We start from the raw sequence: 71,011 nt of genomic DNA, 5'->3' as shown, positions 1-71,011 counted from the left end.
TTTCGGTTCTAATGTATGTCAAGTAAATAAAATCGAAAAGAAACCGAAATTGTCCCACAACTTATTTCCATAGACATTTTTTACACCGGTGCCATGACCAAACAGAACTCACCAGTACAAAACATAACATATCAGTACAGATTAAAACAGATCGTCATATAAGACAAAACAAAATAGCGATAAAATAGAATAGTACTAAAGCATTATAGCTAAAAAAAAACAAAAAATGATAAAATATAATAGTACTAAAAGAGAACAGCATAAAAACAAGACATCGGAATATATAATTAATTATAAATTTATTTTATAATACAGTGGAACCTCGCTTAACGAGCATAATCCGTTCCAAAAATTTTGGATTTTTACTCGTATAGTGAAACAATTTTCCGCATTTAAATTAATATAAAATACGATAATACGTTCCATGCCGGAAAAAAAAGTATAACTTTGTCTCGCTTTTTAATGATTGGTAAGCATAAATTAAGTAAAATTAACATATTCAACGAAAAACAACAGATAATCCACAAGATAAAAAGCTATATACATGTTTATATTACATTCTCAATTGAAATTAGATTGTATACAAATTACAGATTGGCTTAAAATTTAATTATAATCAACAATATCCATACATTTTCGATATTTTTGAACACATAAGGTATTATATGACTCTTGCAAGAAAGTGGTCTATATACAGCGAAGAGTTAAGAAATGCCCGGTGTCCTTGTAGAAAAGGTTCATTTCACTCTAAGAGAGCCGAGATATTTCACTCTCGTAAAAGGCAACGAACTTTATATATTCGATCTCATTTACTCTGAAAGCCGGTTTAAAACTTACAAAAAAAAATGTGCATTATCGATGTGCACTGATGTAGCCTACAGCTATTTGATATGTAGAAAAGTTAACTGGAAAAAAACACAAAAAAACAATGGTTGAACACAATTTCAACGCATATAAATATACTCTATATGTATATATGTCCTCGGTAATAAAAGAACTAATGCCAATGTCAAGTAAGTTGTTATACTAAGAGAATAACATTTTACTTCAGTTTATTACCTCGTGAATAAACTATTGCAGTGAATATATACAAACAGGCGCAATCAAGAAACAAGAAACATCTTGTCCTGAATGCGAGAAAAAAGGTAAAGAATAACAACAAGAAAATGTTCTTTCTCCTCCACTTTGACACTTTCACCTGTTTTAATTCCATATTTTAGGTCAAATTCACTACATAAATTTCTCTTGCATTTGACAGCAGAACGTATATATGCAAATACATTCATTAATCATTTATTAAGCAATCGGGAAGAATCAATATTCTCGAAAAAAAAACACGGATTCACTTATTAATATTTATCGAATGTCTTTAATTTCAACAGTTTGTTTATTGTAAATAATAAACATTAATGTATGAATGATTTATTAATTTAATTACTTTTGGAAAAATATCGTATAATGAAACTAAAACTAATAAAAGGAGAAACATTTATTTTTAATGCAAAAATAGTTGTTAATCTATTATAAAAACTTTAATGAGCATATTTTTTTGAAATTTTATATATATAATAGTAAGCGTGACCCTGACTAACTGAAATGACAAAACTATCGAACTAGGTTTCGTAACAGACCAAGAAATTGTAAAGCATGTAAATCTAAACACATTTCGTGTATTTAGTTTCACATTGAAATGCCAGATCTACGCCGCTCTAATATCGTGAGTAAAATTAAAACTTGGGAACTCATTTATACGACTGCGTTTCCGCCAGGAGTTTCAATGTGCAAGGTTACGACAAACAATTACAAAAAACGAGATATTTTTGCATGTTCTTATTACGATAATAGTTCATCATCATCTTTTCGGGACGTAGATTTGAAATGAGTGTAATTAATTTGATTCTTGCGACACACGGATAAGAAATCAATTTCCATAAAATGTTTGGAACCGTAATGTTGTTTGCGCACTTTGAAACAGTAAATATCAATTTTCTGTCAAACATTTTAAATTAGAAAATCATTATATACAACCTATTTAATGAAGACAATTTCGAAAATATTTATTAAGTACATCGAAGTTTTTTTTTAAACGCTCAAAAACATTTATCCATTAGTAAGATTTAAATAATATGGGCAGTACAGTAGATTGTATCAAGATCTGTTTCACATATTAAAAATCATATAGTTCATTTTCTGCTTTAATATGTTCTTAAAAGTTTTATGAATGAAGACTTACCACTGTGATTGGATACATTGGGTTGATAATGGTGAATAGTAGAACGTGATTTGGTTTACTGTCGTCCTGCCTCTTCCGCCGAGGCTCCTCACTTACACCGTAACTGCCCGTATGGCTCTGCAACAAAAAATCAATATTAAAGGAAGCCGTGGAAAGCACTCGCCTGAAAACCTCTCGTCAGCGAGGATAAATATTCTCTTCTCCTTTGTTTACGCTCGTTGAAGGAGGCTCATTATCAAACAAGAAGAAACAGAATAAGGAAAAAAGGCTAAACGACAAAAGAATGTTCCATCACCTAAGATGAACATTAATCTCCTAATTCATTTGCACGCTCATGACGAAGGAACGACTGGAGTAGAATATTTGGAAAAGGGGAAAGTTATATTGGGATGATCACCTGAGGAATTTCAACCGTTTTCCCCTTTATATCCAGTCGCAACAAAAGGACAATATATAATAAACAATACCGGCGCCAGGAATGCCACAAAGAATGCGGTACGACATAAATTTTTCGTGTTATTTAATTAACGCGGCCACTGCAAGCGACGCTCACTGAGTCACTCTTTGTTACAAAATTTGGCCCCTTTCCAGGCCGATGTCAAATTTAAAATAAACAATATATTTTAGCATCTTCAAGCCATTTCCTCTAGCTGCATTGTCCCGATATGAGCGTTTAATTTTTATATATACACATTGTCTATGAAAGAATAAAAAAAATATTGCGTCTACACATATTTATTATTTACAATGGAACCTCGATAGTTACCCGACGGCTTCGGAACTCGTAAAATTCGCATTTTGAATTAGAATCTATTGCTAGAACTTATTTTTTTATCACAAAAAACGTATTAGTATACATTTCCAAGTAAAATGCAATAAATTATATTACATTATTTGTATATTAAATTATGGTTTAGGAACTGAAGACAGAAAAATATAGTAACATACAGCTTGTAAAAGAATCATTATTTTCCTGCTGTTATTCGGAAAATACGAAACAAAATTGATACGTAAAATAATGCGCGCGTTTATTATTATTTTATTGTCTGACAAACATGGATTTTCCCAATAACATATTATTTGCACAAATGCCAAATTAGCTGCACTTGATTCGTATGTAACAGCAAAAATATCGTTAAATTGCACAATTAAAAGTCTGACTTGGTTCTGAGTCCGTTAGATTTGTTATAATTAAATGCGACCTAGAAATAACGAATAGGATGGAATGCAGTTCTGAAGATGGTATTACGTCAATCAAGGAATGCGAAGTTACATTTAAAAATAGTATGTACAACATTAAGAAAGAAACGAGTGCTTTTTGAGGTGGTGTTAAGGGATTTATGATAGCATCGCAATTGCTGAAAAGCTCACCATTCCGGAATACAACTTTATATATGCGTTTCGGTTGAAATAAAAAGCATAAATTAACACGTTTGAAGATTATAATTTTAAGCTTTGTAGGAATACCAACAAGCGAAACAAAAACTCAATTAGTACAACAAAACGTGAGATGCTTTAAATAGATTGGGTAAACGCGACTATACGTTCAAATAAATCCACTTCTTATCACTAGAATATATTAATAACAGAAAACAACTGCATAATGCATCGAAAAAATAGTTACGTGAAGTACTTTTCTTCTTTTTTAGGGAGAATTCGGACAATGAAATATGGAAGATACAGGCAAAAGAAGGAATAGGAGCGACAATTAAAAACTTAATCAAGTTTTGAAAATGAAAATACGTCAAAGAACCGCAAAAAGTGTATTATTGCTGAAAGTAATTACGACCAAAGTTATTTAAGATGGGGGAGCCCCAACCAATTAGCACATCCCTCAGCAAGGTGAATGAAATAAAAAGCGACCACCACCCAGAGCGAGAATTTTCTAACAGGCGTACTGCAAAGCAGAAAGGTTCGAAGAAAAAGAAGACATGCATTTTTTTATTCGCTATGAAGAAATACATGCGAGTCGTTGGGACCAGAAAGAAACAAGAATCGCAATTGACCCAGAAACCGTTTTTTATGCAAGACGCTCTTTCACGCAGCGTTTAACAACAAAGTCGATCGTCGAGATTGGATTTTGGAGCACGATCAAGAAACAGACAACGAAAGAGAGAAATAAAGACATCAACAGGTACAGAGATGAACTGATGTAGCATCTATAACAATAACACGTTGCAGATTAAGTAACTTGATTGAATCCTATCGCCCGAACTGCCCGAAGACATAGAAAAATGACATTATTAAAACAATATCAATATGACAAACCAAAACATGCAAACCATATGATAAGACTTTGTGATTACTATAAATTTTCATTGTTTATTTTAAATTTATTATACTTATTAAAAATAGATTTTGCAGATATATACTCAAGCATCATCAACCTTCTTCAGTTCCTTTCTATGGAGATATTCATTCCGCAATTACGTTTACACACATGCAATTTGAAGATTATATTTTGAGTTTAATATTCTATTTCAATAATATTTTATTGCAGTATGGAAATTAATTAAATAACAGAACTAGTAAAAACTATATAATGTGAATTTTTGTATATTTAATATAAATTAATATATTGATAACACAATATTTCTAAAACAAGTTTACATTACATTACTTAATATCTATGTATTAATATACAAAAACACATTTTTAATCATTTTAAAAGGAAAAACAATTGTATTGTATGATAATTGGCGTTTTACTGTAAAAATCTCACGGACCAAAAAACTCAAAATGTCGGACTACTACCATGATTTTTCCCCCTAAAAATTAGATTCTAAATATGAAATGATACAATTCACTGATTTTAAACATGCTACCTAATAATGCAAAAAAAAATGAATCAGAATACAATAAAAACTAAAATTAACTAAAGTTGGCGACCGCTGCCTTAGACAATACTGGTAAATGAATGATAAAAATGCATACAATATCGTTTAATTATTTGTGCTAAGCAACTTTCAATAATTATTTTAAATTATGAGTGGACATCTGTGTCGATAAATACTTTGAGAGAAACTTCCTAACAAAAGTTACGTTATATCCACATAATTTTCCATTTTCCAAAATAGTTATCGAACACTGTACCTTGTTTGATATTTGGTAATGTTTCAGACTTGTTACTAAATCATGTTATTGAAATAATATCCGCAAAACTCGTTGCAAAACTTTCGCATAAGAAGTAAAAAATGCTATTTAAAAATCCATATCAATAATATATTTTTGTAGCTGATCAACTTTAAATACCACTTGCAAATATAAATTATTTAAAAAAAAAATATAATTTGAATTGAGCAAAGTAAAATATATTTATTAAACTTTTGCAAACTAGTGAATAAAACGCGCTATCACTTATTGAAAAAATCGTCCATAAGTACGAAATCCAATTATACTGCACTTCGACAATAATTTCATGACAACATAAATAATAATATTAAATCGTATATCTTCATGATGATGATCCAATTCGGTTACGTGAGTTTGCAATAACGAGTGCAAGAAACCTAAAGTAAGGCTCTACAATTATAAAACCGGTTGGGATTTTGTTGCGTGATCTCGATAAGTTATAGGTGTAAATAAAGCAAGAAGAGAAGATAAAAAGAAAAAACGGTGGCGGAGAGGAGAAATTCTCAAACTTGATCTGAAGAAGTAGCCATGCACACAATCTTGTTAGGTGCATTCGCGTCCTTGGTAGGTCATCGTATAGAAAGAAGCCTGTGCCACCTCCAAATGGAATTTGTCAACAAGAAAAACGCATTATGGTTAGCTTGCATGTGACAATGCAATTAGACTTTTCGCTCTCGCACGAAGGAAAATAGGAAAAAGAAAGAATGAACAACAACAAAAAACAAACAGTGGTATTCAAGTAGACATGCAGATATAGAAAAGCAAATAGCAATTACTGTAGGAGTAAATACTTTATTTTTTTTCTTTTCTCGTTAATTAGTTATACCGATCGGTTTGTGTTTTTCATTTGCGTGGAGCAACAACGAATTGAGGCGGAGAACCCAAACAAAACAAGTGTGCCGAGACAGCGACGAAAACAATGATCAACTATTTGACAACAAGCGGAGGATAATTATTAAGAGGATAATGTCGCGGCATGTTTGTATACTTTCGGAATTGGCGTCCGTTTGTTTTGAATGCACTCGTGATTGGAATTAATAATTGTTTACGGCGTTAAAAGGGGGATCACCGTACCGCGCTGGGAGATGGTTGTGCGCCCCCCCCCTGAAACACCGTGTGGACCCAAATCCTGACTGAAAGTGGGCCCCGGCATCGGCCGGAAACGACTCGCTACGCCCTGTGACCCTCCCGGAAATGCTCACCCTGTTGTTAACAGCGTCCACTTCAGTCCTCTGCCTTTTGTTATGGGGCCCATCTCCATTGAACGCCATTTTGAAACAAACAAGCAACACAAATTCGACCTGCCGCTACGACGGCACGCGCAGAACTGTCAATTTTTTCAATAACACATCCCGGTTAGATATCTGAGCATCGCCGGCGGCGCGCCCTCTGCCGGCGCCTGCGCGCACCGATTCGGACTCCAATTAGAACTGCTCTTATCTAAATCAGGTGGAATCAATTATGCGCACACTCATTACAATTTCATTCAAAAGATTCGGATGCAATCAAAGTGATAAAGCATATGTGGCTGGTGATAAATTCATTCCATTTGTAAAATTACAAAGAACGGCATATAGGTTTGTTTTGTAAGGCAATTGTGTAGTTGGTTGCATATAGCTTTTTTTTAGAGAAATTTTATGTGATAAGTAAATGATTATCCAATAGGAAAAAATTGGTTCGATCCTCAAAAACTAACAAAAAATTGTGGGTGCCGATAAACCCCAATGGGGTAGAATTGATATAAATATCTTAATAAAAAAAATACATGATTCAATTCTGACACCAGAATGAAAATAGAAGTATATCTAAGACATTTCCAAAAATATAAGAAAGAAAACATGACAAGATTAAGCATGTATTACAAAAATCTATTATATATTAAAATCAAGTATATGACCCAATAATGTTCCTAATAATTATATTTAAATAAAATCACCATTTATGTACACAAAATGACTATGAAATATGTGAATATTGTTGAATATTTTTATTTTGCTGTAAAATTGATTTGCAATCTACATTAAATCGAAATGATTTTCAATATTTAAAACGTTAGCACAAAAAAAAATAATGTAGCTGTCTATTCTACTAATTGAAAAAATAAAGATATATATGATTTAGAAAATTGAATTTTAAAATCATTTGAATGAGACTCAGTCGATATTGATTAATTCTTGTAAGAATAACTGATTGAAATATATTAAAGATGATTATTATTTCTGATTAATATGTATGTTACTTTAAAATGATTTTTTATAATTATAATATATAAGTCAAGGGAAGCTCTAAAATTGTTTAAAAAAAAATGTTATGTTGCTTTGTGCATTAAAATTTACAAAATTTAGAAAAAAGGTTGGGAACCCCAGAATGTAAATAAACCGTACTGCTAAATATTTTTAAAATAATAGTAATAGACAGAATTACGTAAAAAATAATATAACTTAATTAAAAATATTTAATATATTATAACTAAATAAAGTTTTTGTAACCAAAGGGCTATCGACCTAAGTCTTTCCGCCAAAATAAAGTTAAATTTCTATAATTAAATAAAACTTTCCAAAGTACTATCGACCAAGGTCTTTCCGCCCGAAAATATTAATTAGGAATTCGAATAGGTTATACGTGAGATACTTGATTTTGAGAAAGATATTTGGATTCCGAGTGATACGGAATTTGGAAAGATGTAATTCTCTCTTTGGAAAAACATTTTAGGACCTAATATAAAGGAGGTCATTAGGTTTTTTAATACTGAAAATAATAGGAGTACATTTTAACTTATATTTTATGTAATTTTATGAAAAAAACATTAGAAGAAAATAAATTGTCAGTTCCAAAAATTGCATTAATTTCTAAAATAATAACAATATTTATTGAAACAGAAAATTACAAAAAAAGCTCTATACAAGAATATAAATTTCATAAATCAAAAAGAAGTCAACTGCTTCAAAGGGCTATTGAATGATTTCTATGTATTTCTGTTTTTAATTCTATAAATATCTATTTTATAAACAAAGACATTACAATTATTGTTTAAGATTTTGCGTTTTGCGATTTTTGCTAAAGTGGATGGTTGGCAAAATCAAGCGGCATACGTTTTAGCGCCAGTCTTGGAAATTGTACAAAAATATAAAATTGTTTATCGAGATGCAGTGGGTTACAATAGACAGGGGCGCACAAGATTAAGTGTGCAAAAAAAAAATGCGCTATCGTACCTCTTTGGCATTAACCAAATATTATTTTAAAGTTTGACAGACACTGCAATAGAGGTCTGTCAAACGTTTTTAACTCACGGCCTACTAGGCAAAGAGAATTTATTTCGCGGCACACCAAATAAAAATTTCAAGAAAATGTTATATATAGTTATCAATAAAAATATATAAATTCTTCAAGAACATTATTTTACAAAACATTCAATATAGATAATAATTTGATTAGTTAGAAGGATGCAATTCATTTTGAGAAATGCATTTGATAATCAAGTGATTTAAAATAGAAAATGATATAGAGAAGTATTCTACTGTCTTCCGCTCTTCTGACAAAATTTTAAATTTGTTGGGAAAACCGTCTACGCCTGGGAAGCAATCAAATTGTGAGTTTTTAACATTCCTGGTGCACAGTTCTAACTCGTCTGTGAAAGCCTTTAATTTTCATGTAATTGTAATAATATTTTGGTTTGCACCTGTATGTTCAAATTTAAAATGTTCAAATTGAGAAATGTTACTTTCAGCCATCAATTATCTGTTTTTAGAAATTCAAATTCAGAAGTTTCTGTATGAAGCATTAAACACTTAAAATTTAGAATTTATGAAATGCCCACCAGGTAAAGTTTTTGACATCAATGCTATGCGGTCATGCAATTTTCACAAAGCCTTTTGTCGACATTGCACATTCATTTAAAAGATTAAAAAGAATAAAGTGAACTAGATTTAACACTAATTTAAATTAACATAAAAGAGAATCTTTAAAAATACTATATTTATGGAAACAGTTATACATAAATAATTAAAAAAAAAACGTATTTATGTAATCTTAATAAAAAAAAATGTTACAAAGGGGCTATGGACAGAGGACCGGCGCGAAGCAATTTTTAGTCGGTCGGAACAATCACTTCAATAAATCTTGTATATCACGATCATTTAGTTTTTAAAATCTAATATTCTATTATAAAATGGTTAATGAACTACTGATCTGCTGTCGATGCCACTATAAAAATAAAATATATTTATCTAAATAAATGTTTATTTTTATTTTTATAAAAATATATAAATGAGAATTGGACATTGACAATTTCTTCCTCCTCTGTATGTATGTAGCTATTTCAATAGACACTTTCTTTTTTTTAATATAACTGGGGATCGACGAAATAATTTTCCACTTGTCGGATTTTACTTATAAATCATCTTTATGTGCAACATCACTTTTACTTTCCGATCAATAAAAAATTACCGACATTATCAGTGGCGGAACTGTAATACCGCCAAACTCCGGGGTTGGAGTTTCTACGGTAAAACTACTTTCTTAATGTGGTCCTCCGATACAGAACACTCCAATCCCCCCGTTATCAACTTTTATAACTGTTGTTTAGGGCTCTATGATTTTCTATTCAAGGGGGACTTCAAATAAAAATTTGCTTGTTACCATCAAATTTGGCTGAATACCTTTACTTAAAAAAATCCTCAGAAATATTATGCAGAATATGCACACTGTTGGGGGCCCAAACAGCGTTAGTCCAGGACCCCAAAGATTAAAAAAATGACCAAGTCTCCGAACTTCTTAAAGTAATTACCGTAAACAACTTAACCAAAATAGATTGCGCTTCACATTTTTGGAGCATAAGTAATTCATGGTAAAGGATTTTACCAAATACATCATTTGTCACTTAAAAAATCACTAAAAGAATGGAATAGTTGCTAAGTTTTCCCTATGAATAACTCAATGCACAAGCATTTTATTTAAAATTTAAGCGGCCATAATAAAATAAGACCCAACTGTTGTCGGGATTTCGATATAGACCCATATAGATTCTGGAAAAATATTGCGGCAAAATATGCAACTTAGCTCACGCCTCATAATGAATAAAACGGGTGAGCTAAGTTGCATATTTTGCCGAAATATTTTTCCAGAATCTATATAATAATACATGTATGTTATGTTGCATATATGTTTGCTGTCATTGTCATTAAATAGCATATGTATATTGTAGTTTATCACTTGCAAAATTATATGACTACACTTTAGTTGCACTAATTATATTGTTACAAAGTATATGTAATGACAATACTGGAAGGTGCTTCGAACGATGTGGAAGTTGTTAACAATGAAGATGAAGAGAAAAAAGTGCTTGAGACTTTTATCTTAGAAGCGACCGAGCGCATAACCTCCAAAGCAGAGTTGAGAAACGTAAACCAAAATGCAGGAAATAATAGACCGAGCGATAACCACTTCACGAAGCTGGATTCCAGCCTTAAGAAAAATACAGCTTTTGTTAAGAAGATCAGGAACTTTAGTTCAACTCAAATTGATGTATACCTTAAAGATATGTCTGGTTTGAATTTAACAAAGTACATCTCAGAGATAGCGGCTGCCATTGTGGATAGCAAACTAAAGATGACTGATGTTGCAGCTGCTGTTAAGATGTGCTGCATATTGCACCAAACTTATTCAGATTTCTCTCAGCACTTATTTGAGAATTGGCAGAAGATTCTTAATATCAAAACAAGTGATAAAATTAACAATCCAAGCAAACTCCGTGTTGATCTAAGATTCTATGCAGAGCTTGTTAATGTGAACATATTTAATAATAAAACAGCATTCTCCTTGCTGGGCAATGTCCTTTTGACTTTGATCAATATGGATAAGGAGGAGCATTTAAATATTTCTATTGTTTTAAGCTTCTGTAGACATTGTGGAGATGAGTATGCAGGATTGGTTCCAAGGAAAATACATGAGTTGGCTAATAAATACAAATCTACAATTCCAAAGAGTGATTTTCTGCCACCTGAGAAGCAGCAAAATGTAAAATCACTTCTTAAAGATTACTTCACTTCATTAAGCAAACACCTTGTGAAGGACCATATTGAGATGCAGGATTTCGAGAAACAGAACTATAGAATTTTACAAACCAAAGGAGAGCTCAGTCAGGAAAGAAAAGATAAACTTGAATCTCTTCAAATTTCTTATGATAAATTAATAACAGCTGCACAGAACTTTTCTGAAATTCTGGATGAGAATATGCCTGAACTTAGGGCTAACATTATTACAAAAGATGAAGAGGTAAATTATTTATATCATTAAAGATTAATAATTAATTTCTTTTCTTTAGAATATGGTTGTGACTGGTGCAGGAGTTGACTTTGATGGAGATGGTTCAAATGTAGCCAATGGTGAAAATATTTGGTGTGACAGTGAGACTCAGAGATTTTACTGTGAGTTACCTGAACTGCAAGCGTTTCTACCAACATCCATGATCAATAAATCGGCTCCAAAACCAGAAGCTGAATCTGAAGTGACTGAGGAAGTTTTAGATTCAGAGCTACCGGCAGAAGAGCTAGAGGAAGAGGACACTAAAGTTGAAGATCCACCAGTGGAAGATGAAGTTGAAGATACATCTTCAATCACCGTTAGCAACAAGATTGTGCTCGAAGCTTTCTTGAACAATCTGCCGAACTGCGTCAACCGCGAGATGATTGACAACGCGGCTATAGACTTTTTGGTCACATTAAATACAAAACATAACCGTCGGAAATTGGTTAGAAGTCTTTTTAGTGTTAATAGAACCCGTTTGGATCTATTGCCATTTTATGCCAGATTCGTGGCCATACTTTATCCAGCGCTACCTGAAATTGCGAATGACTTATGCCAGATGCTGCGACAGGATTTCAAGTATCACGTCCGTAAAAAGGATCAGATTAACATCGAGTCAAAGATCAAAGTGGTGCGATACATTGGAGAACTCGTCAAATTCAATTTATATTCGAAGATCGAGGCACTATATTGCTTGAAAGTATTGCTGCACGATTTCTCACATCACCACATTGAAATGGCGTGTAATTTGCTTGAAGTTTGTGGGCATTTTCTTTTCTGCTTACCGGAATCACACCAAAGGACCAAGGTTTATTTGGAGCAGATGATGAGGAAAAAAGCAGTTATGGCTTTGGATTCGCGCTACGTTACGCAAATCGAGAATGCCTATTATTATGTTAATCCACCAGATCTCGTTGCCGTGGCCAAGAAGGAAAGACCGCCGATGCATCAGTTCCTGAGAAAACTGCTTTACCAAGATTTGCAGAAAACTAATACTGATAAGATTTTACGTTTGATCCGAAAATTGAATTGGAGTGACGACGATACTGCTGCCTACGCTATTAAATGTTTAACTGGTGCTCATAATATGAAATATTTTAATATTAGGTAAGTTATTCATTAATTAACTCACATATATTTTTATTTTCAAGAAACACTGTATGACCAATAATTAATATTACAACCTATATATCAAACAAGAAGTTTGGTTTAATTCTTAAAGTTGAACAAATATAATATGTTTAACAAACTTTATAAACACCTAAAATTATACTTTCAATTTAGTTATATAAATTTCAAATTGCCATAGTTTGAAGAACCATGGTCTGTTGGGATATCATAGGTTCGCCAGCACTGGTCTAAAGCAGTGTTTCTCGAACTTTCTGGTCCGCACTCAATATAGAAAATTTACTGTCTTGTCTGTTATCAATTTTTCTGCGACGCCCCATATATTTTTGGCGACCTCCACTTTGAGAATCACTTTTAGACCAGCATTGAATTTCAAATGATGTGTCATGAGAGAAATTTCTAAAAATATTATTAAATAAATTATTTATTAAAGAAGTCTAAAGCACAATAATTGTAATTATTAAAAGAAAAAACATAAGCATAATTTAGCTATAGGTTCAAAAATATTTTTGCTAAACCTTAACAAAATTATTTTTGTTTATTATAAATTGAAATCAGAGTCGAACCGAAATTAATTTCGTAACGGTTTACGGTTACGTTCCAGATTCGGTTTGTCTAAAAATTTCGGTTCAGTTTCAAATTAAAATTTAAAATCGAAAAAGAAATTAATTGCTTTCGTTAAAGTTAAAATTTAAAATCGAGTCAAATATCAAATTTTGGTTTAATATTATTTACCAATTTCCCTTTGTACTGCTGTTTATAATTATAATATTGAAAATACAAAAGTGACTAGTTCAACTCATGCACTTTGTAATGTTTCTTCGGTCATATTTGTAGTAATATTATTTTAATCACTTTTATTTGAATTTGCTCTAATGATAGTTGCGCAAGACTTGTTCTTGTACAATTTATCTTTTTTAAGTCGGTGGTTGTTTTTGAAGTTCTTCATATTCGGCGTGACATATTGATCGTTCGATGTTTGCGGCGTGGTTTAAGTATATTATTAAATAAATTCTTATTATTATGGGCTGTGAGTTGTGATTGGGAGCAGGTTTTTTTTTTATATTGATGATTAAGCGTTCTCATATAATTAGGTCTGGATGGTTTTATTATGTATTTGTTTATTTGAAGAAAAAATTCGGAGTATTCAAAGACACTTCGTGGATGTCTCTTAAACATTGTTTGTTTATATACTGTATTAAACACAATTTCGAAAAAAAATTTTTTCGAATGTTTATATAATTATATCAAAAGACTCGCACCGGCACACTACTTTTGATGATACATGATAATACAAAGAGATTATGAATTAATTTAATAAAAAGAAAAGAACCGAAATTAAAATTTCGTTGCAGTTTCGGTTTTTATGTTCCGGTTACAGTTCCGGTTCTGTTAAAAATTCAGGTTAACTTCGGATTACGGTTCTGGGTCGACTCTCTGATTGAAATTGTATATGTTATTAATTTTCAGATGTTTAGCCAATCTACTAGCCGGTCTTGTCGCATATCAAGATGAGGTAGGCACAAAAGTTGTTGACGGAGTCTTAGAAGATATCCGTTTAGGAATGGAAGTTAACTCACCAAAATTTAACCAACGGCGAGTAGCTCAAGTAAAGTATCTGGGAGAACTTTATAATTATCGAATTGTAGAAAGTACCGATATTTTCAAGGTAATTACAAATCCTATATGATAAATAAAAAATAAACTAAGTAATTAACTTAATTTACAAGATTATGTATATTTACTTAAAATATTCATATAAATCACAAATATATCTATTTCTTTGTGATAATTATATTTTGTAAGTTATGATATAAAATTATTGAATACTAATACTATTTTTGTTGTATACATATTTAGGTTCTCTATTCGTTGATAAGTTTCGGAGTGAGCATGGATTCGGAGAGCCCATCGATTTTGGATCCTCCGAATCACTTGTTTCGCATACGGTTAGCTTGTGTCTTATTAGAAACGTGCGGTAAATAATTTAAATATTTCTTGCGCTATAGTAATACATAAACGATTTGATTTAAGGTATGTACTTCAGCAGTGGATCCAGTAAACGCAAATTAGATTACTTCTTGACGTTCTTCCAAGCGTACTATTGGTTCAAGCACAGCTTATGGGGCGAGGCGTTCCCGCCTCCATTGGAACACTTGTTCAAGGACACATTGAATCAACTTAGGCCGAAGTTGAAACTGTGTACATCTTATGAAGATTCGCAAAAAGAAATCATGCATATTAAAAGAAACTTGGGCATCTGTAATATTTCCGCAATACTTGTAGCCAAAATCATATTTAAATATGTTTGTTCATTTAGCTGATCACATGCAAGACGATGAAACGAAAGGGGATGGATTAGAAATAATTACCGAGACTGATAACGAAGAGCAAGGAGAAGATGAAGTATCCGATTGTGTCACAGCTCCAATTACGACTGACGACACAGCCACCGAAGACGAGACTGTTGATAATACTCAAGGCTCTGATGAAGAAGGTAATTTAATCTTATATATTACTTAGGATTTTCAATCTGAAATTAAACACACTTTCATAAATTGGTAATACAAAAAAAAACTATTGATTACATTCTTGAGATATTAATATTATCCTTTTGGTTGTGGTTAATAAGATCATGTGTCTGATTTTATTATTTCAAACATTTTTAATTTTATGTATTAATGAAAATTTATTCTAGTCGACAGGGATAATAGTGATATGGACCAGCAAGATCAACAAGGCGTTGCGTCCGAAATTGAAGCAATCCCGAGTGGTCCAAGGAAGGTGGAGTGTAAAGAAGATGACGAGTTCTTGAATGCGTTGGATAAAATGGTATCGGAGAATATCCAGGAAAGAATGCGTGAGACTGTCAAGGCATCGCACATCGACATTTCGGTACCGGTGCTGAAGTCGAACAAGAAAAATTACGACCAACTCCAAGAGACCGGTGATAAGGACCAGAACACTATGGGATTTGTCCTGATGGTACGCAAAGGAAACAAGCAGCAGTACAAGCCGTTCGAAGCAGATATAAACTCGGAGCTGGCACAGAATCTGAGAGATCAGGAGTTGGCACAACGTGAAGAGAAAATGAAAGTGAAACGATTGACGTTGAATATATCTGAGAGGTTCGAGGAGGAAGACTTTCAAGAGATGATGCAACAACAGAGTAGACCAGTTACGCAAAACCTGAACAGAGAAAGGAAAAAGTACCAACACCCGAAAGGTGCACCCGATGCAGATTTGATCTTCGGAAAACGTGTTCGATAATTATTCGTTTGCCCCTTTTTTAATTGTTGGAATTATTAACTTCTATTTCGTTTTTATATTGATTCCTCGCTTTACAGGAATTATGTATATCTATTTTGATATTTTAAAAGAATATATAGCTTTGTTTCTAAATCTAGCCTGCGTTACTTTTATTTAAAAAAACAAAATACAAAGAATGGTTTGGTATCAAAAAAAGTTAATAATAAATACTTTAGCATCAACAAGCAGATTAGTCAGCATCTTCAAAAATATCTTCACTAATATGATCTCCATTACTATAATCATAATTAATATCCATTGTGTTGCTTCTGATTTGGTTAACTATATTTTCCATATCTATAAAACAAAGAATGTAGGTATTTTAACTACATAGCTATAGATGTATTACCGTTATCTCCACCTCCCCCAAATGCATCTTCATTTGAATCCATGTTCTCATCTGCATCTTCATAAATGTCATCGTCATCATCATCAACATCTTCTGGATCAGGGTTCAATTCCTTAAAATCAATACATACATATCATACTAGCATATAAAAAATAATAATTACTCACTTGGCACTGCTTTAATGCCTCATATATATTATGTACTGTAGCAGGATCATGTGGGATTAGCAATAGCTCTGAAATATCAGCATCAGATTCATCATCACTCTCAGAATTTATTTCAGGAACATCCTCATAATTGATACCTATAAAAAAATAGAATAATGAGACAAAATTAAAAATCAATGAATTTTCTCAAACATGTTACCTGGTATTTTGACATGTGCATCAATCATAACATAAATGCATTGACTTTGATGAACTGCAGGGTCATTTGAGATGGCATGTAAAGAGATGTGTGGATATGTTAGACAAAAACCAATATCATCATCTTTCCAACATAGAGTCCTACAAGAAATCAGTTTAAATGTTAATTTAAAAACGACTTTTGTTGATTTCTAACCTCTCTGATATAAACAATGTTCCTTCACCAATATTTTTCTTATCAAGTACAGCTCTGATGTTTCTTTGCTCTAAGTGCACTGGCGAGTCTGGGTGGATGAACGAACTTAGTACAACCATCTCGAACAATAACTATTAAATGTTAAGTGGAAATCGAATAAAAAATGAATTTTATGTTCGGTAAATAATGTGTATTATGTTGCCTATACCAGCTTATACCAATATGGGTGTTATTCAGTGTTATTGCTTTAGTAACACAAATGCCAATATAAAAAATAAGTACAATTAAAAATCCCTAAAAATATAAATATACACATGTGAGTACCAGTGAGTACGGTCACATAATATTTTATTTATTAAATTATTTGTCTATTCATATTTTTACATTATTTATTACGTTCATAATTTTGTTAGACGTAAACTATATGCTTTCGTCATTGTTGAAAGGTAGAAATAAAAAAAGCTAGATTTTAAAATGTTTAATAATTATTTTCAAATTAATATAAAATATTAATTTTGAAGTGCATTGACATTGGTTTAAACATATTAAAATAAACTATCCAAGCATACTAATGGAACGATGATCCGGTCTACTATCTATACTTTAATGTTGTTCATCTGCAACTGATTCAAGTAAATGAAAGTTGCATACCTTTGCACTGCTTGGGCACATGTTGAATTTGGATGAATTGGTGAATAAATGTGAAGTGTGATGGAGTGAGAGGATTATATATTTTGACATTTATTAAAAAAAATCATTAACTTGAATATACTTTTAATTATCATAATACTATTAATTTACTTCTATATGAATATAATCCAATGACATTACTCCAATGCCTATACAAATCTAAAGATGGTAAGTACAAATTGAGCCCAAAAATTATAATATAATTTATAGGTTATGTAACATTTTGAAACCATAATATCAATGGATTTCCCATTTATAATATGTATTATATTGTTGTAGTGTGATGAACCAGATGCTGAAACTTTGCAAGAATTGGAATCAAGACTCTATAGCCAAATTTATCATTCAACTGCTAAGGAGGAGCCATTATGTCCTGTACCAATAACAGGTTTGAGCAAACCAGCAAGCAGGCCAAGATATTATGATCCAAATAAGAAATCAGTTTATAGCCCTTACTCATTTACAAGAAATGATAATAATGAAGGTGAACAAGCTATATTTGAAGGAGAAACACCATTAAACAATATCATGCCATGTAATGCTTATCCTATAATGTTGCCACCAAGCATTCAAAAAAATGCTGTCAACAAGAAAAATGCAGCAAAAAAGGTGCGACAGGCAGAGAAGGCTTTTATTAGGGCAGCTTCAAAAAATGCAGAAATATTTCGCACAATGACCCAAGAGCAACGAAAGAAAGTTCTCAAGTATCAAAAGAAGCAAAAATACCTTCAAAAACGCAAGCAGAAAAAGAAGCAGCTTGCACAACAAAAATTGATTGATAAATACAATGGTAGTATTTCAAAGGAATCTGTTATTTGCATATTTACATCATCAGATGAAGGAGGTTGTGAAATTGTTGAACAGAAGATTGATACAATTGATTTAGTTTCAGACAATAAAAATATAGTGAAAATCGAAAAAGATGTGGATCTCAAGAGTAATTTGCAAGTTGCTTTGCAGAATGAACACATTGAAGGTGACTCTGATGATGATGATGTGATTTTTGTAGAAGACAAAAAGCCTGAGACTGTTGTAATTGATTTGGAGCCTTCTGATACAGATATGATGAAGCCCCCACAGCCAAATTTGTCTCTTATTGGAACACCTGAATCGACTATGGACTTCTTAGATAATCTAAGTGAGACAAACCAGGGCAAGTTTAACCAGTCAATTGTAGATGGTATTGATTTAAACACACCTACTAAAGGACCAATTGGTACAGTTTCTTCTGTTGTGGATAATTGCGGAAGCGAGAGCAGTTGCAGCGCAATTGACATTACAGCATCGTTGCAGAAGAATAGCTTCAAAGATATTACTATGGAGAGCAACCTGTTCTCTGAACACAATCTGGAATCGTTTGCGAATTTTATTACCCCCAAAAGGAATTCCACTGTTAAAGCCAAGAAATCCTCGGTGACTAAACTAGATTTCAACGAGACATTATCTCAATCGCCCTGCAAAACTGCATCAGACACGAGTTCCGAAAGTGAATACAATGATAGCAAGGTGGCTATTCTGGAAAGCAACAAACGGAAATTACCAGATTTATCTTATTTCGAGGATAGTAATGACGACGTAGTTCTAGTTAATTCAAAAGACGGCAAAGAAGAACCAAGTACCGTAAATAGTAATAATAACAATAATGTTCGAGAGTCACCTGGCAGGATCAAAAAGAGGAAGAAATCTGAGAGCAGTGATATTATTTTGAATGCATTCACTGTTGAAGATCTAGGATTGAATAAAAACAATAGTGTCAAAGAAAGAAAATCATGTGAATTACATGCAAGGCACAAAGGGAATATTTTGGAAAATTTAAATAACGTTTGGACAAATAATTTCAATATGGATCACGAACTTAATGTTATGTCTGGTATGTTTGTACTATTTTATGTTTTATATGCAATATAATATTTTATTAAAATTATTTAAAATTAGACAACTCGACCAACTGGAGAATAATTCATGCGGACCGTCTACGGATTAAAAGAAAGAGATCATTTGGACCAAGGTGTGATAGATGTGGTGATAATGGACATGATAAGTTTAGATGTCCCAATAGATTGGGTAAAGCCCGTTGTTCTTTGTGCGCCAGCTGTAACCACTTTGAGCCAAGATGTCCATACAAGTTATGTTCAGGGGTAAGTTGCATTTCATAATACATTATATCTAATATCAAATGAACTGATAACATTGTTACATTCTCATTATTTTTTTTAAAACTATTATCATTTTATGTTTATATGATAAGTTAACAAACTAATTTATGAGAAAATAATTGAATTACCATTAATGTGTCAACATCAGTATTTTAGAATCTATTAAATTTACTCTAGAATTAATTGGAATAACGCTTAGGCTTGGAATTAAACATGAGTTCCAAATCTGTGAAATGTTACAAAAACTGTTATGCATAAACTATAAATGAAGATTGTATTTCTTCTTTCTATATTTTGTGTATAAATGAGTTCTTTAAATTTTATGCAAATCTAGAAAAATGTACAAATTATAACTTTTGTTATAATTTTTAGTTTTATAAATAATGTTTATTATAACAGTCACATTAATATATTGAAAATTAACAGATCATAATATTAAAATAAAAATGATTTAAAATATTGTTGACATTATAAAATGTGTTGTTTTTGAATAATATATCTTTATTTTGTTTTTAGTGTGGAAATAGCTCTCATTTCGAAACTAATTTTTGTTCTAAATGTGCAAATTATAAGCACCACATTTGCCGAATATGCCAAATGAAAGGTCACAAAGAACAAATGTGTCCAGATACTTGGAGACGTTACCATTTGACGGTATTAAATACTAATGAGTATATCTTTTATATATTTGATTACGTATAATGTATTTATAGACGGAAGATGGACCGCCAGTTAAATGCAAAAATATTTTGACTAGGGAACCAAAGGATCGTTGGTGCTCGGGTTGTGGCAATTCAGGACATTACGAGTTCGACTGTGGATGGAATCGATCCATGTCTAAAAACGTGCCGTTCATCATGAACTACAAGGATATATACAGGTCGACAAAGTCTACGAAAAAGTCGCCCATATCAAAGGAGAGACAGGAGAAGGAACAGCCACACATAACTAGTACTCCAGTAACTATTACCTCAACCAGTGATGCAACCAACACTCAGGAATACGATACTCCTCTAAATAAAATGAAGACTGATGGAAATTCTTCTTTAACTTTAGTACTTAATCCGTTTTCTGCAGTGCAGCAAAACTGTACTAAATTTATTAAGCTGCTGCATTCGACGAGCATGCATTTTGCTTCCAATGATGGGAAAGCGTACATTAAATCCTTAGAAAGAGATTTGGAAGTGAGCATTAGTCTGGTGACTCAGGGTATATGTTCTATTCAAATTGCTGGCGAAAGACCAAAAGTGAATGATGCCGCCATTAGAATTAATGATTACATTGTTAATCCTATAGGCGAGAAAAATCAAGAGGACATTGTTCTTGCAAATAAGTTATTAACATATATGCAGTGGACCAGGCGCATAGAGGATCTTAAACAATTACTAAACAAAGTGTTCAGCCAGGAATCAACTGCGGACGATGTCATCTTATTAAATGCGATTTTATTCGGGACGTTATTTCCTAATGAGAATATCCGGACCCAACAATTGCGCACTTTGAAGCAGTACGAGGACCGATTCCAGAAGTCTTACATAATGAACCACGATGAGCGGGTGCAGCTGACAATAACTATGGTAAACTTTTTCTACAAGAAATTGACGTATGACGAGTATTCGCAGATTCTAATGAACAGTTTTGAAACTGTCTCGGAGTGTCTATATTTATCACTGAGAGTTGGTACATACTTGAACAGCCCAGAATGCACGTTCTTCAAGAAGTATCCATTGGTGAATGCCAAAATTCATTTTTCAAACGTTGGTCCCGAGAAGTGCGCTTTCGCCATAATAATTGGACCGCTGTCCGCTGTAACCGAATTAAAAAATTCTATGGAAGAGTTCTTAAACATAGCGACGGTATTTCCGGGCACAGATCAAAAAATAAAAAATAAACTTACAGAGTTCTTCTCAGATGTGGTGACAGATTGCTTGAAGATTGACTGTGGACAACTGTACCAAGAAATACAAAAGTTGGAGCAAAGGAAGACTGGTAAGAGGGGCAAACATAAATTGTCGTTGATCTTCCGGAAGTTCCATTGCGTGCTATTCATGCTTTACAAATGCAAAGAGGGAGAGGAATACGTGAAAATCTTAACTGACCGTAATGGTGATTTAAATAATAGAGATGGTAGAACGCCACAGAATATCCTTTATAAAGTATGCGAAGCCTACCATTTTGTCAACGGTACGAGTAGGAAGGATATTAATTACTCTGCTATTCTGAACAGTATCAGAGAGGATGAGCAAAAGGTTAAACCTTTGGAATACATGCTTATCAGGGACCGAATGGCGGAGCTCCTCAAGATATGTAACGAAAAGAAGTTCGAGTTTGAAAGTAGGCTGCTTTCGGCGCTGATGAGTTTCCTCCAATCCGTTCCTTACGCGAGCCCTCCGCCCCATAGAGTCGCACTAGTGCTAAAGCAGATCGAGAATTATGTTAATGCGTCAACATAACACTTGATTATATATTATGCCTGTATTTTGTTAATAAAATAAACCTTTAAGTTATTTATACAATTGTAAATCGAAATTATTACCTTTATTTTTTTGATCGAAAGTGTTTTGTTAATTTAGTCTTACCAAGGAATCGCAGTCAGGATAGTAGGGTTATTATGAAATTAAATAACCATTGGCGCGAGAATTTGGTGTGAATTATTGAAAATTAATTATAGTGCCTCCCCAATTTCAACCTTTTTTTTGTAAATGGATTTTTGTACGAATTATGTGATTTTCTTTTCATTTATAAGTGAATAAATATCTGAAAGAAGTTATTCCTTCGTTTATTTAGTTTCGTGGTGACAGTGAGAGTCAGTATGCCGTCAGACAACTATATGAACATTTGCATTAACGTCGCTCAGCTCTTCGGATACTATCCGATAGATATCGGCGAGACTAGTGTAATCAGATACGCTCTATACAGGATTTATCGCACGTTAACTATCGGATACTTCGGTAGTTTCATTCTGAGCCAATACGTTGAACTGTATTGCACGAAACAATTCAATATTACAGACTTTTTTGATAATCTAGGTGTAAACTTGCTATACGTGCCTACCTTTCTCAAAATACTGACCGTTTCGAACCGAGGTATTACGCAATTGATCCGTCAAATCAGGACCACAGAGAATCAGATATTAGAAGGCGGCGATACTATTACCATTACCATATTCAAGAGATATACAGACTACAACAAATTATTGAACAAGATGATTTACACTCTCGGTTTCATCACAGTACTTCCATTCTATTTCATACCGATCTTCAGGGAAGTGACAATCGATATAAATGGGAATTTAACCAAACACTCCGCATTACCAGTTGTTGGGTGGTATCCATACGATAAGTATAAACATTATGAGATAACTTTTGCTCTGCAAATTATTGTAACCGTACTGGGTACGGCTGGTATAACCTGCTCAGATGCTATATTCTGGTCGGTCATGCTATTCCCAATATGCCTAATTAAAATCTTACAAAGCAAGTTGAGAAAACTTAGAAAAAACACCACAGGAGACTATTCGCTTGACATCAAAGTCTGCATTCGTTTGCACAACATCATTATAAAGTTAATTCGATTTACCGCTCATGAATTAATTAATTAATTATTATATATTATTTCAGATTCGTGGATGACATAAATGCGAGTATGAATCTTATGATGCTGATCGATTTCTTGTCGTGCTCAGTGCAAATGGGAATTTCCATAATTCGCATAATAATTGTACGTTCAGATTGATTACCCTTCAGTTCTGTAAATGTAATTAAATGTCTTTTTTATGAAGACCGGATCCTTCGGTTTGCCGGAGATATTTGCGGTTGAATTCTTTGCGGCCATGTTGATACAACTGTTCGTTTTTTACGGATTAGCAAACGAATTGACTATCGAAGTAAGATTAAAAACAGAAAATTTTAAAAATATTTTTTTTATATTCAATTTTTAGAGTTTGAAAATAGGTGATGCGATCTGGGAGAGCGATTGGATAGATCTACCGGAAGACGCTAAGAAAATGTTATTGTTCGTTACCTTTAAGTCACAAAAACCGTTGACGCTTAATATTGGACAATTTTATCCTATGTCGTTACGAACTGCATTAACAGTTAATTTGATTAGGTTTTTTGAATATCAACATTATAAAATATTTGTATTATATTTTAGATTCTGAAAACGGCTTACTCTTGCGTGACTTTGGTTCAACAGACATACGGCAGAAATAATTGAATGGTAATAAGATATTAATATGTAGCAAAATAAAAGTGTACGAATTGTTCTTTCACTTACATTTTTTTATACAAACTCTATCTACATGCATCATTAATAGTTATAATATAGCAGACATACATATTATGTATATTGGTTTTATGGTCAGGCACATGTAACTTCCTTGAGAATTTGTAATACATTACAAAGGGCCAGTTCGCTGTTTTTTATTTTTGTTATGTAATTGTATACATCACTAGCCTAATCACAAAATTAAAATACTTTATTTCAATTCAGTGTAACATTCAGACAATATTTAATGAATATAAACTAATTATTAACAATTAAATAAGTCATGGACATTGTCTTGGTCCGTATACCAAGCTAGAACGAAGGAAAAGCAAGCTAGAACTGCGACGAGTATAAAATAAACTTTCAACTAAAGAAATATGCATTTGTAAGGATTAATAAATAAGTAAATGATAGTTACTCACTGCAACTAAACGAAGAACAAAAAATAGGCATATCCTGAAAAAGCAGGCTGCAAGTTCATATGATCCAAAGATAGTCGATCTGAGTGTGGTTGGGGCGTTTTCGATAGCATGTAATTTACAAACTCCATAGAGTAAATTCGTGCATGCATCGATCAGATAAAACACGCCGAACGCCAGTCCAGAGTCTACAACAAAGTTTGCTTGAAATATTATAAAATCGATGTATACATATATATTTAAAACCTAGATTGCATTGAGTGATAATGATACAGAGGATGACCAGAAACGTTTGCGAGATAAAAACTGTAGTCTTCCGGCCGACGAGCGCAATCAGAAACACAGATGAAGTCATGGAGATCAACCGGGAAATTGCGAAGAAGTAAAGAAAATACTGTGAGTTGAAAATGTCTTGAAAATAATCTGAAAACCGTAAATTATTCAAAAATGAGAAACTGGTATTCGTTTACCGATGAAGTTGGTGCTGCAAATCGAACTGCTGATACCAATAAGCATTACATAGCACCATAAAAACGTCTGCTTTGTTCGTTTGAAATCGTTCAAAAGCCAAAACAATTCGCCGCTAAGATTGACTTTATTGTTTTGATAAAACGAGAGGACCTCGTTATTCACATGTGGCGTTTTCGATGATTTCAACAGAGTCCAAGCAACTTTCCTGCTTTTTGTGTAGAACCATAGAGGCGAGGCTGGCACAAACCTTTATGTATAAACAAAATAAACTATAGCTAATATGATGAATGAACTTACCAATCGACGAGCGGCAGGAACAAAATGCCAATGCTGTAAAAACAAAGGAGATATCTCCAATGGACACAGAAACTCGCAACTAAAGGAATCAAAACGTAACTGATTCCATCTGATAGTGCATGCAATATGAAGAACCTGCAGGGTCTCAAAAGTGGCGAGCATAATTCTAAAGCTGTAATTTGCAGTTAAATCATCTAATTAATTAATAACTTAAAACACAAATTACCAAGCGTATGCAGCGTAACATTCGTAATTGCGTAAGCTATACCATACAGTACTCTAACAAACATAAACAATTCCATGTTATCGAAGAAGATTATCCCAACAGCTGCCACTTGAGACATTCTCAGAGAAAACGAAAGCATTGCCTTTCTGCTGTATCTACGAATAAATATGATTTACCTTTTCCATCTATTAAAAAAAAAGATCTTATGTTACATATCAGCCATCGGCACGAAGAATATGTATCCTAGCATGTTTCCAATAACATTCGACAATATGATCAGGGTTTTTATGGTCTTGTGGCAGAACAATGTGAACTACAAGTTGTTGACAATTAAAAATACAATGGTTTACATATTTGATGACGCAATTAACATCTTTGTATATGGTTGTGTAGCCGGTATCATCATTGAATACCAGACTTGAGCATGACAACTCTTGAGTTGATGTCTTTGGCATCTTCAACGCATCTCTATAACTCATACCCGCTAACTTCTCGTAGTCATAATTAAAATAGACACAAATTTTATTGGAGTCATTTCTGAAAATTATAGAAATTGAAAACAACTAGTATTATTGTTAACCAAATAGAAATCATTGTTTCATTTTTTTTGCATGAAATTTTATTGTTTTTGAATATGTATGAAATGTTCCGCACGCAATCATCGGTCTCATATTTTCAAAAAACCACTCCAATTATGAAGTACTACGTTGTTAGGAAGAACACCGTTAAAACTAGGGCATAGTATGTATGTTATAGTTTTAATGCAAAAGAAATGATATTGATGTAATGTGAAAAATCTAACGGTTGTATCAGCCTCTGAATTTCTTCGAAGCTCCATGGTAAATTCTCGAGCGCAGGAATTTCGCATCTGACTTTAAACGCAGGTCCTTTAAATAGCATTATGGAATTTATTATAGTATAGGTAACAAACGGGACAACCATGAAAGAGGTCACAAGTGCAAACCAGTATGACCATTTTCCCTCTGTCACCAATGTGTTCTTCAATTCTAAATCTAAATGTAATAGTTTAATGAATACACATTCTGAAAAAAGTCACCTCTAGATAACTGCTTATCGCCGATTTCAGTTTTCATGACACGAATAACATTTCATTATTTGACGTTACTTCATATAATTCTTTATTAAAAAAAAAATATTTGAACTTATTTTATTTTAATGTCTATTATTATTTTTTATATTTATTCAAATCAGTTTTACCTAAGTAATAAAAATATGCGATGAGATTTAGTTTTAAAACTAAAAATCAATTATACATTTCTTAGTTGGGAGACTGTTCCCCAACTGTTCCCTACATTGATATTGCCGCCCCTATAAAGTTAATACATTCTTCTTTTCCCCCACTCTTCAAGAAGGAGAGAAGATAAAATATACAGCATTTTTTCATTTGGTTATTTCGTCGATTTTGGTTTGGTCGAGTTGTTCGAAGCATGTTGAGACATTTGTGCAAGTGCAGTAAGGTAATGTATTTACATTGATATCTTATTGTATACAACCCATCGTACACTCGTGTGAGTTTGGTTACTAAGAGTTTAAAAATTTACGAACTTCACGTGTTGTTCAGACACATTTTAAACATAACCTTATTTAAGTGCAGTTTGTGTTGGTGTTATGAGATCTTAAGTAATTTATAAATATTAAACTATGATATCGGACACGGAATTGGTTTTGAAATTAAAGGGCGGCGGCTCCTTCGTTAAACTGCCTCCAGTATTCTCAGATAGCAAAGAGTGAGTTATTAAATTATTGAATAAACATCATTGTTTAAATACATTTACTTGCAGGTATGTAATTGTTGCTGGAGTTGATTGCTTGTATTCATATCATGTGAAAACTGGTAAGAGGTTTCTTGTCTTCAAAGATTGCAATGAGAAGATTGTTGGTTTTGATGTTTACAATTTGGAGGGATCTGAGCAATTAATAGCTTGTACAAGAAAAGGAACAGTTATTTGCTGGAATCTAAATACAGCTGTTAAATTGTATTCCTTTGTAAGTATTCTACAATATCTGTAAGCATTTTTAATTTTAACTTATTGTTTATTCAGGAAACATGTCGGAAGAATGTGAAGAAGTTTAAGTTGGTGAACAGATTGTATAAGGGAAATGTAATGCAGAAGGCTATGATTTGTTGGAAGAAGGATAAGAGAATAAATTTTGGATTTTTGGACTTAAGCTCAAAAAAATTCAAAGAACTAACAATTAGCTTTGATATTGGGGACAATTTTCTTGTCGATGTTGGAGGACCAGTAGATAATGTTTTCATCTGTTTACTTGAAAATAACATATTGAGATTTGTCACTCTGAATGACCCCAATAATATAATCACGTATGTATATTCATGTAAATTGTTACAGTATAATGAATTATTACATTTTTAGAAAGAAGTCTTCAGCGAATTTCACATATGTTTTATGCCATCCAGAGTATGAATGTGTGTTAACAGGGGATGAGCAGGGTCGGATTATTTCTTGGCTAAAAATTTTGCAAGAATGTACAAAAACTATTTATCATTGGCATTCTTTACCAGTTAAGTCAATTTGCTTATCCAAGGGGGGCAGCACGTTTTACAGTGGTGGCAACGAGGCTGTCTTGGTACGCTGGGAGTTATTTGAGCCGTTGAACAGGCGATTTTTACCGCGATTGCCTTCTGCTATTGAACAACTCTCCGTTTCGGAAGATAATGTGTTTGTGGCTATCAGTACCAGCGACAATGCCGTGAAAATCATCAGCAGTTATTTCGATAATGTGAGCAACATTCAGCATCTCGTATTGGGCGATAAATTCCCCGGAGGAATTGTTTTTGATCCAAGGACGAAAGCGCTTGTAATGAACGGAGTCACCGGTTGCTTACAATGGTATTCCCCGTATGACATGAATCTTCTGTTTTCGGTAAGTTAGAATATCATATTAATAAAACGAGATTTTAATTTTGATAACTACAGCTTGACGTAAGCGGGAGGAATAAAGTTACTGGAGATGACGTCGATAAATTCGTAATTCCTATCGATATCGTTCTCTTTGACATTAACCAGTTGGGGTCATGGACGGCGACGGTGGAGGAATTGCATTCGGGAGACGAGTTAAGTTTCGAGTGCTTTTTGAAGTTCTGGCACTTTGATGCCACAGAGCAAAAGTTCAAATTGAACTCGTCCATCATGTATCCGCACGAAAAAAAGATTACAGCGATAAAGTTCCAGCCATCAAATAAGGAGATTGACATCCGTTGTATCACAACTAGTGAGGACAGATTATTTAAAATTTGGCAATTGTTCGATAGTTCTGATATGTACGGTTGTTCTGTTGGATGGCGTAATGTCGGTTCTGGATTCTATAGGGATTTGACACCCAGTTCCCTGAGTTTTTCGCACGACGGCTCTATAGCCGCGATTCCGTTCAATAACATTCTAACCACCTGGCTCCCAAAAACGTGCGAGCTTAAATGTTCTTTGGCACATCCAATTTATAAGGAAGATATCAAACAAGTAGCTTTCGGTGTTGGCTCCCAGTGCCACTTGGTGGTAGCAGCCTCAAATGATAGGTTGAGCGTTTGGAATCTTTTGACTTTATCGATGACTTGGACCGTCCGTCTGAATATTTCCTTCCTGCAGGCCGATTTTACCACACCATACATGTCTGTTTTCACAGATAATAAAAGTAAGTACATCAACATCCATATGCATATACTATTATTAGTTTTCCTGTTGATTAGGATATTTAACAATCAACATATTTTCAATTTTGCAGTGTTCGTGTTTGAACCAAGCAGTCCAAAACCAGTGTATATAAACAAGGAGATCGGGTCTAATGTGATCTGCAGCATATTTACACCCAATAGATATAAAAGTAGAACCAATGGAAAGTGGCATGAGAAGTCACAAATTTATTTTATTACGTCAGAAAAGGTATGTTACACAATATTGAATTTATCAGGATAGATATTTAATTTGCTGTTTTTTTTTATTGCAGCAATTGTATTGCTTAGATACCAACGAAGAGACGGAGGAGTACACTCAATTCGTTTATGAGGAAACGAACAACACGTTGTTTAGTCAGATCACCCCCAATATCAAGACAAGCGCTATGGAGCAGTACGAGCCGATTGTACACAACTACAAGAAATCCTCTATTAAGAAACTTAATATGGTGAGAAAAGAAAGAATATATATAAACGATTAGATTAAATTGATCGTATTACTTTATTTTTCATAACTAGTTATTGGATTATCCACCACATACGATGCCGCCAACAAGTTTGCTCTGCGAGTCAGTATTGAGCACGATGATCTTTGAAGCTCAGAAACAAAACAATGCCAATCAGTCTGATTCGAATAGCGCAGAAGAGCAGGGCGATGTTACTAAGATCGAAATCAAAGAGAAAAATGACATGGACGTGGACACTAATGAACAGTTGTCTAGTATTAATCTTAAGCCTGCGGAATGGATGATAGGTTTACTGTAGAATAAATAATTATCTATTTCGCAATTTTAAAATAAACTATCTTTTATATTATACCTACTTCATGACCATATATAAATATATATTATTTAAATGGACGATGTGTGACCTCATTTATCAGGCCGAATCTGCTTTGAATTATTGAAAGACGGTTCCTGGAAATTACTATCTTTACGACCTAGACAATTAGGAAATGCTATTGTAATAAATGATATGGCTATGGAAAACTTTGTCAGGTTAATAATTATTAAATTACTCGCTCATTTTATAGAGTAAAGTTATTCACATCTACGGTTTTACTTACTTCCGGTATGGAGAATGATAAGCACTTGAAGATCAACATGGTTACATTGGCTATTATAGGTTTGTGGCCGGTGAATTGTAAGCGCTACACGTACCTCAACAAAATGCACGCTTTCTATAGCAACTGCAACGTCATCTGCTTCTTGCTCTTCATAATAACCGAACATTGCGAGATATATTTTAGCAGGGCCGAAAGCAATTACTTCGCTATCGCCAATAATTTAACGGTGTCCTTGTTGTTCTCCGAGACATTCATCAAGGTCATGATCTGCCGAAGCGAGCAGATCAAAAAGTTCGTCAAACAAATCCGTATGACAGAGAAGATCATCCTCGATGGAGTCGATAGATCCTTGAAGAAGATCTACTTGGACACGATTCAATCCAATAATAAACTAACCATTAGTTTCTTGTGTTTGACCTTCTTCAGCGCTGTACCGTTCTATATAAAGCCAATCGCCGAAACCATCTTGCATCCCATGGAGAACTACACCATAATCGTTGACAATCAGGTGGTGTACTTGGAGAGACCGCTACCCTTTAATTCTTGGTTTCCCTTCGACAAATTCAAATATTACTACATATCATTCGGTATGCAAGTCGTAGTTGGTTGTATTGGAGCCTGCTACACGAGTCTAACCGATGTGTTCTTTTGGAGCCTCATGATTTTCGGCTTAGGCCAATTGCGAATCGTACAGCACAAGTTGATTAATCTCAAGAAGGACGCCAAGTTATACGCGAAACAAAATAACGTTGACGAAAATATAGCTCTAAAATACGTACTCTACAAATCTATTAATCTTTATCAAATAATGATTAGGTAAGATTTTTACTGCTATATATAGTACGCTCTGAATATTTCTCCTTATATGTTACTTTTTTTCATTTGATGAAATTGACTTTTTCAGAAGTGCATTTAATGTTGCAGCTTCTTCAGTGAACTTGACCAAAGTCTCAACCTATTGATGTTAATCAATTTTGGCTTATGTTCGATGCAGATTGGATTTATTTGTTTTCAAATCATAACAGTAAACTATCTTCCGACAGATTATCGTGGCGAGTATAATAATTGATCAATTTTTAGACCGATTTCAGCATTGCCCAAGTCTTCGCCATTGAATATTTATTCGCGATCCTAATACAGATGTTTATTTTCTATTGGTACGCGAACGATATTATTATAGAGGTAATACATATTATGGTAATATTTTAAATAATAATAAATATTCTTTTTTTTTTCAATTCAATATTACGTTTCTCACTATTTCTGTCATAGTATATTCGTTACAATCACATAAGTTTCGAATAATCTCAGTTAGTATCATTTTATAATTGTATTTCTTTTAAAGATCGTTAGCAACTAAATCTGTTGAATCAAATTTAATTATCATTGAATGCCACACAGTCCCACTTCTGTTTCTTAGTATGTTAAAATGATTATTTATCAAACACTTTATATTAAATAATATACATATATATTAAGCAATAAATATATGTACATTTTTTTTATTCAGAGTATGAAAGTTGCTGAAGCCGTGTGGCACACCGATTTTTACGAGTTTCCACTGGATGTACAGAAGGATCTGATTATATTTATGATGAGAGCACAGAAGCCGTTAACTCTAAAAGTGGGTCCCTTCTATCCCATATCAACAACCACTGCTATATCAGTAAGTGTTGAGTAGTCATTTGAGGACTACGAATTGAAGTGAATTTGATTTCAGATTATTAAAGTCTCGTATTCGTATGTAGCTCTCATAAATCAAGTCTACAAATAGTAGCAGCAACAGACACAGCAAATTCTAAAGATGTATTATATTTCAAAATATTAAGGAGACGAGCCTGAAAAACAATTATACTAAATCAATTTTTCACATTGACTCAATGGTTTAATAACATAAGCCTATCAAAACCATATCCTAAAAAAACCCTATCTTTAAAATCCGATGGAGCCAGTCTGCTAGTTTTAATTCTGAATATAAAATTAATCGTTTTGTGATTTTTGTATTGGTATATTGTTACTTAATGTATGTCATACTAACAGTACAATCGCCACAAACATTCGCGAATTAAATCACCTTTCTCAATCGAATCATTAATATCCACAAATTATCCCGATTATCTGAATTTAATATAGATATTATAATTTATTCTATTGTACTTATGCATTAATGAAATACGGAAATTAATTATCAAATTCTCGATTAAAATAATGGAATTAATATTATTTTTTTAAGGAACGTTATTGACGAGAAAAATATCTTAAATATCAATTGATTATAAAATGATTACTTAATATTTGAATTCTTAATTGCATCTTCAAATTAGAACTTTGACAAAATATAATTATTTTACATTTATAATCATTATTCTTTGTTTAATAATATGAAAACGAAATTAAAGTTTGATCAACTATATTTTGATTTTACTCCAAAATTGATTTGTTTATATATGCTTTAAATCGAAATATTTTTTTGATATTTTGAAAATGTAATGCAACAGTTGTTAATTTACTGTACTTGGATCACTTGAAACAATTAAAAGAAGATATCAATGTTCGTTAAAAAAAATTTGATTTCCCATTTTGGATATTGTCGATATTGATTTCTCGTTGCAAGAATAATTGATCGGTCTAAAGGATAATTTGGAATCTGAAATTAATTTTCAAATATGTGGATTTGCCAAATTTTTAATTGTAAAAACAAAATAGGTCAGCATATATCTCCGATCCATTATTTTTATATTATCTTAATTCTTAGCTATTTTTACACCTGATATATATATTTTTTTTAATAATAGTAGTAATATTTATTGCAACAATAAATTACAAAATAAAATACAATTCAACTGCTATTCAAAGGGCTATTACCCATAGATCTTTCTGCACTTAAATTATATTAAAGGTGATTATTTTTATTTGAATATTTAATATATTAATTATAATATATAAGTCATATGAATTTGTAAAAAATAATATGTTAAAAAAATAGTTTTCACTGTGTGTTTATTTTACTTACTAAATTTATTTTCTTGCAACAAAATTGATGTTTTTTTCTCACAATTATGTATGTCTTTAAATTTTTATTTCAACGTGTACTTACAGTATAAATTCTTGTATAAATTGTATCCACAAAATTACATTCCTAAGCGAAACTTCGTTTTGAGAGGTGAAAACTTTTTTTTTGATAATACCGTTTCAGAACAAAACTGATTAATGAAGGTAAATATATTTTAATGTTAAATGCGAAGTTCGTTATGTTAAATTGCGGAATTCGTTAAATCAAATTCTCGTTGTCAGAGTCAACATTAATCGAGGTATGACAATGTATATGAATACCTAGTTTTTGAGATTATAAATTACAGTTGTTTGTTACAAAACAAACAAGTAGAAAAGATGAGCTTGAAAAGGATTTTAATATAGTGGTATTATATAATGATAGGTATCCATCGAAACAGTTTAGAAATTCTTAGAAGTATCGAGTGTATATTAATTTATTGAAGCACTTTCTTAACAGTTACAATAAAACGCCCATCGAAAGTTTACATAAAAATTTGCTTAAATATTCAAGACAATTGCACGACATCTATAATATATAAATAACGAATGCACCGAATCCGGGGAATTAGTAACGAGATGGCGAAGGATTGCTACTTGAAATACAACATCATCTGGCTCGCCTTCGGAGGCCTGTGGCCTTCATTCTTTAAGCACAATAAAGCATTGCATGCTGTGCATATAATATACTCGCTGATACTTTGTATCTACTTCACGATGTTTCTCTTATCCGAGTACATAGACCTATTTCAAAATCTGGACGCCGGTCTATTCGAAATCGTGAACAACTTAACAGTCACGTTGCTATACACCGTGACCATGGTAAAATTGTTGGTGGTAATGTACAGCAACAAAATAAGAAAGATTGTGCAGCAGATCAGGATAACGGAACACATAATATTAGAAGGCGATGACGAGGAAGCAAAGAATATTTTCTATAAAGCTGCCAAATTGAACCACTTGCTGAACAACGGTTTTATGTTTCTCGACTTTCTGACAGTAGAACTGTTCTATATATATCCTTTCGTTCACATGTTCTCCAACTCACCAGAGAGACCGTTGCCCTTTAAATCTTGGTTTCCCTTCGACCGTTACAAATATTACCATGTATCACTTGGATTGCAGATTATGGCTGGCAACGTAGGTGGATGCTTTACTGGCACAACCGATATTCTCTTTTGGGCCTTCTTCATCTACGGTATTGCGCAAATCAAGATTCTTCACTCAAAAATCGCCAATCTGAGAAGGGATTCGCTGCAATACAGTTCCAAACACGGAACCGATCTGGATTCAAGCGTGAAATGCTTGGTCATAAAATGCATCCGCCTACATCAGATCATCATCAAGTATATTACATATACAACCATTAAAAACATACATCCATAATATTTTATTTTAGATATTTTAAGGATGTGAATGCATCCGTCAACATCTTAATGTTACTTGATTTTTTTATCTGTTCCCTGCAATTCGGTTGTATTGGATTTCAAATGATCATTGTAAGTTTTATATTTTAATCTATTTGTATTTTCTACCGGTGATCACTTTCCGTTTCAGGGTGGATTCAGTGTTTCGCAGATTACCACCTTGGAATATTTATTCGTTGTTATGCTGCAAATGTTTATTTTCTATTGGTACGCCAATGAAATCATTATTGAGGTATTTATTTCACGTTAATAATTGTATATAGTGCTTTATAAAGACCACCAAAAAAGTTTTAAGATAGTGATTTGCTATTATGAGCTGCTAAAACCTGGCGAAACCGTTAATACTGAACAAATGTTCGACTTTAAGCAAACTTTGCGTGAAAAACGACCAGAATATCAAATCATACAATAAACAAAAATTCGGTTTCATATTTACATACCTGGTAATTGAATAATTAATATAATTATTGCATATATACTCCTACGTAAATACAAAGTGTTATACATTTATTTTTTAACATATAACATTAATTCAAAATTATGATTCTAAATTATAATGAAATTAGATTTCAATATTTAATTTATAATTACTTGGAATATATTTAAAATCTAAATTAATCTATTAAAAATTACTTAAAAAAAATGTTTTAAAGGTGTGGACTGACATCCAAAAATGTTATGTGTGACACTTTAAAATTGCTTCGTGGGCACTAAGTTGCCGACCCCTGATTTAGACCGTTATGAAATAAATAAATAAATTCCGGCAATAAAATGACTTAAAATTAAAATGTTATTACTTTTTTAATTTAATTTATAAAATTTCAAATATATTACATGTCATTAAATGTAATGTTATTTAAATATGAAGGTCTCGTTACACGATAATACACATTTTGCTTTTTAGAGTCAACATTTATCCATGGCGGTGTGGGAGAGCGAGTTCTACGAGTTTTCAGTGGATACTCAGAAAACTTTGTTAATTATCATGATGCGATCGCAGAAGCCCTTACATATAACGTTGGGACCATTCAATCCTATGTCTAATGCTATTGCGATCACTGTGAGTATTTAGAACTACGAATATCAATATATTACTTAATATTTAATTTTTTTCTCCAGATTGTACGATTCTCATACTCTTACGTCGCACTTCTTAGACAATTTTACAATTAAAGGATTTTCAATTATTTTTTTAGTTTAACTCTTTGAGGGGCTATAGTACACGCATTGTAGGACCTTTTTAATTGTATACAGTGGTGCCTCACACAACGAACTTAATTCGTTCCAGGAGCAAGTTCGTTATGCGAAAAGTTCGTTATGTGAAACATAACAATACATGTTAAAAAAAATAATTCGTTCTGTAGCATAAAATATGGTAAGATGACATAAAAAAAAGATAAATTTTTTGTTATTATTTTTATTTAGATACATCTAAAAACATAATGAAAAAAACACACATTTTTTAATTTTAAGAAATTGCTGCGACACGTGCGTAAGTTAAGTTACTGCTCAGTGACTAACGACTGCCTGCGCGGAAGGATGCAATAAATCGGCAGTGATCGTGTGAAGTGGGCGACTTCGTTGTGTGAAGCGAAGTTCGTTGTGTGAAGCGAAGTTCGTTGTTGAAGCGAAGTTCGTTGTATGAATCGTGAAATGAACGAAAAGGAAGTTCGTTGTGTGCAGCGTTCGCTGTGCGAGGCGTTCGTTATGCGAGGCACCACTGTATTTATTTTATAGAAAATGTCCAGGAAAGAGGAATTACCACCATTAAAATAATACATAGATTTTTATTGTTCATATCAAATTTTATTGTCACAAATAAATTTTAATTTTTTTTTTGTCTGGACCCACTTTAAAATTTAGGAATTTCTGGCCTTTCAAAGAGATAAAATTACAAAACGTGTTAATCGTCGTTTTCACATTTCATGGACTACAGCGTATTTTTTAATAAATTTCTCTATATTAAACAATATATTTTTAATAATTACCTATTTTCATAGATCTTGTTTTGTTAATAAATATGAATATCTCTTTTATTTTTTAGAAAAAAAAAGGAAAAATTAAGGATGATACTGTAAGACCACGCTTAGCGCTTTCCCGATTAAAGTTGAATCGATATTACGCGGTCTACTCAAAGAAAAATTAGAAAACTTTTGGGTGGCTTTCTATTATCCTTAACTTAGCGTTTTTCACCTCACGACAAAAAAAATGTATCCGTGTAATCTACATTCCACGAAATTACTGTGCTAAGCAAAAAATCGTTTTTACACGTAAAAATTGTCCCATGTTAATCAAGAAAATGATTAAAATGAACGGCGATTCTCACTCATTAATAGATACCAAAAAATACTCCTGGATACGATCTAATCAGAGTGAAAATCTTAAAAGATACCAAGGAAGGGTATAATTTTCCTGACAATTATCTTCCCAAATATATTCAATCCTAAGAACTGGACATTTTCCCCCTCAATGGAAATTAGCTCAAATCATCCTAAAATCTTATAGACATATAAGTCTACTTCCAATAATATCAAAAGTGTTTGATAAATTATTAATGAATAGGCTGAAAATAGTCATAAACAACAATGAGCAAATACCAAATGACCAATTTGGATTTCATTGTCAACACGGTACCATCGAGCAAGTTAATAAAATGGTAGATATAATATGCCAGGACCTGGAAGAGAAGCGCTATTGCTTAGTCGCATTTTTAGGTGTATCGCAGGCATGTGACAAAGTGTAGCACACGCGACTGTACTATAAATTAAAGAAGATTTTACCATTGTATCCAATGATGTCAGGTGTACCGCAAGGTAGCGTGCTATGACCTATTCTGTATATATAATGTAACGCAGATATGCCCTTAATGGACAAAACAACAGCTGCAACGTTTGCTGATGATACTGCAATATTATCATCTGATGCAGACTCAGCAGTTGCATCACATCACCTGCAAGTAAACCTGAACCTAATACAGGAATGGCTACAAAAGTGGAGCATGAAGGTCAATGAATCGAAATCAGTACATGTCTCCTTCATCATGAGAAAGGACTCCTGACCACCAGTGACGCTTAACGGAAAAAATAATTCCGGCTAATAAAGTTAAATATCTGGGTATGCATCTGGATAGAAGATTGACCTGGAAGGATCACATCCAAGCAAAAAGAGAATAACTCGAAATTAATTTCAGGAAACTCTACAGACTATTACGGGAAGACTCGCCAATTTCGAAAGAAAACAAGTTGCTGATCTATAAAGTAATTTTAAAACCTGTCTGGACATACGGAATACAGCTATGGGGAGTCAGCAGTAGATCTACTATTGCGACCATGCTTCGATTCCAGTCGAAGACCCTATTGAGGATCATTGGTGCTCCATGGTATATTACGAACAGGAGAATTTATGGGGACCTTCAAATGGAAACAGCAGAGGAAACAATTACGAAAAACAGTAGCCGATGCTAAAATAGACTAGCCAGACATACAAACGTACTAGCTGTCAATTTTCTGGACAATAGCCTAACAACACAGCGACTGAAGCAACACAATCCACTGAATCTACCCTTGAGATTTAACAAATAACCAATAACTAAAAGATAATCGCCAATGGGCGATGTCTAATTAAAATATTGTTAACCGCCAGATCATTTTCTGAATGTTTTTATTATAGAATAGTAGTGAATAAAAGGGACGATAAAAAAGACGTAAAAATACTCTCGTTACAGTTGTTTGCTACATAACAAACAAGTAGAAAATTTGAGCTTGAAAAAGATTTTATTATAGTGGTATTATATAATGATAGATATCCATCGAAACAGTTTAGAAATTCTTAGAAGTATATAGTGTATTTTAATTTATTGAAGCACTTTCTTAACAGTTAAAATAAAACGCCCATCGAAAGTTTACATAAAAATTTGCTTAAATATTCAAGACAATTGCACGACATCTATAATATATAAATAACGAATGCACCGAATCCGGGGAATTAGTAACGAGATGGCGAAGGATTGCTACTTGAAATACAACATCATCTGGCTCGCCATCGGAGGCCTGTGGCCTTCATTCTTTAAGCACAATAAAGCATTGCATGCTGTGCATATAATATACTCGCTGATACTTTGTATCTACTTCACGATGTTTCTCTTATCCGAGTACATAGACCTATTTCAAAATCTGGACGCCGGTCTATTCGAAATCGTGAACAACTTAACGGTTACGTTGCTGTACACCGTAACCATTGTAAAATTGTTGGTGGTAATGTACAGCAACAATTAAGAAAGATTGTGCAGCAGATCAGGATAACGGAACACATAATATTAGAAGGCGGTGACGACGAAACAAAAAATATTTTCCATAAATCTGCCAAATTGAACCACTTGCTGAACAACGGTTTTATGTTTATCGTCTTTCTGACAGTACAATTTTTCTATATCTATCCTTTCATTCACATGTTCTCCAACTCACCAGAGAGACCGTCACCCTTTAAATCTTGGTTTCCCATCGACCGTTACAAATATTACCATGTATCGCTTGGATTTCAGATAATTGCTTGCAACGTAGGTGGATGCTTTACTGGCATAATCAATATTCTCTTTTGGGCCTTCTTCGTCTACGGCATTGCGCAAATCAAGATTCTTAAAAAAAAATCGCCAATCTAAGAAGGGATTCGCTGCTACACAGTTCCAAACACGGAACCGATCTATTAAAAATGATTTCCAAAAAATTGTTATAAGTAGTGGATTGACAACTACAACTGTTTGCTGATTAAATTTTTAATTTAGATATTTCCTTAATTGGTGGGCACTTCAAAGATTTAAAATTTCTTCGCGGGCACCACGTTCCCTAGTCCTGATTTAGACCGTTATTAATTTAAAGAATAAATAAATTCCGACTTTATAGTATTAACAGTATAAAGTTATTACTTTTTAAAATAATTTAATTTATAAAATTTCAAATATACTACATGTCATTAAATGTAATGTTTAGAGTCAACATTTATCCATGGCGGTGTGGGAGAGCTAGTTCTACGAGTTTTCAGTGGATACTCAGAAAACTTTGTTAATTATCATGATGCGATCGCAGAAGGCCTTACATATAACGTTGGGACCATTCAGTCCTATGTATAATGCTATTGCGATCACTGTGAGTATTTAGGACTACGAATATCAATATATTTTTAATATTTAAATTTGTTCTCCAGATTGTACGATTCTTATACTCTTACGTCGCACTTCTTAGACAATTTTACAATTAAAGGATTTTCAATTATTTTTTGAATTTAACTCTTTGATGAAAATGTCCAGGAAAGAGGAATTACCACCTTCTAATCAGCAAATTAATTAAAACAATGCATAGATTTTTTATGAATATCATTTTTTTTATTTTCTCTGGCCCAACTTGGTTCTAAAAATTTAGGAATTTCTGGCCTTTCAAAGAGTTAAAATTACAAAACGTGTTTAATCGTCGTTTTCCCATTTCTTGAACTCTTGCATATTTTTGAATAAATTTCTCTGTTTTAGACAATATTTTTTTTAATAATTACCTATTTTCATAGATCTTGTTTAGTTAATAAAAATGTATATTTGTTTTATTTTTTAGAAAAAAAGAAAAAAAAATAAAGGACGATACTCTAAGACCTAAGAAAAAATAGAAAACTTTTGGGTGGCTTTCTATCTTTAACTTAGCATTTTCGACCTTACAACAAAAAAAATGTATCCGAATACAGTCGGGATTTTGATTGTCGGGATTATGGTAGTCGGAATTTCGAACGTCGGGATTTCGAACGTCGAGATTTCGATACACTCCGGATTTCGAACGTCGGGCTTTCAATAGACGGTCTTTCGATTGTCGGGCTTGCGATATAGACCCGTCTCTGATTTACAATTAATCAAAATAGCATTCAAAAAAAGTATCAAGCGATTATATTTGCCATATTGATTAAGACAATGAATAATAATTGTCAATTAAGTGTGATTTCCGTAACATACTTTTCTTAACTTTTGAACCTATCACACAAACCCGGCGTTATATTTTTTTTAATATTTACTTTTCAAAAAGATTAGAAAATACTGCCAACATAACAAAAATGTCAAATGCTTGTTAGATGCAAGTAACTCCACTTTCATGTACTTAAATTTGCCTATACTCATTTATAGAATAAGAAATGTTGAAAAAATAGGTTTTGTACAAAAGAATGCAATAAATTACACAAGTCAAGTAATGTCCTAATAAGTTACCTATATATATATATGTGACGGGAATCGAGAAATTTGAATTGAACGTATAAAATTTTCAATGTTGGTCGCATTGTCTAAGTAATCTTCAGTAATCTTCTTATTGGAATCGCGGAAGGGGAAGCATAGCTGAGCACGTGCTAAACAAAATGATCGCGGGCCGAATGTAAACTTCGATAAAACACAAAATACTGAAGGGCTATTATTGTTGGAGGTGTGTTGTGTGCAATAGTCGGAGAAGTTCGAATCGGCGTCGTTGAGCGGTTTATGTTGGACGTGCGGCAGTCGCATTTCGAGTTGCTGTAGATTGGACGTGGGGATAAGATTTGCACCACCGTAGACAGGCAGAAATGGCATTGGGATCGAAAAATTGCGAGCAGGAGACGAGAGGCGAATCGAGGAATTTGGTCGGTGATGATAAGGACGACATTAAGAAGGCCGATCAGGATGCAGGTCAGTTCGGAGGGAGCCAATAGCAATCTTTCAAAGCCGCTCTAGTCTCCTTAATTCAGTTCCTTCCTGTTCCTCCTTATCCCTATTCTGTTTTACGAGAGGATTCGTGTGAAAAAGGAATAAAATGAAGCTGTACGGAGCGGCAAGGACAAGGCGGCCCTTTCGGTGGGGCCTGGCGCTTTTTCTACAGACCGTCCGACCGCCGCCGACCTTGCATTATGTAACACCCCGCATCATCAGCGGGGAACGGGAATAACCTGCAATTGAAATGCCGAAATGTATACCCGATTTAAATTTACTCTCAGCATCGTCCAGCCATTCCCTTTGCCGTTTATTTTTACCTTCTGGGCGTGGACCTTTTCCCTTTTTCTTCCTTCTCCCCAAAATCCTTAATCGGCCGGCCGCTACCGCTGCTGCAGCCGACTTTTTCCAATTACAAACATTATCTTTGAACCTTAGACCTCTATTTGAATATTATGTAAATTCTTATAGGATGTATCATATTAAGTCAGTTGAGTAGAGCATATTATCAGCTAACACACTACTATCTAATTTCATTTAATTCTCTTATACTATTTACTTGCTTTCATTATTCTTGATTGAGAAATCTTATATTCATAGTTGTCTTCAGCTACAATTTAAATTACATTTGATGCCAATAGTAATTACTACAAACAACACTGAAATTAAAAAAACATTAACTTCATTATTTTATAATAATAAATTAATTACTATTATATTGCAGACATTAAGCAACAGACAGAAACTAAAATGAATGGACATCAGGAAAACGAAAAAGGTTAAAAATCAGCACTTTATATTTTATACATATTTCATTGTTTTACCTTATCAGAAAACAAGGTTTCTAATGATGCTGAAGAAAAGGAGAAGGACGAGAGCACCGAAGGAGATGGCGAAGGCGAAGGAAAAAACAAGCACGAAGTCGTGTTTATCCAGGATATTGGTTTTTCTGTGAAAATCGTTAGTCCCGGTGCCGAGCCATTCGATATTCAGGTATATTCTAAGTTACAAAATATGTTTCACGAAACATTAACATCTCTTACTATTTGGAACTTCGCATGTGTTCTACTGTTTTAACACTATAGACACCACGTGCTCTTCCACGAAATAGAAATTCGGATTCTGTATACATGTGTTATTGACAGACCCACTGAAAATAGGTTGTCTCAAAATTAAAAAAAAAATAGTCGCGAAGGGTTAAGGACTTATATTTCAATTGAGTAAATATACTTACTCATTGTCAAATGGATGATTATATTTAATAACTTGTGCTAGTTGCATAAGTAAATAAATATCAATATCTGAAACCTAAAAAACAATTACGGAAAAATGATATAATCAACAATCAGTGAGTATTTATTACTCAAATTAATAAGCTTACAAACGGAGTATTGTTTTGCTTAACAAATGACTGCACTAAAAATATTGGAAATGAGTTTTTATGTTTATATATAATAGTTAATACCACTATTAAAATCTTTGCAACTTGTATTTATTTATTCCATGACGCCATACGTTTTGAAGTAAACAAATTGTTAAATAACTTACACACATTTAAGTATGATGTTTGTAAATGTCTTTAATGAATTTAAAGTAACGTATTTCACGTAATATTGAACTTTTTGGCACTTTCAAGTCAGGTACTTGATATTTGATAGCTTACGAATGTTCGTATATACTCATAAAATGTTAAATTATTAGATATCTATGTCTATGTCGTTCTTTATATCCAGGTTTCTAGTATGGAGTTGGTTCAAGAAATTCATCAACTATTGATGGACAGGGAGGATACATGCCATAGGACATGCTTTTCATTGCAGTTGGATGGCAATACTTTGGATAACTTTGCAGAACTCAAGAACATTGAGGGACTCAAAGAAGGATCAGTCATCAAAGTAGTTGAAGAGCCCTACACGATGCGGGAGGCCAGGATTCATGTCAGACATGTGAGAGATTTGCTGAAATCTTTGGACCCGGCTGACGCGTACAATGGAGTAGAGTGCAATTCTCTCAGTTTCTTAAATACTGTCACACAAGGAGATATTTTAGGTAAGTTGAATAATATGGCTCTATTTCATTATATCATAAATAATGATTATACTGTTTTGTAGACTAAATTTAGTCGCACGTTTTGCGACATTTTTGCATTTACTTAAACTCGTTTGGAAATAAATGCGATTTGTTTGTTTCCTAATAGTAACCTAGAATATAAAGAATATCTGTATTTATTATTAATGAAAACTTCAACAGAGATGAAAAAAATAGTATGCTTTCTTTCTTATTGTTAACCTTTTGAAGCAAATATATTGTTACATTTATACATTATAATTGCAGAGAAGAAGAAAATGAGACCAGAAAGTGTCGATTGCACGCCGCCAGATTATATCATGCCGGAAGGTAAGGAACGTCCATTGAGTGCCCTCCAGCCTCAAAACAAAGACCAAAAGGTTCCTCACTGCGTAAAAGTATTGACAACGTCCGCATGGAATCCACCACCTGGTAACCGCAAGATACATGGCGATCTCATGTACCTTTACGTTGTCACTCTTGAAGATAAACATTATCACATATCCGCTTGTTCGAGAGGTTTTTATATCAACCAGTAAGTGAACCGTCGTTGGGGAACATTTCGTTGATTGCTCAATTTAATCTTTAAATTTCAGGTCTTCCGAAGAAGATTTCAATCCGAAACCATCATCCCCTAGTCATCTGTGCCATTCTTTGATTGAACTGTTGAACCAAATCTCTCCGCTGTTCAAAAGACATTTTGCCATTTTACAAAAGAAAAGGAATCAGCGGCATCCGTTTGAGAGGGTCGCCACCCCGTATCAATTATACGCATGGACTGCTCCAACTATGGACCATACCGTTGACGCTATTAGAGCTGAAGACAGTGAGATACTAATTATTTATTGAAAAGAGACCATTATTAAATCAAATATTATTTTTACTAGCTTTTTCATCTAAGCTTGGTTACGAGGAACATATTCCCGGGCAAACTCGCGATTGGAATGAAGAACTACAGACTACTCGCGAACTTCCGAGGAAAACATTACCGGAGCGACTTCTTCGTGAGCGTGCCATTTTCAAGGTGCATAGCGACTTCGTGGCAGCCGCCACTCGTGGTGCTATGGCTGTTATCGATGGCAACGTCATGGCAATAAACCCCGGTGAGGAGGCCAAGATGCAAATGTTCATTTGGAACAACATATTCTTCTCACTTGGGTTCGATGTGCGTGATCACTACAAGGAATTAGGTGGAGATGCTGCAGCTTTTGTAGCACCAGTATGTTAATTATGCTCGACACATAAACTGATTGCTAACACAAACATTCTTGTAGAGAAATGACCTGCAAGGTGTACGAGTATACAGTGCAGTGGATCTGCCAGGATTGTATACTTTAGGAACAGTAGTCATTGATTACAGAGGATACAGAGTCACTGCACAGTCGATTATTCCAGGTATTTTGGAAAGAGAACAGGAGCAATCCGTCGTCTATGGATCCATTGATTTTGGAAAGACTGTTCTCACACATCCCAAATACTTGGACCTTGTATGATATTATTCACAATATTCTTTCTTGTCTTATTATTTATACTAATTTATTTCAGTTAAACAAAGCTGGTCAGCAACTAAAGATTCTTCCGCACCACGTTTTAAATGACAAGGATGAATCGGTTGAACTCTGCTCTAGTGTCGAATGTAAAGGTATTATTGGTAACGATGGTCGTCACTATATTCTTGATCTTCTGCGTACGTTCCCACCAGATGTGAATTTCTTAAAATGTAAGAATTGCTAATTGCTACATGGTTATGTATATATAATGTATTTTTATTTTGACAGTGGATGAGGAGTTGTCCAAAGAAGTAAAGATGTTGGGTTTCCCAATAGAACACAAACATAAATTGTGTTGTTTAAGACAAGAACTCATCGACAGTTTTGTAGATTCACGCTACATGATGTTTATCAAATATGCAGCTTACCATTTGCAGCAATTGAATATGCGTAAAAATGAAGAGAACAAAGACAAGGCGATCAAAGAGGACGGAGAGAAGGAGAACAGCGACAAAGAAAAGACTGAGAGTAAAGTTGAAGTGACTGAAGATAATAAGGAGAAGAGCGAAGAGAGTAATGGAAAGCAACTGGAGACGGAGGAAGCTAAGAAGATGGTTGAAAGTATTACTGATGGCAATAAGATTGAACGTAATTATATTTTCCGCGACTATCATTGAATTTATTATTATTAATTGTTTGTTTCGTAGTCGAAGAAAGTACAAAGGACATCGTCAAAACTGCTTCTATGGCCGTAGGTTCTTTGAAAGACACAGAATTCGACATTAGATTCAATCCGGACGTGTACTCTCCTGGAATTCGTCATTGCGAAGAAATTGACCCACCGTTGTCTAAACAGAGGCAACTCGTAAAGGAGGCAGCAGATTTTCTTTTAACAGTACAAATTCCTACTTTCGTAAGTCTCATTTATAAATTGAATGCTGTAGCCTTCAATTAAAAGTGTTTATATTTCACAGATCCGTGATTGTCTGGACCACTCGTCGGCTCCTATGGATGGATTCACATTATCTGAGGCTTTGCATAACAGAGGAATCAACATCAGATATTTGGGCAAAGTCTGCAATTTGTTAGGAAAAGTTAAGCAGCTGGAATATTTGTACAGTATCGCAGTTGCCGAAATTATCCTTAGATCTGCCAAACATATTTTCACTATTTATTTACAGGTAATTTTTGTTACATTAATTGTATTTGATACCTAATTGATATGGAGAGAACATTACAATTATTAATATATTTCATTTTTCTATTTTTAGGGCACAGAAATGATGAACCTTTCAGTAGCTGTAGCTCACTTCTTGAATTGTTTCTTATATTCAGGAAGTATAAATAACACTATGCAGGGAGTAGATGAGGTAAAACTATTTTGTTTTGGTTTAGCATGTTCGTCTATGTTTACATTGTCCGTTTTAGCACAAGAACAACCGTAAGAGGAACAAGCGCAAGGGCCGAAGCAATCCATTGGTTTGCGTAGACAGCAACGAATGGGCCAGTCTTACACCTAAATCCTTATGGAATCAGCTGAAACAAGAATTGAAGTCGTATTTTGATTTTGAACTGTCGTCGCACGATATCGATTCTACGATGGAAACATACTCCCTGCAGAAGGTGTCGCTGTTGCGTTCGTTCTGTCTGAAGACAGGCCTACAAATATTGCTGCGCGATTACAGTTTTGAGACCAAGAACAAGTTAATTTTCTACGAGGAGGACATCTTGAATATTTTCCCGATCGTTAAGCACATCAATCCTAGAGCCACCGATGCCTACAATTTCTACACAACCGGTCAGAGCAAAATCCAAGCGGGATATTTGAAAGATGGATATGAGCTGATCAACGAGGCGTTAAATTTGTTGAATAATGTTTACGGCGCCATGCATCCTGAGATTGCACAGTGTTTGAGGATGATCGCCAGGCTGAATTACATTATGAATGACCATGCCGAGGCTATGGCTTACCAGCAGAAGGCTGTTCTGATGTCGGAACGCGTGAATGGCATCGATCACCCCTATACAATTACAGAATATGTACGTTTATCTAGCAAATGCTGTCACTCAATCGGTACTTATCATTTTCTTATTCTACATTATAGGCTCATCTGGCTCTTTATTGTTTTGCCAATGGACAAGTCAGTACTGCATTGAAATTGTTGTACAGAGCTCGCTACTTGGCTTTAATCGTTTGTGGAGAGAACCACCCAGAAGTTGCCTTACTTGATGTAAGTAAAACTTTTTTACTTTATCTTAGTACACACGCGTTATTTACTGTTAACATTTACATATTGGAACATATGTAAATTATTATTTATTTCACAATTTTTATTGGCCCCATTTTAAATTTTAACTTAGTATCGATTTTTTTTTAAATTAACTGTTCTTACAATATTTTATATTCAATCTTAAAAATGAAGAAAACTTTTTAGTGATCATAATAAATTACGTAATAATTAGGTTTTTGTATTTTTTACAGAGTAATATTAGTTTAATTTTACACGCCGTTGGGGAATATGAGTTGTCGTTACGGTTCTTGGAAAAAGCTCTCGAATTAAACATTAAATATTACGGTGCCAAGTCGCTAAAAGTAGCTGTCAGTTACCATTTAGTTGCCAGGACTCAGAGCTGCATAGGAAATTTCAGGGCTGCCCTTATCCACGAGAAGGAAGCATACACTATTTACAAGCAGCAGCTGGGCGATAACCACGAAAAAACTAAAGAGTCATCTGAATGTTTGAAGCATTTAACCCATCAAGCGGTTGTGCTACAGAAGAAGATGAACGAAATTTACACCGGTAAAAATGGGGCCTCGCTGCCACCAATCCAGATTCAACCACCTTCGATGGGATCAGTCTTGGATATGTTGAATTTGATCAACGGTATTCTATTTGTACAAATCAGGTAAGGCGATTGTTTTAAAATTGAAGAGATATTCTTAAAATACTTATGTTGTTTTCATTGTGTTTGTTATTTAGCCAAGAGGATATTGAAAATTTCAAGAAAGAAATCGAAAAGCAGCAAAATGGAGAGAGTAGCAGTCCCATAGAAGAGGAGGAGGATAAGAGTAAGGCGATCGAAGGATAGTTAAATATATACCATTATATTTAGATCAGTTCTCTAAATGTTTGATATATCTTTCTTTTGAAAAGTGAGCATTTGGATAAATCGTTAGTACTTGGTAGTATAATTCTTAGTGAGAGTGTCGTAAACTTCTTTGTTCCTCGTATTCTCTTCTTTTACCCATTTCATAACTTTACCATTGAGTCTAATTGGAACCGTTTTTTATTTCCTTGGACGTGACGGTTTACATGAATATGATTACAATCCGAACCTAGTCAGATTAATATTTTTACTCCCCCAATTAATTTGTCAGGTGATTTTATATTTTTTATATATATATTATTGTTTTGAGTGCAATTGTACAGCTAGATTTAATTACATAACCATTATAGCAGCCCATTGTACCCAGCCAAAGAGTTTATATTAATTGAAAACGTTGTTTGTTGATTTCTCAGATTGTTGATTTTTTGTTTTTTTTTTTTGTTAAAGCATCGAACATGCATGCGTGTCATATTTGTGTAAATTGTCTCTATGAGTAAATGAAAAGATTGGAAAAGAAGTTTTATATGTATACAAAAAGTTGTACCTCACACAATTTTACATATTGGTACAATTTCGTATGATAGTAAAAAAATGTTTTTTTTTTGTAACTTTTCTTTTTGTTAAATAAAGCGTATAGTTCAATTATGTTCATTTTACCTATTCAATAACATATGATCCAACGTATAAACTTATTTAACGTATTACATAAGTGATGATCCGTTATTAAGAGTAATTGAATCAAATAAGTATATTATAATAAAAATAAATACATCACACAAATCAAACTATTTTATACTGCATTACTTTCGTCGTAATAAATGATCATACCACTGCATTATATTTACCGAGTTCTGTAAAACGTCATGCATGAAGGCGGCAACAGGACAGGACAAAACAGAATAGTATTTACATAAAATATCGGAAAAAAAATATTTATTAAATCTTCTAAAAGCGTAACCATAACATGAACATACGTTTTCGTTGCTTCATATATATAAAAGTTGCCTACAGCACCAATGACATTTATTTAAATGCATACAGTAACTGTACTACAGTTCCATTTCTGTTACTATTTTGCTAGTTAGGTTTCTGAAGTTGTTGCTTTCTGAGCTACAATAAAAAATATTCAACCGTGTGGCTATAGTCGCCTGGTCGCCTGTATAACGAAAATCTGATACGAAAGGTCGTTGGTTCGAATCTCAAAAAGCAACAAAAAATTCGGGGGCCTATAAACCCGAAAAGGGGTAGAAATAGGTCCAAAGAGATGTATATCAATAATAAATTGATATAAAATCAAGTGTTTATGTTCAAAAGGTGGTACAATGCGTATATCAACGCACATTAAAGAGATAAATTCCTAAAATACATTCGCGGCTCCCTCAAAATTTTAATACTGATTTTATGTAACTACTAGGTAATGAAAAAATGACTCCGAAAACAAAATTTATAATTATTGTTAAAAGGTTAAGAACGAATGTCCTAGAGCACATTTTAACTCTTTAAGAGGCGGTGGTACACGCATTGTACCACCTTTTGAAAATGCCTACATGGGCGGTGGCACGCGCATTGTTATTGTATCTTAATTTTATAGAAAATGTCCAGGAAAGAGCAATTAACACCTTCTAATAAAAAAATTCAATAAAACTATATATAGATTTTTTTTATGCATAAGAATTTTTATTGTTACAAATACATTTTATAAATTTACCTTCTACTTCGGTAATAAATTTTCGAACAGATAAAGTGAAGACATTTATTGCATTCATTTTATTGTTAAATTAATATTGTTTATCTTCATTCTCATTGCTTTTTTTATACAATTTTATGCAACTTTAGTCGTATGAGCTTCGAGGAAGTACTTTAATTCTTATGGATAAAACGGTTTCATTTTTCGAACAGCCTTTAATAATTAATTATACAAAAAAAAATGTATTTAAATAAACAATGTTTATACTAGATAATTATTTTGTACTTTAATAATTGTGAAGTAAATATACCATTTAAAATAAAACAAATAACATTCATTTGTGACAGTTAAAAGTTCAATTGGTGAAATCCTAAAGGAAGGAAGGAAAACAACAGTAACCACTGCTTATTTAAATTCATGAAAATTTTCATATCGCATATCTTGTTCTTTTCAATTTCCAACGATAAGCGCCCTGAGGGTAGGTAACGTGTCAGCCGCAATATACGGTATAATAATTTTTCAATTTGAAAACTTTTTATTTTCTCATTTGCAGTGACCCTAGGAAATAAGATCGGTTTTCATCTGCACTCAAACATCGACACACATACGAATTCCATTCTGAAAGCACAAATTGAATTTCCGGATTATCTATTGAATCAATATACAATTATAATCGACAATGTCGTTAGGTCTAACAATATTTATATCATATGAGCCGTTATTTTTTAAAGCGATATATGTCTATTTTTGCATACATACAAAGGTTTGCGTTTGAATTAATTTAAAAATATTGGCAAACGTTAATTAATTTGGGTGATGTTTTTAGGTTTATATTGTTAAAAACATCACCCGAATTAAATAACGTTTGTCAATATTTTTAAACTAAATATTAAAATTAATGTTAAATTTATGATTATAAATGTAAAAAAAAGGATATCTTTATTTTATTAAAATTATCATTAATTCATTGTTTTTATTACTTTGAATATTTTTTTTCACGATTTCTGTATGGATTTTTTATTCTCTTATTACATAATAATTTGCGTACATTAAATAATTTGTTGAAATATTTTACAATCAGGAATATAATGCGATAATTAATGCTCAAGAATAATAAGTACATTATTACTTAAAGACATATTATTTTAACATTTATATTGAAAGAAATCGAAAAATGCCACTCTTTCTTGTATTTATTTATTTATTTATGAAAAGATAAGGATATAGCATGCTTATCTTGAAAGATGTATGGGACTAATGTAATAAGCGCACTTTCTTTAGTTAGGAAATCGTCAATAAGAAACTTTATTACAACCTTCCGAACGGCTCGTATAATTTAAAGTGCAATAAAACGTATTAATTTACTTAGCAGCGGATAGCTTCATCAATAAACTCCCTACGCAGTTACATTAAGTCTACTTAATAAAATGTTCATAGCGTATACAATATTACTATAAAGTGCATGTGTATCTAAAAAAGTGTACATAATATTGTTGCATTAACTATTTTTTTGTTAGGTTAAAATTTAATTTACTCAAGTAAAATGAGTTTAAATAAGCAATGATTTTTCTTTATCTAAAATATAATGCGTAATAAAACAAGTGTGAAGTAGTAGTAGCCGGTGGCAGTAGAAATCTCAACAATCAAAATCACGGCAGTATCTTTTATTATTGGGTTGGTGCATAATTGGCGTTTTTAAACAATATTTATGCCTGGTAAGTATGCACCAATTCAATAATTGATATAGACGTAAAACAAATGAATTTACAAAAAGGAGTTTGTTGTGTACAACTATTATTAGGAGTAGGGCTTTATTTATATCATATAATAAAAGATATTGTCGAGATATTTTAGAGTTTGCGTTTCAATAAAATTAAAAATATACGTATAGGATACGTATAGGATACGTATTTGTCATATAGCTTAAATGTATCTAAAAGAGTTAAATTTACATTCCTAGTATAATAATAGCTATTATTAAGTGAACAATACGTGTTTTCTTACCACAAATGGAGTTAAACCACTTTAAAAATTAAAAATTAGATTTATTATAAAATTTTAAAGATGAATGCTTCGACGACATAGTTTAAAATGATTTAAATTGACTCAACATTTCTTTACAACACGTCAAAACCACTATTTATGCAATTCAGGAAATTTTCTAACTATATAAATTACATAACAATTTACTCCTTATCTACATTTTGTGTTCATCATATTCCTATATTTTATTCTTGTTCATTCTCCATAATGCATCCAGCATATTTGTAATCAACTTATAGTTTCTCCGTTAGAATTTTTAACCTTATAAAAATCGAGTCCTCTAAAAATCTTGTTGAAATGAAATCCTCTTTCATTTCATTTAGAATAAAGAATTTCTTTGCTAACTTTGCTCAACAAAAAAAAGAGGCTCATATAATTTTTTTATTACCGTTTTTCCTTATTTTATAATAATAATAAAGCAACTCGTTAAAACAAGCAAGAAATACTACGTGTAAGTTATAGTTAAGAGCCAGGAAGTGCCATTAACAATGCAAATAAAATTTGGTTGCATAAGTGACAAAATAATTAATAATTCAATTTATTCATTTTTGTGTATTTGTTAGATATAAGTCAACAAATCAACATATCACGAAGAGACTTACTTATTTATAGAAAAAAATGAATATAAATACAGGATGAGATAATAAAAAATACGTATTCCTTTGCATTTAATGTTTAGTCCAACTTTTTTAAGGGAAACAAATTAATAAAGTACGTGAATTACTTTGATTTATCCATTGAACACATGACGAGGTTTGCTTTAAAATCAATACACAATTTAACATGCTGTTGCTGCATATTTAAATGATATTTATCTATAATTACAAAAATAATACGTATTTGTTACAAATTCGCCGAAAATATGCAAATAAATATTGCATCATATAATTAATGGGAATACTTGGAAAATTAAATATGATTATTAACATTTATATACGCGTTTATTTTATATTTATATTCATCATTAAAATACATAAATTAATAAATGTTATGTGCATCATTGCAATACGTATTAAATATGTGAAATATTAAATATATTCGACGTATGTGTATATTTCAATAAAAAGAGTAATCATATATAACACCTCACTCAATACGTTCGTAGGATGACTAATAAAACAACAACTTTTGTGCAATATTCGACTTTATTCATCAATATAGTCTACTTCAAGAGTGACACATTCATTCGAACGCTTCTCTAACATTTTGATGCCTTTCTTGTAGAACGATTTATCTTTGGCCTCAAAATACGCTTCAGTTTCGGAAAATACTTCTTCATTGAAGCCAAAGTTTGGGGATGTGGAAGCAATTCAAAGTGCAATTCGTGAATTTTTGCCATAGTTTTGATCGACTTGTGACACGGTGCATTGTCTTTTGAAAGAGTACGTTTTACTACTTCATTTGTGATCGTTTTTTCGTAACTTCTTCCTTCAAACGTATTTGCTATTGATGATTTTTCCTTTCTCAAGATAATTCCATGTGCTTTCACTCTTTGCTGTCCACTCAGCTGGTGTAGTTGTGGATCCAGGTTTCATCCATTGTTACATACCGCAATCCTTTTGATTTCGCTTGAACAGCTCCAAACAGCACTAAGAATCTTGGACCGTGTTTTTTTCCATCAAAAAGCAATGTTTTATTCACACACGAAATTCAAATAGTTCCATTATTTTGAAAATACGAAAGTAGCGTACCAATTATGATGCATAAAATAATCTTTTTTAAAGTATTTTTATAAAAAAAATAATTGTATTGATTTGAGGAAATAGAATATTTTTTGTAGTTTAGATTTAAAATGTATGTTTTTGATAAACATACGCAATATTAAGCAGTATTAAGCTGAAAGAGCAAAGTTATTTCTACTACATTATTACATTATTATGAATTAACATAACAATTTAGTATAATTCCATTTGGTAATTCGGGTATTTCGAGATAGAACTATGTTTATATTCTTTTGTTTCTTTATTATTGTTTGTCAAATTTTACAATATTAACAATGGGATTTTTATTAATTTTAAAAAATATTTTAATATGTATAAATATAATATTGAATTCTATAATAATTTGCTTCTCCATATTCCAGTTTGTTGCTTGTCGAAAGAAAATTGTTTGCAGAGTTTCTTGTGGAAATTGATAAACCTATGGCAACAAAATAATTCACAAACAAAGTTATAAAGAAAAATGCGAACCTCGTTCAAGTACGATTAGTTATTTTTGAATTTAAATGCTTTAAATCAAAATAATTTTCGATATTTTGAAAATTGTATGCAAATGTATGTTGTTAAAAAAGATAATAATATTGTATAAACATTGAACTCTATATGGACCACTTACAACAATTAAAAAGAATGTATATATTAATGTTCGGTACAAATATTTAGACAATTTAGAGTCTCGTTTTCGATTAAAAATAAATTGATTGGAGCAAAAAGTCTATTTAGTATTATTTTTTCTTATTATGTTATTATTATTAAGAAATTGATTTTAAACAAGGCTTTTTTGATATTTTTTTATTAAAAAAAACAACGTAGTGATATTAGTCATCAGATTACTATTTTTTAAAATTATATATAATTTTAAAGGTGATTTATTATTAACAAAAACTTGAGTCGTGCTGATATTTGTGCCTTACAATCAGAGAGGCGAACCAGAACGGAAATTTGTAAATATAATTTGTGTTTTCTGTTAATGCAAAAAAAAAATGTATTGTGTCTAACCATTATTATAATATATAAACACACTATGTACACTTTTTTATATAAACAAATATTAAAAGTATAAAGAGAATTCCACCAAGTCCCCTAATTGATACAAGTAATATAAAAAAATATAAACTCACTTCACCGTGTGTGAATTGGAAAACAGTTCCTAGTGTTAGTGGTCATTCTAGTTGCATATTAGCGTTGTTTGTGATCACAAAATTTCGGGCATGTTATTGTGTTTTTTGTGCAAAATTAAATAACACTTGCATTTCTTCGAATAAATAGCGAAAGAATAAAAAGAACCATAGATGTGAAAAGCAAAATCATTAAAAATCGAGACCAACTTATTCTATTTTTTCGGCATGGAACGCATTATCGTAATTTACATTAGTTTATATGGGAAAACGTGTTTCCGGAAATTTTTGAACGGATTAAACTCGTTAAGCGAGGTTCCACTGTATTATTATGCTTAATGTTTGATATTGCCCTATAAAAACATAGTCTGATATTTTTTCTTTATATGTTTTCAGTGAAAAAAAAAAACAGATTGAACTTATGTTGTGTCTACAGTGTAGACTCTACACTTTAAGTTAATTGTTTTTATGATTTTCGAAAAGTGATGCCATCTGTTTATTTTATTGAAATAAAGTTATTTTGTCTAGTTATTTCAAAATTGACGTTTGCTTTGAAATCTTGAAATAATCAGCTGTTCGCGTTCGATCTAAAATCGCTTCGCGATCAATGCTTTGCCCGCCGCTGTTTAATAGAATCAAAGTAATTGAATTGAAAAATAGTAAAAAATACAGATCTTCAATTTTTTCTTTCTTTTTTAAATAGGACCACAAAGTAACCTTCAAATAGACCCTTAAATTTTGACATTTGAATGTTAGAAAATTTTTGGAAAGAAGTATTTTAATCTAGAGCAGAGGTCCCCAAAGTGCCATTTTTTTTTAGAATTGATTGATTTTTAGAAATTCATCAATTATAAATGTGTTTGACACAGTGTCGTGTCCCGGGAGGAATTTATCTAATTTATTTCCACCGACATGGACCCCTTACAGGTCGGAGTCTATGATTTAAAATAAGCTTAGAAAAAAACTGTGGTAAAAAGTTTTTCAATACAAAATGACAAAATAATATTTCTGCAACACTATAATACATAGACAATACAGTCACTTTCGGTTTATTTTAAAAACTTTTCAATTTGCACATAAATTATAATTAAAAAAAGTTTTAGTGTTATGAAAAGGACCATTGAACAGGTGTAGCAATTTCTGCCATGGAAAAATAATGTATTCCAAACCTCGAGGCATTCTAATAATTGCAAAAAAAAAAATATGTAAACACAACGAAGAAGACTCCTCTAACTACATTTTTGGTCCGAACAAAATATTTGCTCAGCGGCATAATTAGAACGCGGGCAATAATATTTACATCATGACGGAGTGCAAGAAGCAGAAGTAGAGCCTTCGCTAAATCCGAAAGCGGGACGAACTTGCCTCGTCGAGCATTTAATTAATTACACCATTTTTTTTCGCTCTCGTTTTGTTTAGCTTTGTTTCTGTTAGGCTGTGGAAGCGTTACCTGGGGAAAAACCGCTCTCCCGCGCTTTTCTTCAAACAACTAAACTTTCGGATCACATTTTCCATTCACTTGGCACACGGATTTTATATTAAAACCAAAAAACCGACGCCTCGCAATATTCCAACTTCGTAATTAATTTGTGTTTCTTGTGGAGGCAATTCCGATTTTAATTAAGCCCCTCCCGCCGAATCCGAAAAACTAGAAATACGCAGCGCGCTAAGTAGCTTACGGAAAAATCCCCACCACCCCCAAGCCAAGTAAATTAGCTATCGGAAAATCTGTATTTTAAATTGATGCGCGCATGAATTTCCTTCTTGTTTAATTAACGAACGGAAAACTAGCTGCACATAATTTAAGACATTCTGTTTTTCACATAATATAATTGCACATAGCGAAAATACTAATTGAATAATTCTTGCAATAACAATGTTAATTAAAATTTATTTAGAAAAGTGTTTTATGGTAGTAAATATAATAAAATAATATATTCCATCCCTGGGATGGAATTCTGGACACAGTAGAATATTGCCTGGTGTTGTCATTGTGGATTCTCAGTTGCGGGAATTAAATAATTCAATTGATTTTAAAACAAGTTTATTATAATAATTGGTACTCTTGGGGTCCTTTTCAAGACAATGTAGATACTTTGATAGGTTGACTAAGACTATGCTCGACATATTAGCGTTTTTCTGAGACTATGCTTGTCCTCGAAGGTTCTACTGAGACTAAATGTGATTTGGAGTAGGGTTTGTATATATTGATGATTAAGCGTTCCCATGTTAATCGGCCTAGGTAGTTTTGTTTATTATAAGACCGGGACAAAATCCTATGCATTTATTTATATGAAAAAGATGATCGATTACGATTTTACGTGTAACGATCATTATGTGATATATATAAATATATATTCTAGAAGGTACGGGAATTATACTTTAATTGTTTTGCATTATTTCTCTTTAATCTTTCGGGAAAACGCGCGCAAACGCCGACATTATTTATGAGAACCTCGAATACACTATTAACGCATTTTTTTAATCTGAACTAACTCGGGTACGAGATTATATAAGGTGATGAAGATGAAGATACGACCGATGTGGGTGATAGTGCTCTTACGGCGACAATCCCGCCTTAGAATCCATTGTCTTCACCTTCGACATCATAAATCATTTACAACCTGGTTGGTAATACTAATAGTGCTCACATCACTATTAATTACGCATAGAAATTCACGAAATATCTGCACTGCTGCGTACGATTCCTTCATTTAATTAGATATTTATTATAATCAATTTTATTTGCAATTTATTCCTCACTTACATCATAATAATTATTTTTCTTCTTTTCTTTCGTCTAGAATACATCATTATATTAATCAACATTTATTTAATTTATATTTATTTTTGTTGTTTTTTTTTTCATCTATTTCTCTCTATTGTGTATAAATTCAATTCTCCGGCGGTCAGTAATAACTTTTTGTACATTTTTAGAATACTCATAACTTACATAAATGTCTTTACTTTCCCGCATCACATTATAAGATAGTATCGTATGAATCATGAATAAATGAATATTCTGAAATAGCTAGAAAGCCTTATGTTGTTCCCAAACTGTGATGTTCTGTGCTAAAGAGACGCCGCAAAAATTGAAGAAAAGCTACTATTAATATAAAATTCGCCCTGAGATAGACTTGAGCCGCTGAAAAAACATTATATTTAATAAACACGAAACTTCCACAACCAAATAACTTCGATTTCTTTAAACTAGTTTTAATTATGTTAAGCTTGTATGGGCTTATTAAAAATATAAAGACCCCGCTATTTACTATAAAAAAATATTCTGTCATAGGTTAGAATATTAGTATTTGCATAAGTTATGTATACAAGAAACTCTGAAAGTATCATTAGATGTATTTGTAAAATAAAGAGTTTTCGTTATTAAATCCATATTTTTGTTTACAATAATTTGATCTATGTTATTAATTTAATAAATAATTCTGTGAACTAATTAAGTGACCCTCTGTTAAATTAAGCATGGAAAATCAAAGGTAAAAACGTGTACTGTTGGGGCCGAGTCGTAGGCTTCGATACAAAGGGAATGAGAAGCGCCGGAGGGCACTCTCATTCGGAAACCTTTTTTGAGGATTTTATTACCTTTACATGAAAATGTTGATGTATCTTGATATACCTCTAATCAAATGATTATAGTCCCTATTTGAATCGCTTAATTATTATCTTATATGCTTAATAAAATTATAAACTGTTCAATAGGTCATTAAGAGATGCTATCATTTTTTACCAATGTTCGTGTAGTGTGTCCAATTACTTTATTGTTAATAATTAATAACTTTTTGACTAATTAGAACTACATCTCTGTGTTAGGAAATTCCTAAAAGCGGACAGTTTGCGGATAGTTTGTTTACGTTTCGTTTATTGTTAGCAGATTACAATCATATCATTTTTGTATTTTAATTATATCATATAAATATATTGTGTTTTTCTGAAAGGTCGTGCCGATTTTTCACAAACAAAATCAAAATCAACATGTTATATATCGTTATATATTGTTTTAATTGATCTGTACACCTTTTCAAGCAACATAAATATTCTATCCTCCCAGAACTGAACGATCTTGCAATTTATGTGATTTTGCAAAGACCCAAATAAGTGTAAATCTAGGGAATACTACGGGAGAAATAATAAAAAAAACGTTCTTCTTCTTAAGCCTATAAGCATCTACGCTTAACGAGCAAAATAAACTGTAAGAAAAATGACTCGCTTAAAGTTAGAGAGTCGAATCGGAACCGAACCGAAAACCGGAATTTTTAACAGTAACCGGAACGTAAAATTTATTTATTAATAAATGGAAACCATATCGTAAGCATCGAACGACTATTGAGCGTTTTCGTTACGCCGAATATGAAGAACTTCAAAAACAACTACCGACTTAAACGAGAAAAATTGTAGAAGAAAGAGCACAAGTATTCGCAACTAAGGTTAATTGAGGTTTATTTCTTTTGTATTTTTAACATTATATTTGTAAACAGAAATAAGAAGGGAATTTGGTAAATAAAATTAAACTAAAATTTGATATTTGACTCGATTTTAAATTTAATTTTTTAATTTTCGTGGGGTAATAATACTACCTAGGAAAAAGACATGTAAAGTAGTACATTCCCAAAGAATATTGAATTATCTTTTTTTTCATGCGCTGTCATTCATAATAAAATATCTAAGAATTTCTATTTTTCATTTTTCTTTTTAAATATTACTACTAAAACTTCCGCGGCAAACTTAAATTAGTATAATAATTTAATTTATAATATTTAATAAATTTCGCAATACACCTAAAATCCTCTAACGATATACCGATTGAAAATCACTGCCCTATAGGCAATTACATAAATAAATTAATATCTATTTTCGGGATATATGTAGCAGTAAAAAAAGTAGTATTATGAAAAACTTTATTTAACTAAGGACATACATTTCTTTTCCAGCGTGTTCTTGTATTTTAATTTCTACGACGAGTACTGCCACCTCTTATAGGTCCTACATGTGTTGTTTGAGTCTGGACAGATCTTTTTCCCACTAAGTCTGTCGTTTCTGTAGCCGAATTCTGATGAGTATCACCAGAAGCACCAGGGACAACGTCGACAGATACATGTGGAACTGATGGAGCTTCCAACGATGGATCAGCTGCCGGGCCTTGTGCAATAACTGCGGCCGATGAAGAATCTGTTAAACCTGGGTCTGGTAGCAAAGGCAGTCGTCTAACCATGGTTATCTATAGTTGAGCTATTCTATTATTTTCTAAAAGTAACGAAATGGAAATCAAATATCTTTTGTAAAATTCTTAGTGGTTATGCTAATTGATATATGATTGTGCTCATGGAAAAACTTACTATGATCTGACGCTACACAATCGTGTCGAATCACACTGAATGGAAACAAAGACGTAAAGACAAAAAAAGTTTTCAAACTGAACGACAAAAGACGATCGAGTGAGTTTGAACTTTACACAATACGCTAGCGCTAAGACGGTTGCAGAATTTTTCATCACCTCAAGAGACACTAGTTACCAACATAAATTTACAGCATATCCAATGCCTAAATATATAAACCCTAGATTATTAACATTACTATATATATTTATTATAAAAAGTTAGTTCGAACCTCACCAAACAAAAATTTGAGGGGGCCGTTAAATACCGAAATCGGGTAGAAAAGGGCCAAGTGATTTATATCAATAATAATTGATATACTAAATGGTTTACGAAAAATTGCAATAGCAGATTTCCTCTAATATATCAATTGGACCTCATATCTTAAAATTGGTCCACTATAACCTTAATGTGGCCTTTCAAGAACCGATACTCCTTCCCCAGCAACATTTAGAGGCTGACCACAAAATTGAGTTGCGCTAAATCCGCCACCGAAACAAAGCCTTTCTCTGCTTGTTTAGCTTTAGAGCGCCATCCTAGTCTGAACACTATACCTCCATACTATCTGGAGAGGATAGTGGATCAAACGTTTTTAAGCAGTCTCCTCTAAGCGTCCGAAAACAACTGCCTGAATCCTACTCTCCATATTTTCTGGACAGTAATTACTTAAACTGCTTGACGTGGGTTCAACACTAATAAATCGACAGTGTTTACATCCTTGTCCAGAGCCTGAAATGAATCCCATATTTGTTGATATACTCCCTATTTATTCATCGAACTATTTTCCTGAATAAGTTACCTGAAAATTGAAACTTTATTGGGAGGTGTACACTCCATGTTTACCTGACCATTTGATCCGCCAACTAGTTATGCTCAGCATCCGCTGTTAATCGTGTGAGTTTTTAAATTTGGATTTATCCTCCGATTAGATGTTGAATTTGAAAACGGACTGACGCCCTCGTTCATTTATAATGGTGTTCACAATAAGTCTTCTGTTCTTTCTTAGTCAAATTGACAAAAAACAGGGACCATATTAATCATTTCAACCATTTTGAGTAAATTGTTTATGTAATTGTTTTGTAAATAAATATACAAATATATAGAATTGCAGTTGTAATGGGTAAGAAATGGGTAACTCCATGAAACTTTATTGACAATAATAATATGTTAGGAAAAAAAGAACAAGTATGATGCTTTGTTGTAAATTCGCATCTAAATAACAATAATTTAAAACCAATATTGATTTAATAAGCTTTCTATCAATACTTGTTCAATTTCTATTCTCTTTATAACCATGTTGTTCCATCAACAAACGCATTTTTTTTTGTAACAACAAATTATTTGATCGATATGCGGCGCCATTGTAGTAGTATCTCAGGCATTGTCTTGCGGTGATGTGCACAGGAGTCGTCGAACCAGATCTTGATGGACATATAGCAGCGGCCGTTACTGAAGATCTCCTAAACGGTAACTCTAAACGTTCAATTGCCCACTCGAACAGTGTACAATAACTTGTATCAGAGTTCTGCATGTTTGGAGAATCCGGTGGCGCAATCATCTTTGGAGAGGGTGGCGGATTTGGGGTCTTTACCGGTATCAGCAACGGGGGATGCGGTCTAACCATAGCTAGTAGTTACGAATATTGCAATAAGTAAACAGGATATATGAATATTAGTTATGAATTGAAATTACTTACTGTGGGTGTGATTCAAACTGAGAACACTCGACACTACGCCACGATAAACTGAAGTGAACTAAGATATATTGTAACCGAAATTTTAAGGAACATATGGACAAAACCGCGGGATTTCAAATTGCAAGGACAATCAATCAAATAAACATTTTACAAATTACTCAAATAAAGACTATAGTCAAAAAAACTTTATGAACTTGTATACAAGACATTTGCAATTGTCTATTGATGTGTATATTGTTATTAAATTAAACATTTAAAAACGAGTTTCCTGACAACACTGTTCGTTAGTGAAAAACAAAAAATTGGCGGTTGTTTTTCTTTTAAGAGTTTGGATCTCAATGTAAATGTTTTGATTTACATAACAATATGTGAATATCTAAAACTTTTCTTATTCGATAAAATATTATTTAATCGCATTTTCGGAAGCAAATATTTATTCAACAAATTTGAAATATAGTTTCTAAATATTCTCAACAGATGACGGCCCTGTGATGAAAAATGATATATTGATCCTGCTACTTAATTGGTTAATAGGCATATGAAACGTGGTAGCATATAGGACATATAGCATATTAAGTTTATGAAAACAGCTAACATATAAATATGGACCTAACAACTTCGAGTGAAATCTAATCAAAGTCTTCCCAAGGTTTCTGCTATAACCTGTACTGAACCGCCGAAGCCCCGGTTTGAAAATTGTTACTTTTTGGTACGCTTTGTCGCCACTTGTAGATGAATTGTGGCAATTAAGTACATTATAACTACAAAACAGTGACAAAATGAAGTTGGAAGAAGATGCTGCTACTCAAAATCTGACGGTATTCAAATGTTTGTATAATGCATTGACCTTCGATCCGCTTGAGTAATGTGCAATAAAATGTAAATCAATATTTATTTTGGAAGTAGCAAAATATGGAAAATTTAATATTCCAAACATTAACAACAACTAAAACGATTTTTTTTCAGGAAATGGAAATAATACAAATTATGCTCGGTATATTTTTAAGTAGCTAAATTTATGAGAATATGGTTATGAAATGAAAGAGAATTTAAATAAATAGTAAACTTGCTATTTACATAATTCTATTATTTATTTTATAAATCAATTAATAAATATATTTCAACAGCACCTGTAACTAATTTCATTAATTATTTTGTCTTGGGTTTCTTTATAGTGTTGTAGTATTTATATTTGTTATGAGATGAGAAGTAAATCTATTAGCCATTATTTTTACAAATTGTATAAAATAGAGTTTAATATACGTTACTATTAATCATGAGTACATGAAATTTCCTGATTAATTTTGCCCATTAGGCAAATGTATATGTTTCTCTTCATGAATAGTAAAATCTTGGTTACTGTAAAAAAAATATAATTATATATATAAAATAAATAATAATAATTTATTGGCCAAACATCGATACATAAGAGGAAAAGAAAAAAAAGTACAATTTATACATAAATAAATTTTAATATACAATAAAAAAATATATACTAATAGGCTGGCCAAAGGGCTAACGACCGAGGTTATATATATATTTTTATACATTTCTTTATACGTAATTTATAATTTGACACAATTATAGAATTATGTAGATATATTTAATTCAATATACAGTGGAACCTCGCTTAACGAGCATAATCCGTTCCAAAATTTCCGGATTTTTACTCGTATAGTGAAATATTACGCTATTCGGAGACATGCAAGTGTTATTAAATTTTCCACAAAAAAAATCACAAATAATATGTGAACACATGTTTTGAAAATGATGTACCAGGCACACAATCTGAGACTTCTCCTTTCCTCGTCTCTTATTTTGCGAAACTCGACTTATTTTCGCTCGTTAAGCGAAATGCTGGATAAGTGAGGTGAGGTTCTACTGTATTATGTATTAAATCAATATATTATTCAAATATTTTCATTCCAGGTTTTCACGGAACACTTATTAACTTTTCGCGTAACATAGTTTGGTCTAGTGGTGCATGTTTACAAAAGATAAGTTTTTTGATTCTATGCTAGAGTTCCAAGGTAAAGATGTCACAATTATTCAAGCTCGGACATTTCTTTTAGGTTTCTAAGATAAATTAAATTAGTTTGAATATTTTTTGTTACGTAAAGATTTTCAGTACTTTCAATGACGTTTCGCATAACGATTGACGATTGCGAGCCTGCATCATTTTAAAACTTGTGTACTTTTGAATATGTTTCTCTATACGAGTAAAAATCTGGAAATTTTGGAATGGATTAAACTCGTTAAGCGAAGTTCTTTTGTTTAATACAATTTTTGCTGGTGATTTAAGGTGTAAACTTACAAATCTTGTTAAGACTATTTAAATTATTATATACATATAAAAATAAATGTAAAATTGTACAATAAATGTATAAAAGTAGTAAAAGCTTTGTTTATGGTTGTGTCTTTTGTGGGGGCTGATAAGAGATTTCTAAATTATGTAGGTGTTGACAATCAAAAAAAGGTTGACGACTCCTGGTGTAAACTAACAACAAAAAAAATCTCCGAAAACCTAAGACACAGATGGCGAACCTTTTGGAATACGTGTGCCAAAACCAAACTTGATAAACCTAACGCATTAGAATGAATATTGAAATATATATTTTTGTAAATTGAGTATATATATAAAACACTACAGCAAATTGTGTATTATATATTTTTTTGAAAGTACAGCCAAAAGTTATATTTAAAACAAATGTATTTTTGTACAGACAAAAATGAAAGAATAAAAGGAAAAAAATAAATGGTTAAAATTTAGATATGATAAGAATATTTTTAATCTCAATTTGAATATGATAATTATTATAAAATAATTAATTTACTCTAGTTTAATTGAAATGCTCTTAAGTTGTATATTTATAAAATATTTTTATAAAATGAAACGCATTTGAGGTGATTGCTCCAGTACTCAAACAGGAACACTTTGAATGGACGACGAAGAGGACTATTTGGGTTGCGTAATTTGGTTAGAGTCCTGAGTGCTGCGAACGTTAGTTTACTGTATAGAACAATATACAGTCATTCTAAAATGGACGATAATTATTGTTGGTGATTAAAGTAATATATTTTATATTTGTGTATTTTTATAGTATACTAATTTTGTATAAATTATATTCATTTTAATGTACATTCGTGAATCTTGTCTTGAAGGTTATGCCTAATTTCGAAGTTTATATTGGAATATATATATATTAGGATAAAATTATGGTTTCTAAATATCAACTTAATACAAAATAGTTAAGTATTTATAAGATATTATGACCAAAGGGTTTAGACCGAAGCTTTTTTGAGCATCTCAGCCATTAAGGATTGAATTGAAGTAGTTTATATTCAATAAAATTATTTTTTATTTAGAAATGCTATTTGAAAATATTAGAATAATTTATTTTCAACATTATGCTTAGAAAATTTTAAATCAATTTTTTTTTTTGATTTTATATTTGAAATTCGATGAACATTTTTTTGTTCATAATAATGTAATCAATACTATTATTTTACATGATTGTTCTTTCTAAAGAGTATAATGGTACTCTAGATTGCGACTAACTTAGTTTTGCAAAACGAGAAAAAGTTTTTAATACATTAATGTGATCGAGGTTTTGAAATAAAAATAGTAAGGTCACAACCGAGACACGAGATCATAAGACGTGAAATTCGCTTTCGATTACAACCTCGTTTACAGAACGAGGTATGCTCGTAAAGCAAGGCAGTAGTAGCTTGCTTTAAAGAAAACGATATAATTTGTGGTTATTTATAAAAAATATTGCGTACAATATGAATAATCACAAAATATGTAACTTTTAAAACTTAATTTGTAATAATATGAAGAATAAAAATAAATTAATCGAAAATTGTATCAAGAAAAACATAAATTATTTGTAACATTTACCAATAAAATTATAGTTTTGATTTATTTAATCGATGATGATACAAAAAGTTGTAAAAGTTTCTACAAATTTTCATTTTACAATTGTGGATGCGCCGGGTAAAACTGAACTGAATATATTTATTTTGCTTAAATCTTAAAAAATATTTTGTTATTCTTTGTTACGGTAATGTATACAATCATATTTTTGTTTATAAATTATTGATAAAAAGTTTGTTAATTAAATATATACATGACGAATTGTATTATTATTATTGAATCATTATATTAAGAAAGTATGATCGGCTTTGAAATCGCAAAAAAGATATTAAATAAAAAAGGTGAAATTATTTTTAATAACCGTATATTTTGGAAGTTTGAATTTGGTTGTAATTATAATACTAATATTGAAAGTGTATTGTGTGCTATTATAATTCTCTACATTGAGATTTAATTAAAATCTGATATTAACTAAATTTCATCTTATTGCAAACTGTAGACATTATCGCATGTAATTTACTTTCCATGCATACATACGAGGGATGGAAGTGTTTCAACACTTTATTGGCGTTCATCCTCTTCGGATTCTTTCGCAAAAAACGAATAAATTAGCAATTGGCCTTCGAGGATATCTGACCGCTAGCAATTTAATCCTTTTCCGCTCCTATTTTTTCTCGCAATCGTGGCTTTCAAATGAAAATGCTCAAATGATATGCATGCACATATAGGCGAAGTGGATCATCCACGAACTCCTCCTCTTCGTCCACCCATAGTCGCCCTTGTCCACATCAAGCAGAATCTCTTTTTGAAAAACCAGGAGGAATTATTGTAGTCACTTCCACTGATTATTTGCTGCGTGCGGAGGGCGCACAAAAGGCGTTCATGTGATAGGGCGCATGCACTGGCCCACGCGCTCGCTCCTCTCCACCAACCATTACATCCGCACGAACTCGTGTACGTATACGAATACACGGACGCGGAGACACCCCCACATAAACACCGCCGGATACAACGCGTATATATACACATACTGATACAGGACATTCAACAGCCCGCGCAAAACTTTACCCAAGTGCAATAGTTCAAAACCTGCTGCCAGAACCGGAAGTCTGCAAAATCCCAGAAACTACAACAGAGTGAGTCTTATATTAATTTTATTTATTCCTTATCCACATACTAATATATTAATAATTTTTGAATGTAACTATTTTTATTGATTGGAAAATATTTAGTTTTTAATAATTTAATATCTGTTCCCTTCTGGAGAGGTTCTTTAACGAATTTATATTAAAATTTAAATATTTTTCTGTTTAACTTATTGTAAATAATTTTAAATAGAAAGCAGAAAGACCTATGGTCAATAGTCCTTTGCAGCAGTTTAATTTATTTTTTGTTATTGCATTGTTGCAATACATATTACTAAAACTAAATTCAGAAAAAAAAAATCCAATTCAATTATTTCCAAATAATTATATATATTTTATTAATTAAGTAAATCCTCCACTTCAAATATTTATTAAATAAAATGAAATAAATTTATCCCATTTCTTATATTGTTTTACATATATTATTTTTGTTGTATATTCATTTAATTGAAAGGTCCATAATTATTATTGAATGTTCCATTCAAATAGTTGCTTGTTTTTTGGAATTAAATTGTATCTTTCAGTATTTAGATTAAAAGCCGTTTTATAATATATATAAATATTAAATTACTATTTTTTTTTCAAACTATCTTTGTTTTCCTAAATTTCATAAAATATCCTTTTTGATAGTGGCTTGAATTTTGCCTGAACATATACAATTTTTTCTATAAGAATAAAATTGTTTCTTATATTATTTAGATTTAAAAACTTTTTAAATTAACATTTTTTTATATTCAATATGTTTAATGTCTATTGCATTTAATAACTAATTAAAAAGATCCATTACTGTGCTGTGTAATAAATGTTTCTTTCCTACTTATTATAACTCAAATAGTTTCTACCATTCTTTAGATTTATATTTTTTTAGAGTATTTGGAAATTAATTTTGTAAATCCATACTCAATTCTCTAATTCGATGAAAAATATAATTTTATAGAAGAATCGTCTTTTATAGACATTTTTTTTGTTGTTCTTTAGATTTACTTATGAGATGTATGTGATATAAAATAATTTTTAATAGATATTTTTTCGAAATATTATATCTATTACTTAAAGGTAAATTTTAATTTTAAGCATTAAGTGTTAATTTTAAGAAATTGGATTATTTAAATTTAAAATTGTTATTTAATATATTACATTAACTCTGAATAATAACAATTCTTATAGATTTGATCAACAATTTCATTGTATTTTATATCACTATAATTCATTTATAATGTTTATAAAATGGGAGCTTAATAAAGATGAAATATATCTTTTGCTATTACGTTTAATATGAATCAAAATAACAAAAGAAACATTATGTGAATGTAACAAAAGGTTATGCGATGTAGTACTTTTCCGCTCAGGGCCATGATTAAAAAGAATGTAAAAGAAACAGGATTTTTTTTTGATCTGAAGAAATATTTCATGAAATTCAATAATTATATTATAGAGTTGTTAGAAACATTGGTAAACAATTGATTAAATTCGTTATTATAATAAGTTGATATATAAAACAAATAAGTAAAATACATCTCCATGTCCCGAGAGAACTATTATGTAAAATTGAATACATATAGTTAATTAAAAATCGACAAATCTGGCTTATTTAATATTATAATTACTAAAACTTTAACTCTATATACGTGCATCAATTATCCTTTCATATTAAACGGAATTGAAGAGAAAATAATGTGATGTGTATATATTATAATTAACAAAAAAAATATTAACATGCTGACCAGAGGGCTATCGACCCAGGTCTTTTCCCAATAATAAGAAATATATATCGCAATAATAATAGAAATAATAGCATTTTGAAACCTTATTTTAATGATTATATTAACATTTTATGAAAGTTTGTTTCCTATAATATTTATATAATAGATAAATTAAGATATATTTTTTACTTTCAGTTTATTCAATAGTCATGTAGCTTTTCCACAAAAAAATCAATTAAGGATGCGCCGGGTACATAATATACTTTTCAATGAACAATAATGTTATTTATGCAAATGCAACGTATTTTTAATTATTTATAATTAAATAAATATCTATACCAAACTAAGTTGCGATTATAATAATGTATATCACTAAAATAAAGAATTAAACCTTTTTTATACAAAAAATGATATATCAAGTAAAATAGATTGTATATATTAAACATTTTGAGAATGGTGATGTTAAGAGAACCAAAAATGAATTCCGACGGACAAAAGATATTTTCTAACAAAAAAAATCTGTAATCGGCGATTGCCTTCTTGTGCTCTTTCTAAGTATTACTGCTCAATCTTCATTCGAATAGATTTCTTATGCAACCTTCAAACATTCTGTTAACTTTCTCACAAACGTGATTAATTTCTAGAACTGTGAACAAGTTTTGATAAAATAAGCACGGATAAGGCCGTTTCCTCATATTGTTAGAATATCACAATAACAAATGTCAATAAAAGTACCATACTTTTGGTGAACCAATAAAAAATACAAAAGTTTGTACTAGAAATAGATAAACTGAATATTAGTATTCATATTAACGTTAACTTTTATATTGAAATGTGCCTAAAATTGCTTATAGCAATTACAATTATTTTTCTTGAATTTTGAAAATTAGGAAAAAAAAAATTCCAACTGAAAAATTGGTTTAGGTATATAAAAAAAAATTATATATGATTAAAAATAGCAACATTTTGATACAAAATAGTTAACATTTGGGAAACCTAATTTCTAAATTTTTCCAATTGTAGGGAGACAAATTATTGAGATTTCATTAAAATTATTCTATAAAAGATGACTGGTATGAAATAAAAAGAAGAAAATCAAGCTATACTTTAAAGATGATTCAAGTAATCTCAGTTGAAGAAAAATTTTATAATTGTAATTGAAATTTTTAATAGATTAGTAATATATTTATAATAATTTATATAAATTACAATTAATAATAAGTTCACATACGAAAGAACCATCATAAAGTATATATTATACGTTTTTTTAGCAAGGGAACGAATACTGTGGGTAGTGTGTAATTAAGTTATGAAGATTGAAGATGAAAGAGCAAGAAATTCATATATTAGTTAATTATACGCTTGTAAAATACGGTATTTTCTTAAATTTTAATATTTATGATTTGTAAATTTAATATTTATAAAGAATAATTATTTTTATTTTTAAATGGAGAGAACATACTGAACTTTTGAAATACATTGAGTAGACATACTATATCAATGATAATAATTAAAGTTAAAAAAGTAAGAATAAAAGACGAATGTCTTAATTAATATTGGTGGTATTATTGGACGATTAAAAAAAAGATTTTCATCAGTATTTCAAATATATTTTTTGTTATAATAGTCGATCGATTTTTCAATTTGCTACAATGATATTTTTTTTCGATGCAATTCGCATTTCAGCTTAATGTATATTTATGTCAATAATATAACATGCTATAATTTTGTGAAAAACTATAACAGGTGCAAATTATCTCAAAATCAATTGAATACGCACCATATGAAAAAGAGACAATACATTTCAGTATATTTATAACATGTAATATGTTATCGGCTACAAATAAATCGTTGGAGTGGTCATTAACAGCTCGAGGACCTCACTTTGAACCTACATTTTCATTTGAATTTTATTGCAAAATTGTTATTAATTCATAGATTCTAGTTTTGAGTAAATAACATATAAATAATATACAAATTGAGCCTGTTGTTCAAAATATAATCGTTAATTCCAATTTAACAATTATGTTTGTTATTTAACTTATAGAGAGGTAAGTTATAATAATTATTAAAGCCATTATAATTGCTGGCGGTTGGTGATAATATTCATCTTTGTGGAATGGTACAAAGGTTTCTTGCTAGTTGTATTTTCATTGATAGATGTAAATTTCCTGAAGCGCATAGTTAATTGAAAGTCGCTGTCTTTGTCAGTAAGCTTATAGCATCTCGAAGCGGTCGGATATTCATTTATTTCAATTCAATTTTTGTTGGTTATCATTCTCTATTTATTAATAAGACAAACGTATTAAACTTATATATAAAAAATATAAGTCGAATATTTTTGCATTTAACATAGTATAATAAATTATTTTCTTTATACATGATCGTTTTTATCCTATTATCAAGTCCCATTTTAATGTGGTTTTAAAGTCTTCGATTAGTACGGTTTTATATAGTGCAGCGG

At 31.8% G+C, this 71,011-nt stretch overlaps 9 protein-coding genes across 10 annotated transcripts; 7 read left to right on the top strand and 2 right to left on the bottom strand.

The window, feature by feature from the left end:
• Positions 1 to 10,542: 10,542 nt before the first annotated feature.
• On the top strand, positions 10,543 to 16,169 carry LOC108563710 (regulator of nonsense transcripts 2). The gene is made up of 7 exons (XM_017922464.1): positions 10,543 to 11,638; positions 11,688 to 12,775; positions 14,267 to 14,465; positions 14,657 to 14,774; positions 14,831 to 15,058; positions 15,117 to 15,293; positions 15,495 to 16,169. The coding sequence occupies exons 1-7, from the start codon at positions 10,637 to 10,639 to the stop codon at positions 16,064 to 16,066; spliced, it is 3,384 nt and encodes a 1,127-aa protein (XP_017777953.1). The 5' UTR covers positions 10,543 to 10,636; the 3' UTR covers positions 16,067 to 16,169.
• A 38-nt stretch (positions 16,170 to 16,207) lies between these two features.
• On the bottom strand, positions 16,208 to 17,241 carry LOC108563711 (methylosome subunit pICln). The gene is made up of 5 exons (XM_017922465.1): positions 17,016 to 17,241; positions 16,821 to 16,960; positions 16,622 to 16,758; positions 16,455 to 16,566; positions 16,208 to 16,402 (listed from the first exon to the last, which is right to left on the bottom strand). The coding sequence occupies exons 1-5, from the start codon at positions 17,132 to 17,134 to the stop codon at positions 16,296 to 16,298; spliced, it is 615 nt and encodes a 204-aa protein (XP_017777954.1). The 5' UTR covers positions 17,135 to 17,241; the 3' UTR covers positions 16,208 to 16,295.
• Positions 17,242 to 17,599: 358 nt separating this feature from the next.
• LOC108563712 lies at positions 17,600 to 22,581 on the top strand. 2 transcript variants are annotated; one of them, XM_017922467.1, is made up of 6 exons: positions 17,600 to 17,873; positions 17,985 to 19,412; positions 19,446 to 19,575; positions 19,641 to 19,843; positions 20,378 to 20,515; positions 20,575 to 22,581. In XM_017922467.1, exons 1-6 carry the CDS (start codon positions 17,871 to 17,873, stop codon positions 22,312 to 22,314), a joined length of 3,642 nt encoding a protein of 1,213 aa, XP_017777956.1. In that variant the 5' UTR covers positions 17,600 to 17,870; the 3' UTR covers positions 22,315 to 22,581. The 2 variants fall into 2 exon arrangements, with proteins under 2 accessions (XP_017777956.1, XP_017777955.1); XM_017922466.1 differs by having other exon boundaries at positions 17,601 to 17,873; positions 17,985 to 19,575.
• Positions 22,582 to 22,673: 92 nt separating this feature from the next.
• On the top strand, positions 22,674 to 24,187 carry LOC108563707 (odorant receptor 30a-like). The gene is made up of 5 exons (XM_017922460.1): positions 22,674 to 23,425; positions 23,482 to 23,581; positions 23,643 to 23,747; positions 23,802 to 23,957; positions 24,017 to 24,187. The coding sequence occupies exons 1-5, from the start codon at positions 22,674 to 22,676 to the stop codon at positions 24,077 to 24,079; spliced, it is 1,176 nt and encodes a 391-aa protein (XP_017777949.1). The 3' UTR covers positions 24,080 to 24,187.
• An 803-nt stretch (positions 24,188 to 24,990) lies between these two features.
• On the bottom strand, positions 24,991 to 26,022 carry LOC108563706 (probable metabolite transport protein YDR387C). The gene is made up of 5 exons (XM_017922459.1): positions 25,915 to 26,022; positions 25,756 to 25,856; positions 25,544 to 25,698; positions 25,318 to 25,489; positions 24,991 to 25,267 (listed from the first exon to the last, which is right to left on the bottom strand). The coding sequence occupies exons 1-5, from the start codon at positions 26,020 to 26,022 to the stop codon at positions 24,991 to 24,993; spliced, it is 813 nt and encodes a 270-aa protein (XP_017777948.1).
• A 1,118-nt stretch (positions 26,023 to 27,140) lies between these two features.
• LOC108563708 (WD repeat-containing protein 75) lies at positions 27,141 to 30,080 on the top strand. The gene is made up of 8 exons (XM_017922462.1): positions 27,141 to 27,291; positions 27,346 to 27,550; positions 27,607 to 27,887; positions 27,940 to 28,450; positions 28,504 to 29,215; positions 29,306 to 29,463; positions 29,528 to 29,704; positions 29,775 to 30,080. The coding sequence occupies exons 1-8, from the start codon at positions 27,206 to 27,208 to the stop codon at positions 30,018 to 30,020; spliced, it is 2,376 nt and encodes a 791-aa protein (XP_017777951.1). The 5' UTR covers positions 27,141 to 27,205; the 3' UTR covers positions 30,021 to 30,080.
• A 248-nt stretch (positions 30,081 to 30,328) lies between these two features.
• Positions 30,329 to 32,095, top strand: LOC108563705 (odorant receptor 4-like). Its single transcript, XM_017922458.1, has 4 exons — positions 30,329 to 31,096; positions 31,402 to 31,503; positions 31,832 to 31,987; positions 32,042 to 32,095. The coding sequence occupies exons 1-4, from the start codon at positions 30,329 to 30,331 to the stop codon at positions 32,093 to 32,095; spliced, it is 1,080 nt and encodes a 359-aa protein (XP_017777947.1).
• A 1,856-nt stretch (positions 32,096 to 33,951) lies between these two features.
• Positions 33,952 to 35,972, top strand: LOC108563704 (odorant receptor 30a-like). Its single transcript, XM_017922457.1, has 5 exons — positions 33,952 to 34,718; positions 34,772 to 34,871; positions 34,930 to 35,031; positions 35,704 to 35,859; positions 35,919 to 35,972. The coding sequence occupies exons 1-5, from the start codon at positions 33,952 to 33,954 to the stop codon at positions 35,970 to 35,972; spliced, it is 1,179 nt and encodes a 392-aa protein (XP_017777946.1).
• Positions 35,973 to 41,136: 5,164 nt separating this feature from the next.
• On the top strand, positions 41,137 to 48,552 carry LOC108563709 (clustered mitochondria protein homolog). The gene is made up of 17 exons (XM_017922463.1): positions 41,137 to 41,484; positions 42,230 to 42,283; positions 42,338 to 42,498; positions 43,239 to 43,554; positions 43,840 to 44,107; positions 44,169 to 44,398; positions 44,460 to 44,791; positions 44,847 to 45,059; positions 45,118 to 45,292; positions 45,351 to 45,710; positions 45,770 to 45,975; positions 46,037 to 46,243; positions 46,334 to 46,432; positions 46,491 to 47,102; positions 47,168 to 47,293; positions 47,545 to 47,969; positions 48,044 to 48,552. Exons 1-17 carry the CDS (start codon positions 41,382 to 41,384, stop codon positions 48,150 to 48,152), a joined length of 3,996 nt encoding a protein of 1,331 aa, XP_017777952.1. The 5' UTR covers positions 41,137 to 41,381; the 3' UTR covers positions 48,153 to 48,552.
• The last annotated feature ends 22,459 nt before the right edge of the window (positions 48,553 to 71,011 follow it).

The sequence above is a fragment of the Nicrophorus vespilloides genome, unplaced genomic scaffold, assembly GCF_001412225.1.
Source record: "Nicrophorus vespilloides isolate i.1.1-1 unplaced genomic scaffold, Nicve_v1.0, whole genome shotgun sequence".
NCBI lineage: Eukaryota > Metazoa > Arthropoda > Insecta > Coleoptera > Silphidae > Nicrophorus > Nicrophorus vespilloides.
This window is presented reverse-complemented; position numbering and strand designations above follow the sequence as displayed.

Bases quoted from the DNA above. Each gene is read 5' to 3' on its own strand.
- LOC108563707 (XM_017922460.1), top strand. From the start codon at position 22,674: ATGCCGTCAGACAACTATATGAACATTTGCATTAACGTCGCTCAGCTC. The intron at 23,426-23,481 runs GTTAATTCGATT...ATATTATTTCAG, and splicing joins TTGCACAACATCATTATAAA to ATTCGTGGATGACATAAATG. The intron at 23,748-23,801 runs GTAAGATTAAAA...TTCAATTTTTAG, and splicing joins CAAACGAATTGACTATCGAA to AGTTTGAAAATAGGTGATGC.
- LOC108563711 (XM_017922465.1), bottom strand. From the start codon at position 17,134: ATGGTTGTACTAAGTTCGTTCATCCACCCAGACTCGCCAGTGCACTTA. The intron at 16,961-17,015 runs GTTAGAAATCAA...GATTTCTTGTAG, and splicing joins ACATTGTTTATATCAGAGAG to GACTCTATGTTGGAAAGATG. The intron at 16,759-16,820 runs GTAACATGTTTG...ATTTTTTTATAG, and splicing joins TGCACATGTCAAAATACCAG to GTATCAATTATGAGGATGTT.
- LOC108563712 (XM_017922466.1), top strand. The intron at 19,576-19,640 runs GTATGTTTGTAC...ATTTAAAATTAG, and splicing joins CGAACTTAATGTTATGTCTG to ACAACTCGACCAACTGGAGA. The intron at 19,844-20,377 runs GTAAGTTGCATT...TTTTGTTTTTAG, and splicing joins CATACAAGTTATGTTCAGGG to TGTGGAAATAGCTCTCATTT.
- LOC108563704 (XM_017922457.1), top strand. From the start codon at position 33,952: ATGGCGAAGGATTGCTACTTGAAATACAACATCATCTGGCTCGCCTTC. The intron at 34,719-34,771 runs GTATATTACATA...ATTTTATTTTAG, and splicing joins CTACATCAGATCATCATCAA to ATATTTTAAGGATGTGAATG. The intron at 35,860-35,918 runs GTGAGTATTTAG...TTTTTTCTCCAG, and splicing joins CTAATGCTATTGCGATCACT to ATTGTACGATTCTCATACTC.
- LOC108563708 (XM_017922462.1), top strand. From the start codon at position 27,206: ATGATATCGGACACGGAATTGGTTTTGAAATTAAAGGGCGGCGGCTCC. The intron at 27,551-27,606 runs GTAAGTATTCTA...TTGTTTATTCAG, and splicing joins CTGTTAAATTGTATTCCTTT to GAAACATGTCGGAAGAATGT. The intron at 29,464-29,527 runs GTATGTTACACA...TTTTTATTGCAG, and splicing joins ATTTTATTACGTCAGAAAAG to CAATTGTATTGCTTAGATAC.
- LOC108563706 (XM_017922459.1), bottom strand. From the start codon at position 26,022: ATGAGTTATAGAGATGCGTTGAAGATGCCAAAGACATCAACTCAAGAG. The intron at 25,699-25,755 runs GTAACATAAGAT...ATTTATTCGTAG, and splicing joins TTCGTGCCGATGGCTGATAT to ATACAGCAGAAAGGCAATGC. The intron at 25,490-25,543 runs GTAATTTGTGTT...TGCAAATTACAG, and splicing joins TGTTACGCTGCATACGCTTG to CTTTAGAATTATGCTCGCCA.
- LOC108563710 (XM_017922464.1), top strand. From the start codon at position 10,637: ATGACAATACTGGAAGGTGCTTCGAACGATGTGGAAGTTGTTAACAAT. The intron at 14,466-14,656 runs GTAATTACAAAT...ATACATATTTAG, and splicing joins AAAGTACCGATATTTTCAAG to GTTCTCTATTCGTTGATAAG. The intron at 15,294-15,494 runs GTAATTTAATCT...AATTTATTCTAG, and splicing joins TCAAGGCTCTGATGAAGAAG to TCGACAGGGATAATAGTGAT.
- LOC108563705 (XM_017922458.1), top strand. From the start codon at position 30,329: ATGGAGAATGATAAGCACTTGAAGATCAACATGGTTACATTGGCTATT. The intron at 31,097-31,401 runs GTACTCTACAAA...ATCAATTTTTAG, and splicing joins AAAATATAGCTCTAAAATAC to ACCGATTTCAGCATTGCCCA. The intron at 31,504-31,831 runs GTAATACATATT...TTTTTTATTCAG, and splicing joins CGAACGATATTATTATAGAG to AGTATGAAAGTTGCTGAAGC.
- LOC108563709 (XM_017922463.1), top strand. From the start codon at position 41,382: ATGGCATTGGGATCGAAAAATTGCGAGCAGGAGACGAGAGGCGAATCG. The intron at 42,284-42,337 runs GTTAAAAATCAG...TTACCTTATCAG, and splicing joins ACATCAGGAAAACGAAAAAG to AAAACAAGGTTTCTAATGAT. The intron at 46,244-46,333 runs GTAATTTTTGTT...TTCTATTTTTAG, and splicing joins TTTTCACTATTTATTTACAG to GGCACAGAAATGATGAACCT.